Raw genomic sequence first — 72,089 nt, 5'->3', positions numbered from 1 at the left:
CCTCCAGTATACTACAAACACCAGAAACTACTTGCAACTCCAAGACAGAGGACAAGGGCGGTTAATAAGCCGAGAGGGTCAATTAAGGATCCCAATGCATGGTAGTAGCTGATCTTAAATCACACATACAGATCTCAGTTCTTTGGGACGGTTCCAATGAAACAACCCACCATTTACTCCTACATGGCCTCTCATCGATACCTTTACCAAAACATGTTCAACACTTCACTCTCATCACCGACACAACCATTTCACTCTAGCCCATCACCCAGATGAACCAGACCTGACACGACTCTAAGCATAGCAGGCATAGCATGGTAGGAAACGCAAACATGGCTCAATCAACTCCTACACATGCTAGTGGGTTTCATCTAGTTATTGTGGCAAAGACAGGTCATGCAGAGGAAATGGGTTCAACTACTACAACACACAGCAATTTGAAATGTTGTTGTCTTAAATGCAGTAAATGAGAGCAGGAGCGAGAAGATGGGATTGTATCGATATGATCAATTGGGGGGGTTGCTTGCCTGACAGAGTGGTCGAGGGGTACTGCCCTTTAACTGGATACTCGTGAATATCCTCGGGAGCAGAACCTACCACGGAGATCACACCGATAACACAATCAATACATGGCAATATGTAACATCATGATCCATGCAAATGACATGGCAAAATGAGTGTGTTGGGCTAATGCAACTAAAGCCAGGGTGGTTTGAGCTTATTTGAATCAAAGATTCAAATACGAACTCAAGTTATGAGCTCATATAAGTGCATTATCATATTTCATTTAAACAGCAAGGTTAAATTGCTTTGACATGCATGAAACCAGTACCAATGGATAGATTGGATTTTTCTGATCATTTTTCATATATAAATCTTTGCATTCTGAGCTATAGATTAATTTCTGTGAGTTTTTGAAGTTTGTAACAATTTCTGGAATTTTCTGAATAAGTTTAAAACCAGAAAATTCTTTACTACATCAGCATTGCGTCACTGTGATGTCACCAGGTCAACAGGGCCGGTCCAGGTCAAACTGACCAGTGGGTCCCGCGTGTCAGTGGTTAATTAAACTAACTAAATTTAGTTAGCCCTAACCTAGGTTAATTAGCAGGGCTGGGCCCCACCTGTCATAGACCCAGGGGAGGTCAAACCCCTGGTCAAACCGGGGCTAACTACCGGCCTTTAGCCAGCGGCGGCAGCAGACGTGACGGAGGGGCGCGGGCTTCGTGCTCCGGCGACCAAAAGGACGGCGAAGGCCATCTACGTGAAGCTGGGGACGAGCCGCATCCAGTGGTGGCGGTGGTTGGGCTCGGGGTGGCCGGAAACGTCGCCGGCGACGACCTTGGCGGCTGCTAGAGCTCGGGTGAGCTCGGGGTCGTTGCTACGATGAGCGAGGCGGCGTGGGGTTAGCACCTATGTGCTCTACGCGGTGCGGTGAGCAAGGTGGACAAGTCAGCCGGGCTGTTGCATGGCCGGAGACACGTCGGCGGCGAGCACAGGCGGCGGCAGGGGCGGGTGAGCTCGTTGCGGTTTCTACGGCGTGCTAGGAAGAGAACGGAGAGGGGGGAGATGGCCAGCAGCTCACATCGATCTCGACGAGTGGGTCAGCGAGGTCGGGGAAGAGCTGGAGCGGTTGGGGCAGCGAGGGGGATCTCCGGCGACGGGCGGTGAAGGCGAGGCCGGGGAGGCGTCTCTGAGGCGTCATCGCGCTGTCCAGGCAACGCAGGCGAGCAGGGAGCTGCATGGCGAGCTCAGCGTGCATGCACCGCCCCCTCCCCTGCCTACTGGCAGAGGTGGGTGATGACTTCCACGGGCCAAGTGGGCCGGCCCAGTGCAGGTAAGTGGCCTCTGGCCTCTCTCTCTCTCTCTCTCTCTCTCTCTCTCTCTCTTTATTTGTTTCAGTTTTCTATTTTCTGTAAATGTTTTGGCTTTATTTAAAATGCCAGAGCACTCTCAAAAATCCTGAAAATATTTTTGGGCACTGTTTGGATTATTTCCAATAGCCCTCATTTAAATTCAAGATTATTTGGGCACATAGAATAATTTATAGCATTTAAATGCCCAAATGCAAATAGCTTATGATTTAATTCAGTGACCCAAGTTGTCCTAGAAAAATGTGAACCATTTTTGGAAGAGATTCTAAACCAAGGCAAGAATGATGAACATTTTTGAAGGGCATTTCAGGTTCATTGAAAAATATTTTAGTAAACCCTAGTTGAGCTAAGTGGTGCAAGGGGTTCGTGCCATCCCCATTTCAAGTTTCAGGAAAAATTAAACATGATGCAACACTCTAATGCAAGCACTGACTAGGGTTATGACTGAGGGAGTCCTGGACTAAGGGGTCCTCGGGCGTCCGGCCTATTATCCATGGGCCGGACTGATGGGTTGTGAAGATATGAAGGCCGAATACTATACCCGTGTCCGGATTGGACTCTCCTTGGCGTGGAAGGCAAGCTATGCGACTGACTATGAAGATTCCCTCTTATGTAACCGACTCCATGTAACCCTAGATCTCTCCGGTGCCTATATAAACTGGAGAGCATAGTCCGGACAGGGAGATACTCATTACCATATTCACATAGGCTAGACTTCTAGGGTTTAGCCACTACGATCTCGTGGTAGATCAACTCTTGTGATACTCATATTCATCAAGATCAATCAAGCAGGAAGTAGGGTATTCCTCCATAGAGAGGGCCCGAACCTGGGTAAACATCGTGTCCCCCGTCTCCTGTTACCATCGATCCTACGAGACCCCCTACCCGAGATCCGCCGGTTTTGACACCGACATTGGTGCTTTCATTGAGAGTTCCACTGTGCCGTCGGCAAAGGACTCGATGGCCCCTTCGATCGTCAGTAATGGCGTCGTTCACGGCGAAACCTTGCTCCCCGGACAAATCTTTGTGTTCGGCGGCTTCGTACTGCTTGCCAACTCACTTGGCCATCTGGAGCAGGTCGATAGCTATGCCCCTGGCCATCAGGTCGGATTTGGAAGCTTGAACTACGTCGCGGATATCCGTGGAGACTTGATCTTCGATGGATTCGAGACCGCGTCGATCGCTCCCCCTCTCTCCGATGAACATGACTTAAATCTGTCATCGGATCACATCCAGGAGATGGATCATGTTGCTGCAACGGCCTCAGAACCGAAGCAGATCGTGCCCTCCGAGGCTGCAAAGTCCGCGGCGTTGGAGCCGCACACGGACTCGACATCCTGCAATGCTTGCGTCAATGGAACCCCGGACTCGTCTCCGGCTACACGTTCCGGATCAGGTGCGCCTGCGGACGCCGAGCTAGATCGGTTATCGATTCTCGAATTTACCGCCGCAGACATCTTCCAGCATTCACCTTTGGGTGACGTATTAAACTCTTTGAAGAACTTGTCCTTGGAGGAAGACTCACAGGCAAACTATATTCGGTTCGAGCTAGAGGCGGACGACGAGGAATTTTGCTTCCCACCCGCCACCCACTTCATATCCACCGTCGATGACTTAACCGACGTGCTTGACTATGGCTCAGAAGGCATCGACGATATGGACGACGATGCCAACAAGGAACAAGGCCAAGACCCGCCATTTACTGGATGCTGGACGGCCACCTCTTCGTATGACGTGTACATGGTTGATACACCTAAAGGATCTGGCGACGACAAAGAAGAGCCAGACGCGAATAAACCCTCTGAGACGCAGTCCAAGTGCCGGCGCCCCAAACGCCGCTCTAAGCCTCGACACTCAAAAGATGGCAACACCGGCACCGGAGAAAATAGCACTCCGGGCGACGCCGAAAACAATGAAGACCCTATCGGAGCTACATCCGAACAGGAGGAAAACGACAATGTGCAAGATAACCCTGATGAACAGGCCATAGAAGATGACTCGGAGGACGATAGTTACCGTCCACCCTCCGAGGAGGAGAAAAGCCTCGGCAACAACGATTTCATCGTGCCTGAGGATCCTCTAGAGCAGGAGCGCTTCAAGCTACAGCTCATAGCCACTTCAAGGAGCCTGAAAAAGAAACAGCAACAGCTTCAAGCCGAACAAGATCTGCTCGGTGACAGATGGACTGATGTCCTGACAGTTGAAGAATACGGCCTCAAGCACTCAGCCAAGAGCTACCCAAAACGCAGACTGCTACCTCAGTTCGATGAGGAGGCACCAGATCACATACCTCCCTCGCGCAATGCGGACCGACCACCACGTGGTCGGGATAGAGCGGCGGACCGGCCACCCCGCGGTCGGGATAAAACGGCAACCCAGGCCGAACAGCAGCCCGCCCCACCACCTCGCAAAAACAGGGACAGACCAGCTCGGGACCATACGTACGACCTTCAGCAGACCCTGGACAGTAGAGCAGGACATACAAGATCGATCTACGGATTGCGAGGACGTGCCTCGAGGCACGACAACGGCTACCTATTCGGACGTGACAAACCTAACCATGCCCGGGCCGAATACCGCAGACAGACTCCATCAGAGCTACGCCGTGATGCGGCCCGGTACAGAGGTGCCGCACACCCTCTCTGCTTCACGGATGAAGTACTGGATCACGAATTCCCCGAGGGGTTCAAGCCCGTTAATATCGAATCATACGACAGCACAACCGATCCCGCGGTATGGATCGAGGATTTCATTCTCCATATCCATATGGCTCGAGGACTTGGAAGAAGCTTTCCTAGACAACTTCGAAGGAACCTATGTCCGGCCACCAGACGCCGATGTCTTAAGCCACATAGTTCAACAACCTGGAGAATCAGCCAGAAAATTCTAGACTAGGATCCTAACCAAAAAGAACCAGATCGTTGACTGTCCAGATGTCGAGGCCTTAGCAGCCTTCAAACACAGCATCCGTGACGAATGGCTAGCACGCCACCTCGGCCAAGAAAAGCCGAAGTCCATGGCAGCCCTCACGGCACTCATGACCCGCTTTTGCGCGGGGGAGGACAGTTGGCTGGCTCGTAGTAACAACACAGCCAGCGAGACAGGCCCCTCTGAGGCCAAGAATAGCACTGGCAAGCTCCAGCGCAATAGACACACACGCCGAAGCAACGACAACAACACCGATGACACCACAGTCAACGCTGGATTCACTGGCTCCAAGTCCGGTCAATGGAAGAAGCCCTACAAAAGAAACAATGAAGGACCTTCCAGCCTGGACCACATACTCGACCGTCCGTGCCAGATACACGGCACCCCGGATAAGCAAGCCAATCATACCAACAGGGATTGTTGGGTTTTCAAGCAGGCTGGCAAGTTAAATGCCGAAAACAAGGAAAAGGGATCACAAAGTGAGGACGAGGACGAAGAGCCCCGGCAGCCGAACACTGGGGGGTAGAAGAAATTCCCCCCTCAAGTCAAAACAGTGAGCATGATATACGCTACACACATCCCCAAAAGGGAGCGTAAGCGAGCACTTAGGGACGTCTACGCGGTACAGCCAGTCGCCCCAAAACTCAATCCATGGTCGTCGTTCTCGATCACTTTCAATCGTCGAGACCACCCAACTAGTATCCGCCATGGCGGTTCAGCCGCACTAGTCCTTGACCCAATTATTGACGGGTTTCACCTAACACGAGTCCTGATGGACGGTGGTAGCAGCCTCAACCAGCTCTATCAAGACACAGTATGGAAGATGGGCATTGACCCCTCACGAATCAAACCAACAAATACTACCTTTAAAGGATTCATACGAGGCGTAAAGGCCTGCTGTACGAGCTCAATCACGCTGGAAGTGGTCTTCGGTTCTCCCGACAACTTCCGAAGCGAGGAGTTAATCTTTGACATCGTCCCCTTCCGCAACGGCTACCACGCACTGCTCGGACGAACAGCGTTTGCTAGATTCAACGCAGTGCCACACTATGCTTATCTCAAGCTCAAGATGCCCGGTCCACGCGGCGTCATAACAGTCAATGGCAATACAGAACGCTCCCTCCGAACAGAGGAGCACACCGCCGCCCTAGCAGCAGAGGTACAGAGCGGCCTTCTCAAGTAGCACCATAGTGCGGCTGCCGAGCCCCTGGACATTGTCAAGATGTTTCGGACTACACTATAGCAGGACAGCGCAGCTCGTCAAGAGCTCGATTAGCAATTCAGCCTCCGTCCCAGACCCGATGAAGTAGTGGCATTCGCACCACGCGTACATAATTACGTACTCAAAATCCCATGCACATCGACGGAGGTAGAAGCTAACCCGGGATCTACAGTTCGGCTAGACCAATCCCGGACACACATACTTTCATCTTTTTCTTTTTGTTCCAGGTTCCTTTTCCCATGGGCCTGCTGACCAGTCCCTTTGAAGGATCGGCATACAAAGGACGCAAGCAGCATAGGTGCGTAGAGTAACCTCTATACGTCTTCTTGACGGTATTTATATTTATTTCCCAAGACCCGCACGTTGCGCCCTCTTGATTCCGGCATGTTAAATAGCCCGGAGGCTTATCGCACTATTTGTACAAGATACGCCTTGACGTATCCACCCAGTTATAACGAAAATGGTTTGCGGCCCAGTTTCTGTGGTTTTCGCCTCTCACTTCATTTTATTTTGATCTGCTTATTAGCTGCATCGGTACTCTTTGGTACGTCTCATATTCGCCAGGGGCTACTTATCGCCCCACAATACGGCAGCAAAGACCGAACACTTCTTATATATAAGTTCGGCACCCCGAATTTAGCATTATATGCATTGGCTCTGAATCATGTCTTTGGTCAATAGTTGGGTTGCCCGGCTCCTATGCTTGCTACCCTATGTTCCGCTCTATCGGCTAGGGTAGTAAAGGGAGAACTACTGCGATTGTGCCCTGGCTTTGACCGGATGAGCACCTCAGTAGAGAAAGCCGAAAACTGACTGTCATGATACGGCGAGAGCCGGTCAGCTGTTCGAGGGTTACAAAATCGTTGGAGATTTTTTCAGCGTCATGCGAAGGAGCGGCACTTCCCGATCAGATGCGGACAGCACTCCGGCTCGGACCAGGGGCTGCGCACTTGCTTAATTATAAAACTCCTATGGCTAAGTGAGGGCGTTTAAGCTGTATAGTCTGATTGCCTTGTTCGCTGCGCTAAACAACTCCTCCAAAGGACCATATAATTGGATCAAGATTGTCTAGATCCCATCCCGAACACCTCCGTACTACCTACGCGAGGGCAGAAGCCGACGACTGGCCAACCCTCAGATTACAAATAATACGGCTGCACAGGAGGAAACAATTAAAGCATAACAAAATTACATTACAGGTTTTGTTTCCATAATACAATGCAAGGGCAACATGAATATATTTATTCAAATACAATGTCCTGCGAACATTGAGCTGCCACAAGTTGAGACCCTTCTGTGACATCCGCAAAATATCTCTCGGGTGTGCGGTGCTCCTTGCCCTCCGGCGGCCCGCTGGCAACTTCAACGGCGTTCATCTTCGCCCACCACATCTTGCAACGAGCGAAGGCCATACGGGCACCTTCAATACAGGCAGAGCGCTTGACGACGTCCAGCCGCGGACAGGCTTCCACTAGCCGCCTCACGAGTCCGAAGTAGCTGCCGGACATAGCTTCGGCTGGCCATAGCCGGATTGTCAAATCCTTCATGGCTAGTTCGGCCACCCTGTGCAGCTCCACCAGCTGCTTCAGCTGATCGGTGAAGGACACGGGATGCTCTGGCGTCACATACTGCAACCAGAATAGCTTCTCCGTAGAACGTCCTCCTTCGGCTCGGTAGAACACTGCAGCGTCTGATACGCTGCGTGGTAGATCCGCAAAAGCCCCTGGGGAACTTCGAACCTGGGTTAGTGAAAGGTATTGCTTCTCTGCATACTTTCTTTGCATCTTAAATGCCTTACCCGCCGTGATCTTCCTGGCCTCCTGGATCTCCTGGAGGGCGGCCTAGGCCTCATTCCGTGCGGTCTCCGCGCCCTGACGAGCCTTGGTGAGTTCGGCCTCTTGAGCCGACGCATTATTCTCCAAGGTCTCACATTTTTTCACTGCATCTTGGAGCTCCTGCTGGACTTCTTTGACCCAGGCCTTGAGCTTCTTACGAGCGGCCTGCTGCTGGACAGCTTTCTCCTCGGCCTCGCCCAAGGCCTTCCTCAGGGCCTCGACCTCGGTCGCGGGTCCTGCACATATTACGACATTACAGTCAATACACAGCGCCTATGCTTTCCGAACACACAGCAAGACGTTACTCACCTTGCTTCTCCAGAAGCCGCATTGTAACCTCGCCGAGCTCGTTCTCGGTCCGCTCCAGCCTCTGCTTCAATTCAAAGACTTCGGCAGCATGCGAGGTTGCGGCCAACAGCGACGCCTGCTTATGCATACATATTACGTTGGTCTCCTACAATAGAGGATTGATCCTCTGTCTGGTTCTTCTCGCCGAACACCGGACAGTGTCTCAGGGGCTACTGACTACATGGGGTTTTTCTCTTTCTATGTCACTTACCTCGAAACCTATCAACAGGTTGCTGCAGGCTTCGTTCAGTCCACTCTTGGCGGACTGAATCTTCTCGATCAGCGCACCCATAAGGACACAATGCTCGTCCATAACGGAGGCGCCTCGTACCGCCTCCATCAGGCTATCTGGCGTCCCTGGATGGACAGGGACCACCGGCGGAAGCAGCGCACTCCCTCCTTCAAAGGGGGCTGCTCGCCGACTCCGGAGCCATATGGGTCTCCGGAATCATATTCGGCTGAGGGCCAAACTGGATGCGACCCTCTTCGCCAGTCTCCATGGGGATCGTCTCCTCCATGTGTCCGGCAGTGGAGGCTTCGCCTCGTGGTGCCTCCCGGACAGCGTCCTGGGCTCCTCCCCGGTTCAGATCGGCCCTCCGAGACAACACTTCGGTGTCATCCCTAGCCCCGGGGGAATAAGCAGGCGGCGGCGACATGCTTGCCATCTCCGATGGAGCCAACGAACCTCCAAACGAGGATCGTTGGATTAGGTCGCGGGCCGGACTGCAATAGCACAGTTAACTATGTCAAGATAATGGAGAGAAAGGGCCGGATGTGCGCACAAGCGGGCCATGTCACTTACGATGCGGCCTGGGGTTTAGCACGGGGGCGTCGTTCCGGACTGCTATCAACGTCCCGGGCGGTGTTGACCGCCGGGACCCCCTTCCCCTTCTTGGGCGTTTCCGCCTCCAGATGCGCCGAAGCCGCCCTCTTCTTCTTCCTCTCTTCAGGGGGAGGGTTGTTTTCTTCCTCCTCCTCCTCTTCCTCGTCATTGTCCTCAGGGACGGAGGAATGAGTTTCGTCGTCTTCGGACGTCACGTCCGAAGTACCCTTACGGCGGAGGCCACTCTTGGCCCCCTTTGCCTTCTTCTTGGCCTTCTTCTCCGGCACCTTATATGGCGCCGGCACCAGCATCTTCGCTAGACGCGGGATGACTGGTTCCTCGGGCAGCAGAGCTGGACACTAGATCCGCTTCGCCCTCTCCATCCAGTCCTGAAAGAGCAATAATAAAAGCTCAGACATCATCCTCGAAACAATTAAGTTAGGGGCACATCAAAAATGACATACCTCGCTGGCGGGGTGTTTACAGTCGTGACCACGGTCTGAATCCGTGGCCGGTGGTTTCTCATTGCCCTTGAAGAGAAACTTCCATGCACCTTCGTGTGTAGTCTCGAAGAGCCTCGCCAGGGTCCGGTGCTTCTTCGGGTTGAACTCCCACAGCGGACGGCTTCGGCACTGGCACGGAAGGATCCGGTGAACCAACATCACCTGGATCACATCAACGAGCTTGACATTCTTGGTTACCATGCTCTGAACACGCGTTTGCAGCGCTATCAGCTCGTCAGGAGAACACCAGTCCGGACTCTTCTCGACCCAGGAGGTGAGTCGCATAGGAGCGCCGGAGCGGAATTCGGCAGTTGCGGCCCAGGTGGTGCCGCATGGTTCTATGATGTAGAACCACTGCTTTTGCCACTCCTTTACCGTATCCACAAAAGTGCCCTTGGGCCAGGAGACATTGGACAGCTTGCTCACCATGGCTCCTCCGCATTCTGCGTGCTGGCCATCCACCACCTTCGGCTTCACGTTGAAGACTTTGAGCCACAGCCCGAAGTGGGGTTGTATGTGGAGGAAGGCCTCACACACGACGATAAACACCGAGATGTTGAGGAAGGAATTCGGGGACAGATCATGGAAATCTATCCCGTAATAATACATCAGTCCGCGGACGAAAGGGTTGAGTGGAAACCCCAGCCCGCGGAAGAAATGGGGGATGAATACTACCCTCTCGGTGGGCTTCGACGTGGGGACGACTTGTCCCTCGGCCGGCAGACGGTGGTCAATCTCCTTCGCCAAATACCCGGCCGCCCAAAGCTCAGTAATGTCCTCCTCCTTGACGGAGGAGACCATCCACTTGCCCTGACCACCGGATCCGGACATGGTTGCTTGAGTGGAAAGGAGATGAGAACTTGGGCGCTAGAGCTCGAGATTGGGAAGGCGGAGACAGAGAGAAAGCGTGAGAAGAGGAAGAGGGAATCCTTATCTCCTTATAAAGGCAGCAAATATTAAACGCCTCCTCACTCGCCTTACGATTCGCCTATTCCCAAGGGCTGTGTAAACGGCATGGTTGGGTCACCCATGCCCGCATTGATGAGAATCCCGCAATAAGGGGACACGATCTCTGCTTCGACAAGACGTGCCAATAGCGACCGCGTCTTGAAACGTGGGATGGCATAAGAAAAATGGTTCGAAATTATGACCGGGCAGACATGATGTCGTGTTGTAAAAAGCTGTCGGCGGATAGAACTCGTGTAAAATATATATATTCTCTCTGCGGTTGATTATTGTGTGTGTAACAGGTCCGGATACAATCATGGCATCCGAAGACTATCTTGGAGTTCGGAAGAAGGGGAACCTGCCTTGCAATGTCGAAGACAATCTGCGCGCCGGACTCCTCGTCATTGAAGCCAGGTTCAGGGGCTACTGAGGGAGTCCTGGACTAAGGGGTCCTCGGGCGTCCAACCTGTTATCCATGGGCCGGACTGATGGGCTGTGAAGATACGAAGGCCGAAGACTATACCCGTGTCCGGATTGGACTCTCCTTGGCGTGGAAGGCAAGCTAGGTGACCGACTATGAAAATTCCCTCTTATGTAACCGACTCCATTTAACCCTAGATCTCTCCGGTGCCTATATAAACCGGAGAGCATGTCCGGATAGGGAGATACTCATTACCATATTCACATAGGTTAGACTTCTACAGTTTAGCCACTATGATCTCGTGGTAGATCAACTCTTGTAATACTCATATTCATCAAAATCAATCAAGCAGGAAGTAGGGTATTACCTCCATAGAGAGGGCCCGAACCTAGGTAAACATCGCGTCCCCCGTCTCCTATTACCATCGATCCTAGACGCATAGTTCGTGACCCCCTACTCGAGATCCGCCGGTTTTGACACCGACAGTGACAGCCTCCCCCTCCCTCATTTATATATGTGGGCAAGGGGGGCACCCTAGAACACACAAGTTGATTGTTTAGCTGCGTGCGGTGCCCCCCTCCACAGAATTCCACCTCGGTCATATTGTTGTAGTACTTAGGTGAAGCCCTGCGTCGGTAACTTCATCATCACCGTCATCACGCCGTCGTGCTGACGAAGCTCTCCCTCAACACTCAGTTGGATCTAGAGTTCATGGGACGTCACCGGGATGAATGTGTGCAGATCGCGGAGGTGCCATACTTTCGGTACTAGGATCGGTCGGATCGTGAAGACGTACGACTACATCAACCGCGTTGTCATAACGCTTCCGCTTTCGGTCTACGAGGGTACGTGGACAACACTCTCCCCTCTCGTTGCTATGCATCCCCTAGATGGATCTTGCGTGTGCGTAGGAATTTTTTTGAAATTACTGTGTTCCCCAACTGTGGCATCCGAGACAGGTCTATGCGAAGATGTTATATGCATGAGTAGAACACAAAGAGTTGTGGGAGATAATAGTCATACTTCTTACGAGCATGTCATACTTTGATTCGGCGGTATTGTTGGATGAAGTGGCCTGGACCGACATTACGCGTATGCTTACGCGAGACCAATTCTACCGACGTGCTTTTCACACAGGTGGCTGGCGGGTGTCAGTTTCTCCAACTTTAGTTGAATCGAGTGTGACTACACCCGGTCCTTGTTGAAGGTTAAAACAGCACACTTGACGAAAAATCGTTGTGGTTTTGATGCGTAGGTAAGAACGGTTCTTGCTCAGCCCGTAGCAGCCACGTAAAACTTGCAACAACAAAGTAGAGGACGTCTAACTTGTTTTTGCAGGGCATGTTGTGATGTGATATGGTCAAGACATGATTCTAAATTTTATTGTATGAGATGATCATGTTTTGTAACAGAGTTATCGGCAACTGGCAAGAGCCATATGGTTGTCGCTTTATTGTATGCAATGCAATCGCCCTGTAATTGTTTTTTACTTTATCACTAAGCGGTACTGATAGTCGTAGAAGCAATAGTTGGTGAGACGACAACGATGCTACGATGGAGATCAAGGTGTCACGCCGGTGACGATGGTGATCATGACGGTGCTTTGGAGATGGAGATCAAAGGCACAAGATGATGATGGCCATATCATATCACTTATATTGATTGCATGTGATGTTTATCCTTTATACATCTGGTTTTGCTTAGTTCGACGGTATCATTATAAGATGATGTCTCACTAAATTTCAAGGTACAAGTGTTCTTCCTGAGTATGCACCATTGCGAAAGTTCGTCGTGCCGAGACACCACGTGATGATCGGGTGTGATAAGCTCTACTTCACATACAACGCGTGCAAGCCAGTTTTGCACATACAGAATACTCGGGTTTAACTTGACGGGCCTAGCATATGCAGATATGGCCTCAGAACACTGAGACCGAAAGGTCGAGCGTGAATCATATAGTAGATATGATCAACATAGTGATGTTCACCATTGAAAACTACTCCATCTCACGTGATGATCAGACATGGTTTAGTTGATTTGGATCATGTGATCACTTAGATGATTAGAGGGATGTCTATCTAAGTGGGAGTTCTTAAGTAATATGATTAATTGAACTTTAATTTATCATGAACTTAGTACCTGATAGTATTTTGCATGTCTATGTTGTTGTAGATCAATGGCCCGTGCTACTGTTCCTTTGAATTTTAATGCGTTCCTAGAGAAAGCTAAGTTGAAAGGTGATGGTAGCAATTACACGGACTGGGTCCGTAACTTGAGGATTATCATCATTGATGCACAGAAGGATTATGTCCTGGAAGCACCTCTAGGTGCCAGGCCTGCTGCAGATGCTGCTGATGACGTTAAGAACGTCTGGCAAAGCAAAGTTGATGACTACTCGATAGTTCAGTGTGCCATGCTTTACGGCTTAGAACCGGGGCTTCATCGTCATTTTGAACGTCATGGAGCATATAAGATGTTCCAAGAGTTGAAGTTAATATTTCAAGAAAATGCCCGGATTGAGAGATATGAAGTCTCCAATAAGTTCTACAGCTGTAAAATGGAGGAGAATAGTTCTGTCAGTGAACATATACTCAGAATGTCTGGGTACCACAACCACTTGACTCAGCTGGGAGTTAATCTTCCTGATGATAGTGTCATTGACAGAGTTCTTCAATCACTGCCACCAAGCTACAAGAGCTTCGTGATGAACTATAATATGCAAGGCATGGATAAGACAATTCCCGAGCTCTTCGCAGTGCTAAAGGCTGCAGAGGTAGAAATCAAGAAGGAGCATCAAGTGTTGATGATCAATAAGACCACCAGTTTCAAGAAAAAGGGTAATGGGAAGAAGGGGAACTTCAAGAAGAACGGCAAGCAAGTTGCTGCTCAAGTGAAGAAGCCCAAGTCTGGACCTGAGCCTGAGACTGAGTACTTCTACTGCAAAGGGACTGGTCACTGGAAGCGGAACTGCACCAAGTATTTGGCGGATAAGAAGGATGGCAAGGTGAACAAAGGTATATGTCATATTCATGTTATTGATGTGTACCTTACTAATGCTCGCAGTAGTGCCTGGGTATTTGATACTGGTCCTGTTGCTAATATTTGCAACTCGAAACAGGGACTACGGATTAAGCGGAGATTGGATAAGGACGAGGTGACGATGCGTGTGGGAAATGGTTCCAAAGTCGATTTGCTCGCGGTCGGCACACTACCTCTACATCTACCTCCGGGATTAGTTTTAGACCTGAATAATTGTTATTTGGCACCAGCGTTAAGCATGAACATTATATCTGGATCTTGTTTGATGTGAGACAGTTATTCATTTAAATCCAAGAATAATGGTTGTTCTATTTATATGAGTAATATCTTTTATGGTCATGCACCCTTGAAGAGTGGTCTATTTTTGTTGAATCTCGATAGTAGTGACACACATATTCATAATATTTAAGCCAAAAGATGCAGAGTTGATGATAATAGTGCAACTTATTTGTGGCACTGTCGTTTGGGTCATATTGGTATAAAGCGCATGAAGAAACTCCATTATGATGGACTTTTGGAATCACTTGATTATAAATCACTTGGTACTTGCGAACCATGCCTTATGGGCAAGATGACTAAAACTCCGTTTTGCGAAACAATGGAGCGAGCAACAGATTTATTGGATATCATACTAACCGATGTATGTGGTCCAATGAACATTGAGGCTCGCGATGGGTATCGTTATTTTCTGACCTTCATAGATGATTTGAGCAGTATGGGTATATCTACTTGATGAAACATAAGTCTGAAACATTTGAAAAGTACAAAGAATTTCAGAGTGAAGTAGAAAATCATCGTAACAAAAAAATAAAGTTTTTGCGATCTGATCATGGAGGAGAATATTTGAGCTATGAGTTTGGTCTTCATTTGAAACAATGCGGAATAGTTTCGCAACTCACGCCACACGGAACACCACAGCATAATGGTGTGTCCGAACGTCGTAATCGTACTTTACTAGATATGGTACGATCTATGATGTCTCTTACTGATTTACCGCTATCATTTTGGGGTTATGCTTTAGAGACAGCTGCATTCACGTTAAATAGGGCACCATCTAAATCCGTTGAGACGACACCTTATGAAATGTGGTTTGGCAAGAAACCCAAGTTGTCGTTTCTTAAAGTTTGGGGCTGCGATGCTTATGTGAAAAAGCATCAACCTGATAAGCTCGAACCCAAATCGGAGAAATGTGTCTTCATAGGATACCCAAAGGAGACTGTTGGGTACACCTTCTATCACAGATCCGAAGGCAAGACATTCATTGCTAAAAATGGATCCTTTCTAGAGAAGGAGTTTCTCTCGAAAGAAGTGAGTGGGAGGAAAGTAGAACTTGATGAGGTAACTGTACCTGCTCCCTTATTGGAAAGTAGTTCATCACAGAAATCAATTCCTATTACTACTACACCAATCAGTGAGGAAGCTAATGATGATGATCATATAACTTCAGATCAAGTTACTACTGAACCTCGTAGGTCAACCAAAGTAAGATCCGCACCAGAGTGGTACGGTAATCTAGTTCTAGAGGTCATGTTACTTGACCATGACGAACCTACGAACTATGAGGAAGCGATGATGAGCCCAGATTCCGCGAAATGGCTTGAGGCCATGAAATCTGAGATGGGATCCATGTATGAGAACAAAGTGTGGACTTTGGTTGACTTTCCCGTTGATCGGCAAGCCATCGAGAATAAATGGATCTTCAAGAAGAAGACCGACGCTGACGGTAATGTTACTGTCTACAAAGCTCGACTTGTTGTGACAGGTTTTCGACAAGTTCAAGGAGTTGACTACGATGAGACATTCTCACCCGTAGCGATGCTTAAGTCCGTCCGAATCATGTTAGCAATTGCTGCATTTTATGATTATGAAATTTGGCAAATGGATGTATAGACTGCATTCCTGAATGGATTTCTGGAAGAAGAGTTGTATATGATGCAACCCGAAGGTTTTATCAATCCAAAGGATGCTAACAAAGTGTGCAAGCTCCAGCAATCCATTTATGGACTGGTGCAAGCATCTCGGAGTTGGAATAAACGTTTTGATAGTGTGATCAAAGCATATGGTTTTATACAGACTTTTGGAGAAGCCTATATTTACAAGAAAGTGAGTGGGAGCTCTTAGCATTTCTAATATTATATGTGGATGACATATTGTTGATTGGAAATGATATAGAATTTCTGGATAGCATAAAAGGATACTTGAATAAGAGTTTTTCAATGAAAGACCTCGGTGAAGCTGCTTATATATTGGGCATCAAGATCTATAGATATAGATCAAGATTCTTAATTGGACTTTCACAAAGCACATACCTTGATAAAGTTTTGAAGAAGTTCAAAATGGATCAAGCAAGAGAGGGTTCTTGCCTGTGTTACAAGGTGTGAAGTTGAGTCGGACTCAATGACCGACCAGTGCAGAAGATAGAGAGAAAATGAAAGTCATTTCCTATGCTTCAGCCGTAGGTTCTATCATGTATGCAATGCTGTGTACCAGACCTGATGTGTGCCTTGCTATTAATTTAGCAAGGAGGTACCAAAGTAATCCAGGAGTGGATCACTGCACAGCGATCAAGAACATCCTGAAATGCTTGAAAAGGACTAAGGATATGTTTCTCATTTATGGAGGTGACAAAGAGCTCCTCGTAAATGGTTACGTCGATTCAAGCTTTAACACTGATCCGGATGACTCTAAGTAACAAACCGGATACGTATTTATATTGAACGGTGGAGCTGTAAGTTGGTGCAGTTCTAAGCAAAGCGTCATGGCGGGATCTGCGTGTGAAGCGGAGTACATAGCTGCTTCGGAAGCAACAAATGAAGGAGTCTGGATGAAGGAGTTCATATCCGATCTAGGTGTCATACCTAGTGCATCGGGTCCAATGAAAATCTTTTGTGACAATACTGGTGCAATTGCCTTGGCAAAGGAACCTAGAATTCACAAGAGAACCAAGCACATCAAGAGACGCTTTAATTCCATCCGCGATCAAGTCAAGGAGGGAGACATAGAGATTTGCAAGATACATACAGACCTGAATGTTGCAGACCCGTTGACTAAGCCTCTCTCATGAGCAAAACATGATCAGCACCAAGACTCCATGGGTGTTAGAATCATTACTGTGTAATCTAGATTATTGACTCTAGTGCAAGTGGGAGACTGAAGGAAATATGCCCTAGAGGCAATAATAAAGTTGTTATTTATATTTCCTTATATCATGATAAATGTTTATTATTCATGCTAGAATTATATTAACCGGAAACTTAGTACATGTGTGAATACATAGACAAACAGAGTGTCACTAGTATGCCTCTACTTGACTAGCTCATTGAATCAAAGATGGTTAAGTTTCCTAGCCATAGACATGAGTTGTCATTTGATTAACGGGATCACATCATTAAGAGAATGATGTGATTGACTTGACCCATCCGTTAGCTTAGCATGATGATCGTTTAGTTTGTTGCTATTGCTTTCTTCATGACTTATACATGTTCCTATGAATATGAGATGATGCAACTCCCGAATACCGGAGGAACACTTAGTGTGCTATCAAACGTCACAACGTAACTGGGTGATTATAAAGATGCTCTACAGGTGTCTCCGATGGTGTTTGTTGAGTTGGCATAGATCGAGATTAGGATTTGTTACTCCGAGTATCGGAGAGGTATCTCTGGGCCCTCTCGGCATCACTATAAGCCTTGCAAGCAATGTGACTAATGAGTTAGTTGTGGGATGATGCATTACGGAACGAGTAAAGAGACTTGCCGGAAACGAGATTGAATTAGGTAATGAGATACCTATGATCGAATCTTGGGCAAGTAGCATACCGATCACAAAGGGAACAACGTATGTTGTTATGCGGTTTGACTGATAAAGATCTTCGTAGAATATGTAGGAACCAATATGAGCATCTAGGTTCCGCTATTGGTTATTGACCGGAGACCAGTAGGGTCCGCACGCTTAACGTTCGGTGATGATTGGTATTATGAGTTTATGTGTTTTGATGTACCGAAGGTAGTTCGGAGTCCCGGATGTGATCACGGACATGACGAGGAGTCTCGAAATGGTCGAGACATAAAGATTGATATATTGGAAGGCTATGTTCGGACACCGGAAGTGTTCCGGGAGTTTTCGGATAAAACCGGAGTGCCGGAGGGTTATCGGAACCCCCGGGGGAACTAATGGGCCTCAATGGGCCTTAGTGGAGAGAGAGAGGGGCGGCCAGGGCAGGCCGCGCGCCCCTCCCCCTTGTGACCGAATAGGACAAGGAAGGGGGGGCGGTGCCCCCCTTTCCTTTCCCGCTCTCCCTCTCCTTCCTTCCCCCTCTCTTCCTTTTGGTGGAAACCTACTAGGACTTGGAGTCCTAGTAGGATTCCCCTCTTGGGGGCGCGCAAAGGAGGGCCGGCCGGTCTGCCCCTTCCTCCTTTTTATACATGGGGAAGGGGGGCACCCTAGAACACACAAGTTGATTGTTTAGCCGTGTGCGGTGCCCCCACCACGGATTTCCACCTCGGTAATACCGTTGTAGTGCTTAGGCGAAGCCCTGCATCGGTAACTTCATCATCACCGTCATCACGTCGTCGTGTTGACGAAGCTCTCCCTCGACACTCAGCTGGATCTAGAGTTCATGGGACGTCACCGAGCTGAACGCGTGCAGATCGCGGAGGTGTCATACTTTCGGTAATAGGATCGGTCGGACCGTCAAAACGTACGACTACATCAACCGCGTTGTCATAACGCTTCCGCTTTCGGTCTACGAGGGTACATCGACAACACTCTCCCCTCTCGTTGCTATGCATCTCCTAGATGGATCTTGCTTGTTGATACGTCTCCAACGTATCTACAATTTTTGATTGTTCCATGCTATTATATTATCCATCTAGGATGTTTTATATGCATTTATATGCTATTTTATATGATTTTTGGGACTAACCTATTAACCTAGAGCCCAGTGCTAGTTTCTGTTTTTTCCTTGTTTTTGAGTTTTACAGAAAAGGAATACCAAACGGAGTCCAATTGACTTGCCAATTTTTGATGATTTTTATGGACCAAAAGAAGCCCTGGAGTAAAAGAGTTGGGCCAGAAGAGTCCCGAGCCGTCCACGAGGGTGGAGAGTGCGCCCTACCCCCTGGGCATGGGCCCCTATCTCATGGACGACTCGGAGACCCCCCTGATGTGAGACCTACGCCAAAAATTCCTATAAATACAAAAACCTCCAGAAAATAACCTAGATTGGGAGTTCCGCCGCCGCAAGCCTCTGTCGCCACCAAAAACCAATTGGGGCCCTGTTCCGGCACCCTGCCAGAGGGGGGATGTCGGTGTCAAAACTGGCGGATCTCAGGTAGGGGGTCCCGAACTGTGCGCCTAAGGCGGATGGTAACAGGAGGCGGGGGACACGATGTTTACCCAGGTTCGGGCCCTCTCGATGGAGGTAATACCCTACTTCCTGCTTGATTGATCTTGATGATATGAGTATTACAAGAGTTGATCTACCACGAGATCGTAGAGGCTAAACCCTAGAACCTAGCCTATGGTATGATTGTTGTTGTCCTACGGACTAAACCCTCCGGTTTATATAGACACGGAGGGGGCTAGGGTTACACAGAGTCGGTTACAAGGGAGGAGATCTACATATCCGTATTGCCAAGCTTGCCTTCCACGCCAAGGAGAGTCCCATCCAGACACGGGTCGAAGTCTTCAATCTTGTATCTTCATAGTCCAACAGTCCGGCCAAAGGATATAGTCTGGCTGTCCGAGGACCCCCTAATCCAGGACTCCCTCAGTAGCCCCGGAACCAGGCTTCAATGACGATGAGTCCGGCGCGCAGATTGTCTTCGGCATTGCAAGGCGGGTTCCTTCTCCGAATACTCCATAGAAGATTTTGAACAGAAGGATAGTGTTCGGCTCTGCAAAACAAATTCCACATACCACCGTAGAGAGAATAATATTTTCACCAATCTAATCTGGTGACAGCTTTTCACAACATGACGTATTGCCGTGGTTTGGTCATGACAAACCGTTTTTCCCGTGCCTGCCACTGCACGTGTTGCGAGGCGGTTTTATTGGCACGTCATGTCGAAGCAGAGATCATGTCCCTCCTTTCACGGGATTCTCATCAATACGGGTGTGGGTAACCCAATCATGCCTGCTGGTATGACTCCTCGATTTTAGGCAAGTTCCAAACGGCCACGCGGAGGACGCCTGATATTCACCCCCTTCATAAAGGGGCCAAGGCCTGTCCTTTTCTTCTCGCACTCAATCGAATCCTTCCCCCACCCCGAGTTCCAACACCCAAGGCTCAGGCTAGGCGCTTCGGACCTTCAGTCATGTCCGGATCCAACCTTCAAGGTCGGTGGATGCCCTCCTCTGTCACAGAGGAGGACATCAAGAAGCTAAGAGAAGCTAGGTATCTGACCGGCGAAATCTCGCACAGGCTGCCTGCTCGAGGGCAAGTCATTTCCACTCCCGAACCCGGCGAGAGCGTCGTATTCGTCTCCCACTTCCTCCGAGGGCTAGGATTTAGCCTAGATCCCTTTGTCAGAGGGCTCATGTTCTACTACGGGCTCGATTTCCATGATCTAGCTCCGGATTCCATTCTTCACATTTCGTTGTTTATCGTCGTGTGTGAGGCCTTCCTCCGCGTCACCCCACACTTCGGCTTATGGCTCAAGACCTTTAATGTGAAGCCGAAGATGATCGATGGGCGACACGCAGAGTGCGGAGGTGCCATAATAAGCAAAGGCGCGGATGCTCCATGGCCAAAGGGTTCCTTCCCGGAGACGTCCAATTTATGGCAGCGGGAGTGGTTTTACATCACAGCACCTCGAGGTACTAAGTGGGTGGTCGCCCCTGCCTTCCGTTCGGGTCCCCCGCCACAACTGGCGTCGTGGGTAAACAAGGGGCTGGACTGGGGGCCAGCAAATGACGTGCTGACATTGCAGAGTCGCATCTGAGATCTCCTCCAGAGAGATATCAACCCTGTTAAGGTAATGCAAGTCATGCTAGTTCGTCGAGCCCTGCCTTGCAAACGTCCACCTCTCCGTATGTGGGAGTTCAACCCTGAAGGATTGCGAACTATTCAACAATTCTTCGGCGTGACTCTCGAAGAGATGTATGGATTGTTCTTCGGATCACGAATAAAGTGTCCGGACACCACCGAGGATGCGGGTCTGAACTGCAATCGTCCAGACACCAACGTAAGTATTTCCACGGCCGAACATGTTGTCTCTTTATTTGTCACAACATCATTCTGAAAAAGTCGCTCTTTGACTAGGATTGGATAAAGAAGGCGAAGTTGATCAGGTGTTCGGCCCCCCTTCCCGAAGGCTCACCGGATCCTGTACTAGCCAGGATGCTTGAGCTTGCACCTTATCAAGCGCCATCCAGGGAAGATAAAGGGAGGAACAAAGAGGCCGAAAGCGAGCCTCACTCATTATTCATCCAAACCGGGGGAATTAGTGCCTCCGAGAAGGACGATAACCGGGAAGAAGAATCTAAAATTCCCTCTCCCCAGGGAAGGAAGAGGACCGCCTTTGAAGACTTGGAAGCAATGGTCTCCAAGCGAGGGAAGAAACCTTTGTCAGGGGCCCCTACCCCGGAGCGCATCCTTACCGCACAGTGCCCGCTAGGGGACCAGCCCTCCACCGAGCTGTAAGTAAACAAAAGTACTTTATAGTGAATATATCCTACTTTATTTCTGAGGACAATAACCGAGACGCATGTCTTGTAGTTCGGATAGTAGCCCCTCGACAGAGTTCGTCTTCGGGGGATCTTCTTCCGGAGATGATGGAGAGCGAAACGCCTCCCCATGCTTCCCCGCCTCATGAGGCGGACGACCCTGAGGTGTCGTCACGGAGGATTTCTCCTGATCCGCCAAGGCCAGAGGGTAACCCCTCGGCCACCCAAAGTCCGGAGTATTTGGCTCCTAAGGAGAGCAACATAAAGAGTCCAGAACTGTCCGGTGCGCGACCAGACGCACTGATGAACCTTCTGGAGCAAGCGGCTATCTCAGAAGCGCATCGTACGCTAATGGGTACGGTGGTTGAGAGGATTTCATCCGCCGAAAGCGGGTTGCATGAAGCTTTTATGAGCCTGCTGAGAGGCTTTGAGGTACGCAAAATACTATATATTTTTTGACGGTACCGCACACGCTAGGTGTGCCCTATGCAGATAGTAGCCCCTGAGACTCTGGTTGCTGTCGGAAAAGACGGCAAATAGAGGATCATAGTCCCAGGTAATAACCGTGCTGCTTTCATGTGCAGGCGGCTGAGGGTCCGGTGGCTAGCCGGACTGGTGAGTTTGCCGAACTGAAGCGGCAGCTTGATGCGGCAGATGCCGACATCGTGCTTGTAAACAAGCGGCTTGACGAGGCATAGGGTATGTATTCTCCTATGATCAATGCATATTAAGAGGAGCATGATGCTAGTATCTGTAATATGCTGTGACTGTAGATGGGGCTGTCGCCGTGGAGACCCTTTGGGCGGAACTTGCCCAAGCCAAGGAACAAGCCAGGAAGAATGATGTGGCCGCCCTAAAGGCAATTGAAGAGCTAAGAGCCGAAAAGGCTGCGCATTGCGAGAGCAAAGAAAAATGGCCAAAATGGCTGTTGAGTTGAAAGATGCCGCCGACCGTTATGAGCTTCTTGAAAAGGAAAGCAAAATGAAACGGCGGACCTGGAGAAAGCCACGGTAGCAGCCAAGGAAGCCCGCTCTAATATCAGAGCAGCGAAGGAGGAGCTACGTCAAGCCGGAGATATCGCGGCTGGGAAGCCCTTTTTGTTGCGGACGATGTTCGGAGATCCTAAGTATGCCCCTCTGGATAAATTATGGAGTTCTGCAGACGCATACTTGGATTTGGCGGCGAGTGCTGCTGATGCGACCGGGTTTTTCAAAGATCAAAAAGATCACGAAGTGGAAAAGCTGTTCTGGTCGCAGTTCAATGTTCCAGTGCATCCGCTGCTGTTGAATGAGCAAATGGCCGAGTGGGCCGAGCTCCATAGGTTATCTAGGCTTGCCATGAGGTCTGTTGTGGATCATCTTTGGCCAGAAGGACCAAGGCCGAATAGTTATTTTGGCTTGGTGCAACGATTCCTTGGTGTTGTGCCGCATATCGACGCTGTGAAGAGGTCGGCGTGCATAGAGGGTGCGCGGATGGCTCTTGCCCGTGTCAAGACATACTGGGCAGAGATGGAGGCCACCGCTATTGCAACCCAGAGTTCGGCCGTAGGCTGGGTATCAGCCGAGCACTATTTTGAAGAAGTCTTAGAAGGCGCTCGTTTAATAGAGGCTCAGTGCTCGAAGAGAATCATGTCTTAGTGACATGTATACCGATTGTAAGAACAATTTTATTTGAATGATAAAGGATGTGTTTATACTTTTGCCTGAAAGTATTATTATGCCTCCTGTGCAGTCGTTTATGTGTGTATATATATATATATATATATATATATATATATATATATATATATATATATATATCCTGAAAGTTTGCGGTCGTCGGCTTCAGCCCCCACGCATATAATGCGGGGGTCTTCGTCAAAGCGCGTCTTCACACTTGATCCAACGTCTTGGTCCATTAAGGAGATGGTAGCGCGGCGAACGAGGCAATCAGACTATATTGCTTTAACACTTTCACTTAACCATAGGAGTTTGACAGTGGGGCTACTATATAGCCCCTGGTATTTCCGCGTCTATCCAAATACGGTGCGCGTACGTACATGACCGGGAAAACCGGTCCTTCGTTAATGCGGAGGAATCCCGAAGATTCCGATGAGTCATCGAGTGGTTGACCAGTCTCACGCTTTATCATGACAGTCAGTTTTCGGCTTTCTCTACTGAGGTGCTCGTCCGGATGAACCAGGGCAAAATCGCAGTAGTTCTCCCGGTGCCGCCTTAGCCGATAGAGCGGAACGTAAGGTAGCAAAACACGGGAGCCGGGCAAACCCAACATTTGACCAAAGACATGATTCGGAGCTGATGCATGTAAGGCCAAACTCGCGATGCCGAACACTCCCTAAGGTATTCAGTCTTTACAACATATACTGGGCTGAGTAACGCCCTTGAACCCTGAATTTCCAGGTACGTGCATTGGTCTGACATGGCGAAATGCCAATAACGCCAGCGTCCCTCTCGGTTGTGTTGAGTATCCGGAGGGTGTGAAGCAACAAGAGACAGTAAGAAAGGTTTACGCAGGGTCTTAATCTAAAAGGAAACCTTTGAGCGGGGCCCTGCTGCACGTCTGCGCATGTGTCTCCGTTGTGCCGTATCCTGGAAGGGTGTAGCACGATTATCATTTGTTAAAAGAGAAAAACTTAGATGAAATTTGTCGTGCGAAAAATTAGTTGTTCTTAATAAACCATTAAAATTCAAAATAAAGTCGAGCCGAACTGTAGACTTTGTATTTTTACATGCGGAAGCCCCTAGCACCATCTACGGGGGTATATTTATCAACCCCATCTCAGGTTTATCTAAGCTGTTACAGCTAGTAGTGCGCCGGACTCGTCTAGCCGTGTCTGCGGCCTTGACGACCGATCGTTTATGCTAGTTGAAGAGGCCATTTAGTGTTCGGCTGCTAAAGCTGCCGCCCATTCTTCCACGCGTAAGGAACGCTCAATATTTCCGCTAACTGTGATGATGCCACGTGGACCAGGCATCTTAAGCTTAAGAGAAGCGTAATGTGGTACTGCATTAAAACGAGCGAAAGCTGTTCTTGGGAGTAGTGCTTGATAGCCGCTTCGGAATGGAGCGATGTCCAAGGTTAACTTTTCACTTCGGAAGTTGTCGGGAGAACCGAATACAACCTCTTGTATTAGAGAGCCCGTACAGCGGGCCTCCGGGCCTAGTATTACTCCTTTAAAGGTAGTATTGCTTTGGCTGATTCTTGTCGGGTCTATCCCCATTTTGCGGACTGTGTCCTGATATATCAGATTAAGACTACTGTCGCCGTCCATGAGGACTTGGGTGAGATGGTATCCGTTGATAATTGGGTCTAGCACCAAGGCAGCCAATCCTCCGTGCCAGATACTTGTCAGGTGATCCCTGCGATCAAAAGTGATCGGGCAAGCCGACCAAGGGTTGAACTTAGGGGTGACGGGCTCTACGGCGCGTATGTCTCGGAGTGCATGTTTGCTCTTCCTCTTCGTCACGTGAATCGTGTTCACTGTTTTGACCTCTGGTGGGAACTTTTTCTGTCCCCCCGTGTTTTGCTGACGAGGCTCATCCTCGTCTTCACTTGGTGTCTCCCTCCCCTTGTGTTCGGCGTTTAGCTTACCGGCTTGCTTGAAGACCCAGCATTCTCTGTGGGTGTGATTTGCAGGTTTATCGGAGGTGCCATGAATCTGACATAATTTGTCTAGAATCTTGTTTAGGCTGGACGGTCCATCTCTGTTGCCTTTGAAAGGCTTTTTCCGCTGACCGGGTAGAGAGCCCGTGAATCCGGCGTTTACCGCCGTGTTGTCTGGGCTGTCTTCATTATTTTGACGCTTGCTTTTACTGCGTCGTGGTTTTCCATTACCATCCCTGACTTCAGATGTGCCTGGGTCACTGGTGCTACTACGGGCCAGCCAGCTATCTTCGCCCGCGCAGAAGCGGGTCATAAGGCTTGTTAGGGCTGCCATTGTCCTTGGTTTTTCTTGGCCGAGGTGTCTGGTGAGCCATTCGTCTCGGACGCTGTGTTTGAAAGCTGCTAAGGCTTCGGCGTCCGGGCAGTCAACGATTTGGTTCATCTTAGTGAGAAATTTGTTCCAAAGCTTTCGGGCTGACTCTCCGGGCTGTTGAATTATATGACTTAAATCGTCTGCATCCGGAGGTCGGACATAGGTCCCTTGAAAATTAGCCCTAAAGGCCTCCTCAAGCTCCTCCCAACTTCCAATTGAATTTTCGGGGAGGCTCTTCAGCCAGTGCCGAGCTGGTCCTTTCAGCTTGAGGGGAAAGTACTTGATGGCATGGAGATCGTCTCCGCGAGCCATATGGATGTGGAGGAAGAAGTCCTCAATCCAGACCCCAAGGTCGATCGTTCCGTCGTACACCTCTATGTTCACGGGTTTGAATCCCTCTGGAAATTCGTGATCCAGCACCTCATCGGTGAAACATAGGGGGTGCGCGGCACCCCTGTATTTGAATGTGTCATGGCGTTCTGACGGTTGTAGTGTTCGGTTTTGATTATGCACTGGAGCGCGCTTCCTAGATCCGTAGATGGATCTGGTTATGCCGGCCTTTTGATGCAAGCCCTCGCGTGGATCGTGTGCTGACTTATGTGCGGCCTCGTTAGCCGCTCTATCGCGGCCACGAGGTGGTCGATCCGACCGGTCGGCCGTTTTACTTTTCGGCTGTGCGGGCTCTAAGGCCTCATCATCGAATTCAGGCAACAGCTTGCGCTTTGGATAGCTCTTTGTGTGGCGACTACCACCATACTTTTCTTCAGTGTCGAGCACTTTGTTCCATCTACTGTTGAGCGTATCCTGCGCGGCCTTAAGCCTTTGCTTCTGCTTCTTCAGACTCCTCGCGGTGGCAATAAGCCTTCTACGGAGGTTCTCTTTTTCCAAGTGCCTTTCCGGGATGATGTGTGCATCGTCGTCCGGACTGTGTTCCTCTTCGGAGAGAGTTTGATGAGCTATATCCTCGGTGTCGCCGTGATCGGACAGCGGCTCCGTACTATGTCCGCCGTCTGCTGGTTCATCCTGTTCTGTCGCTGGGTCCGTGTGGTCGTCGTTTCCTCTAGAGTCAACCGGGGTATTATTTTTTCTTGCGCTGTTATCGCTGTTTTTGCCGAGGCGGGATTTGGAGCGGCGCCTACGCCGTTGCTTTGGTTGCTTCTCGAGGGTGTGTCCACCATGTATATATCATATGATGAGGTGGCAGTCCAGTGCCCTGTGGGCAATGGTTCCTGTTCGTCTCCTGCATCGTCGTCCATACCGTCGATGTCTTCGGAGCCGAAATCGAGCATGTCGGTTAAATCGTCGGCAGTGGCTACTAAGTGGGTGGTGGGTGGGCAGCGAATTTCTTCGTCGTACGCATCCCGTTCTAGCCGGACATAGTTCAGCCAAGGGTCTCCTGACAAGGAAAGAGACCTCAATGAGTTTAGCACATCGCCCGGGGGCGAGTGCTGAAAGATATCCGCGGAAGAAACTCCATGATCAGTGCCCAATCGGATTCGATAGGCACGGACGCAGGCGGTTCGGAGCCCGTGGCCAGGGACGAATCCAAGTGTCCGGCAACATGGGTCTCATAAGAGGTGAAATCAGTATTCGGCTCTATCGCCGCTGAGTGTGCGGCCTCCATGGCGGGGTCCATCCACCCGTCCTCGGACGGCGTAATCTACCCCGGATCGAGGGCCGGAGTAGCTGCAGGTGGGATCTCCCGAACACTGTCCATCGACAGAGCTAAGTCATGCCTGTCGTGGCTGTGCGGCGCACCTGACACGGGCTCGAATCCGTCGAAGATCAAGTCTCCGCGGATGTCGGCAGTATAGTTTAAACTTCCAAACCTGACCTGATGGCCAGGGGCGTAGCTTTCGATCTACTCCAGATAGCTAAGCGAGTTGGCCCGAAGTGCGAAGCCGCCGAATACGAAGATCTGTCCGGGGAGGAAAACCTCACCCTGGATCGCAGCGTTGGCGATGATCGGAGGAGCCATCAAGCCTTTATCGTGACGACACAGTGGAACTCTCAATGAAAGCACCCAATGTCGGTGTCAAAACCAACGGACCTCGGGTAGGGGGTCCCGAACTGTGCGTCTAAGGCGGATGGTAACAGGAGGCGGGGGACACGATGTTTACCCAGGTTCGGGCCCTCTCGATGGTGGTAATACCCTACTTCCTGCTTGATTGATCTTGATGATATGAGTATTACAAGAGTTGATCTACCACGAGATCGTAGAGGCTAAACCCTAGAAGCTAGCATATGGTATGATTGTTGTTGTCCTACGGACTAAACACTCCGGTTTATATAGACACCGGAGGGGGCTAGGGTTACACATAGTCGGTTACAAGGGAGGAGATCTACATATCCGTATTGCGATGGCTTGCCTTCCACGCCAAGGATAGTCCCATCCGGACACGGGTCGAAGTCTTCAATCTTGTATCTTCATAGTGCAACAGTCCGGCCAAAGGATATAGTCCAGCTGTCCGAGGACCCCCTAATCCAGGACTCCCTCAGGGGATCCCTCACCGGTGGCCATCTTCATCATCCCGGCACTCTCCATGACGAGGAGGGAGTAGTTCACCCTCGGGGCTGAGGGGATATACCAGTAGCTATATGTTTGATCTCTCTCTCTCTCTCGTGTTCTTGATTCGGCACGATCTTGATGTATCGCGAGCTTTGTTATTATAGTTGGATCTTATGATGTTTCTCCCCCTCTACTCTCTTGTAATGTATTGAGTTTTCCCTTTGAAGTTATCTTTTCGGATTGAGTCTTTAAGGATTTGAGAACACTTGATGTATGTCTTGCATGTGCTTATCTGTGGTGACAATGGGATATTCACGTGATCTACTTGATGTATGTTTTGGTGATCAACATGCGGGTTCAGTGACCTTGTGAACTTATGCATAGGGGTTGGCACACGTTTTCGTCTTGACTCTCCGATAGAAACTTTGGGGCACTCTTTGAAGTTCTTTGTGTTGGTTGAATAGATGAATCTGAGATTGTGTTATGCATATCGTATAATCATACCCACGGATACTTGAGGTGACATTGGAGTATCTAGGTGACATTAGGGTTTTGGTTGATTTGTGTCTTAAGGTGTTATTCTAGTACGAACTCTAGGATAGATCGAACGGAAAGAATAGCTTCATGTTATTTTACTACGGACTCTTGAATAGATCAATCAGAAAGAATAACTTTGAGGTGGTTTCGTACCCTACAATAATCTCTTCGTTTGTTCTCCGCTATTAGTGACTTTGGAGTGACTCTTTGTTGCATGTTAAGGGATAGTTATATGATCCAATTATGTTATTATTGTTGAGATAACTTGCACTAGTGAAAGTATGAACCCTAGGCCTTGTTTCCTAGCATTGCAATACCGTTTTCGCTCACTCTTACCACTTGTTACCTTTCTGTTTTTATATTTTCATATTACAAAAACCTATATCTACCATCCATATTGCACTTGTATCACCATCTCTTCGCCGAACTAGTGCACCTATACAATTTACCATTGTATTGGGTGTGTTGGGGACACAAGAGACTCTTTGTTATTTGGTTGCAGGGTTGTTTGAGAGAGACCATCTTCATCCTACGCCTCCCACGGATTGATAGACCTTAGGTCATCCACTTGAGGGAAATTTGCTACTGTCTACAAACCTCTGCACTTGGAGGACCAACAACGTCTACAAGAAGAAGGTTGGGTAGTAGACATCACGTGTGCGTAGGATTTTTTTTGAAATTACTGCGTTCCCCAACAGTCTTTGCCATCAGTATCAGTGCTAGTCCAACTACCTCATCCATGTTTTTATGAGTGATGCACCGAAAGTCCAAATATATAAAGGTATTTGAGAGTTGCAAGGTTGTCCTACGACTACGGGAATGCATATCTAAACATTGAAAATATGTCAATTGAGTCACCAGAGAATACTAATGAAAGGGAAGAGATTTCCCAATATCCTCATATTCTTTCTTATGATGAATCAGGTAACGAGGAGGAGCTTTCTATTCAACCAATCTCATTAATAAGGATTTCCAAAAAGAGGATTAAGCCCACACATGATGTGAAGAAGAAAAAGAAAAGACGGAGAAGCAAAGGTAAAAAGGTATCCCTCTCAAATGATGTTGCTCCTATTACTCATTGTGATGATGATAATTGCTATACTATTGGTGATATCCATACTATTAATGATGAGAGTGATTATGCTTATGATATGAAAAGGCCCAAGCTTGGGGATGCCATGTTTGATGAGAATGACAAGTTTGAGAATTTATTTGCTGCAATTAATGATTGTCCCAAGCTTGGGGATGCTATGTTTTATGAAGATGATATGTTTAACCTCCCAACTTTTGATATGCAAATTTATTATGATGATAGCATACCTCCTATCTATGATGGTTATATTGATGAAAGTGGGTTTGGAAGAGTGTCAACTTTAGGAAGTAATGATACCACTATTTTGGAGGGTGTTGAATCTTATTGTGAAAATTATGAAAGTGGATTTGGAGAGATCATGACTTTATTCAGTAATGATTCCACTATCTTGGAAGAGGTTTCAACTGATTATGATGAGAACAAAGTTGCTACTTATGATGATTATTGTGATGAAACTTATGCTATAAAAAGTAGTGATGATTATATTAAAACTTGTCATGATTATGATTACCCTTTTCTGAACATTACTCTTTTAATATGGAAACAATTTATAGTATTCGAGTTTCTTATGATACTCCCACTATTCCAAATGAGAAGAATTTTGCTTATATGGAGAGTAGTAAATTTTCTATGCTTGTAGATCATGAAAAGAATGCTTTATGTGATGGTTATATTATTGAATTCATTCATGATGCTACTGAAAATTATTATGATGGAGGAATATATGCTTGTAGGAATTCCAATAATATCATTACAATAATACCAAGTTTCCTCTCTATGTGCTTAAAGTTTTGAAGTTATGCTTGTTGTGCCTTCCTATGCTAGTTGATTATTGTTCCCATAAGTTGTTTGCTCACAAAATCCCTATGCATAGGAAGTGGGTTAGACTTAAATGTGCTAGTCATATTCTTCATGATTCTCTCTTTATGTTTCAATTCTTATCTTTTATGTGAGCATCATTAAAATCATCATGCCTAGCTAGGGGCATTAAACGTTAGCGCTTGTTGGGAGGCAACCCAATTTTATTTTTGTTCTTTGATTTTGCTCCTGTTTAGTAATAAATAATTCATCTAGCCTCTATTTAGATGTGGTTTTATTTTTTAATTAGTGTTTGTGCCAAGTAGAACCTTTGGGAAGACTTGGGTGAAGTCTTTGTGATCTTGCTGTAAAAAACAGAAACTTTAGCGCTCACGAGATTAGTTGCCATTTTTTACTGGAGAGTGATTTTAGGTTGATTCTTTTTTGCATATGATTAATAGACAAATTACTAAGGTCCACCAATTTATTTCAGAATTTTTGGATTTCCATAAGTATTCATTAGTTACAGATCACTACAGACTGTTCTTTTTTTGACAGATTCTGTTTTCATTGTGTTGTTTGCTTATTTTGATGAATCTATGAGTAGTATCGGAGGGTATGAACCATAGAGAAGTTGGAATACAGTAGTTTTAACACCAATATAAATAAATAATGAGTTCATTACAGTACCTTAAAGTGGTGGTTTGTTTTCTTACACTAACAGAGCTCATGAGATTTTATGTTTAAGTTTTGTGTTGTGAAGTTTTCAAGTTTTTGGGTAAAGAATCGATGGACTATGGAATAAGGAGTGGAAAGAGCCTAAGCTTGGGGATGCCCAAGGCACCCCAAGGTAATATTCAAGGACAAACAAGAGCCTAAGCTTGGGGATGCCCCGGATGGCATCCCCTCTTTCGTCTTCGTTCATGGGTAACTTTACTTGGAGCTATATTTTTATTCACCACATGATATGTGTTTTGCTTGGAGCGTCATTTTATTTTATTTTGTTTTGCTTGATGTTTTAATAAAATACCAAGATCTGAAATTCTTAAATGTTAGAGAGTCTTCACATAGTTACATAATTATTCAGCTACTCATTGATCTTCACTTATCTCTTTCGGAGTAGTTTGTCGTTTGCTCTAGTGCTTCACTTATATCTGTTTAGAGCACGGCGGTGGTTTTATTTTGAAGAAATAGATGAACTCTCATGCTTCACTTATATTATTTTGAGAGTCTTTTAGAACAGCATGGTAATTTACTATGGTTATGAATTTAGTCCTAATATGATGGGCATCCAAGATGGGTATAATAAAAACTTCCATATAGAGTGCATTGAATACTATGAGAAGTTTGATACTTGATGATTGTTTTGAGATATGAAGATGGTAATATTAGAGTCGTGCTAGTTGAGTAATTGTGAAATTGAGAAATACTTGTGCTGAGGTTTGCAAGTCCCGCAGCATGCAAGTATGGTAACCGTTGTGTGACAAATTTGAAGCATGAGGCGTTTCTTTGCTTGCCTTCCTTATGAGTGGCGGTCAGGGACGAGCGATGGTTTTTTCCTACCAATCTATCCCCCTAGGAGCATGCGCGTAGTGCTTGGTTTTGATGACTTATAGATTTTTGCAATAAGTATGTGAGTTCTTTATGACTAATATTGAGTCCATGGATTATACGCACTCTCACCCTTCCATCATTGCTAGCCTCTTCGGTACCATGCATTGCCCTTTCTCACCTCGAGAGTTGGTGCAAACTTCGCCGGTGCATCCAAACCCCGTGATATGATACGCTCTATCACACATAAGCCTCCTTATATCTTCCTCAAAACAGCCACCATACCTACCTATTATGGCATTTCCATAGCCATTCCGAGATATACTGCCATGCAACTTTCCACTGTTCCGTTTATTATGACACGCTTCATCATTGTCATATTGCCTTGCATGATCATGTAGTTGACATCGTATTTGTGGCAAAGCCACCATGCATAATTTCATACATGTCACTCTTGATTCATTGCCCATCCCGGTACACCGCCGGAGGCACTCATATAGAGTCATATTTTGTTCTAGTATCGAGTTGTAATCATTGAGTTGTAAATAAATAGAAGTGTGATGATCATCATTATTAGAGCATTGTCCCGAAAAAAAAGAAAAAAAAGAGAAAGGCCAAAAAAAGAGAAAGGCCAAAAAAAGGAAGGCCCCCCAAAAAAAGGGGGGACAATGCTACTATCCTTTTTCCACACTTGTGCTTCGAAGTAGCACCGTGATCTTCATGATAGAGAGTTACTTATATTGTCACTTTCATATACTAGTGGGAATTTTTCATTATAGAAGTTGGCTTGTATATTCCAACAATGGGCTTCCTCAAATGCCCTAGGTCTTCGTGAGCAAGCAAGTTGGATGCACACCCACTCAGTTTCTTTTGTTGAGCTTTCATACATTTATAGCTCTAGTGCATTCGTTGCATGGCAATCCCTACTCCTCGCATTGACATCAATTGATGGGCATCTCCATAGCCCATTGATTAGCCGCGTCAATGTGAGACTTTCTCCCTTTTTGTCTTCTCCACACAACCTCCATCATCATATTCTATTCCACCCATAGTGCTATGTCCATGGCTCGCGCTCATGTATTGCGTGAAAGTTGAAAAAGTTTGAGAATACTAAAGTATGAAACAATTTCTTGGCTTGTCATCGGGGTTGTGCATGATGAGAGCATTTTGTGTGACGAAAATGAAGCATGGCCAAACTATATGATTTTGTAGGGATGAGCTTTCTTTGGCTATGTTATTTTGAGAAGACATAATTGCTTGGTTAGTATGCTTGAAGTATTATGATTTTTTATGTCAATATTAAACTTTTGTCTTGAATCTTTCGGATCTGAACATTCATGCGACAATAAAGAAAATTACATTGAAAATTATGTTAGGTAGCATTCCACATCAAAAATTCTGTTTTTATCATTTACCTACTCGAGGACGAGCAGGAATTAAGCTTGGGGATGCTGATACGTCTCCAACGTATCTATAATTTTTTATTGTTCCATGCTATTATATTATCCATCTAGAATGTTTTATATGCATTTATATGCTATTTTATATGATTTTTGGGACTAACCTATTAACCTAGAGCCCAGTGCTAGTTTCTGTTTTTTCCTTGTTTTTGAGTTTTACAGAAAAGGAACACCAAACGGAGTCCAATTGATGTGCAAATTTTTGATGATTTTTTATGGACCAAAAGAAGCCCCCGGAGTAAAAGAGTTGGGCCAGAAGAGTCCCGAGCCGTCCACGAGGGTGGAGGGCGCACCCTACCCCCTGGGCGTGGGCCCCTATCTCATGGACGACTCGGAGACCCCCCTGACGTGAGACCTACGCCAAAAATTCCTATAAATACAGAAACGTCCAGAAAATAACCTAGATTGGGAGTTTCGCCGCCGCAAGCCTCTGTAGCCACCAAAAACCAATCGGGACCCTGTTCCGGCACCCTGCCGGATGGGGGATCCCTCACCGGTGGCCATCTTCATCATCCCGACACTCTCCATGACGAGGAGGGAGTAGTTCACCCTCGGGGCTGAGGGTATGTACCAGTAGCTATATGTTTGATCTCTCTCTCTCTCGTGTTCTTGATTCGGCACGATCTTGATGTATCACGAGCTTTGCTATTATAGTTGGATCTTATGATGTTTCTCCCCCTCTACTCTCTTCTAATGGATTGAGTTTTTCCTTTGAAGTTATCTTATCGGATTGAGTCTTTAAGGATTTGAGAACACTTGATGTATGTCTTGCATGTGCTTATCTGTGGTGACAATGGGATATTCACGTGATCTACTTGATGTATGTTTTGGTGATCAACTTGCGGGTTCAGTGACCTTGTGAACTTATGCATAGGGGCTGGCACATGTTTTCGTCTTGATTCGCCGGTAGAAACTTTGGGGCACTCATTAAAGTTCTTTGTGTTGGTTGAATAGATGAATATGAGATTGTGTGATGCATATCGTATAATCATACCCACGGATACTTGAGGTGACATTGGAGTATCTAGGTGACATTAGGGTTTTGGTTGATTTGTGTCTTAAGGTGTTATTCTAGTACGAACTCTAGGATAGATCGAACGGAAAGAATAGCTTCGTGTTATTTTACTACGGACTCTTGAATAGATCAATCAGAAAGAATAACTTTGAGGTGGTTTCGTACCCTACAATAATCTCTTCGTTTATTCTCCGCTATTAGTGACTTTGGAGTGACTCTTTGTTGCAGGTTGAGGGATAGTTATATGATCCAATTATGTTATTATTGTTGAGAGAACTTGCACTAGTGAAAGTATGAACCCTAGGCCTTGTTTCCTGGCATTGCAATACCGTTTTCGCTCACTCTTACCACTTGTTACCTTTCTGTTTTTATATTTTCATATTACAAAAACCTATATCTACCATCCATATTGCACTTGTATCACCATCTCTTTGCCGAACTAGTGCACCTATACAATTTACCATTGTATTGGGTGTGTTGGGGACACAAGAGACTCTCTGTTATTTGGTTGCAGGGTTGTTTGAGAGAGACCATCTTCATCCTACGCCTCCCACGAATTGATAAACCTTAGGTCATTCACTTGAGGGAAATTTGCTACTGTCTACAAACCTCTGCACTTGGAGGCCCAACAACGTCTACAAGAAGAAGGTTCTGTAGTAGACATCACGTGTGCGTAGGAATTTTTTTGAAATTACTGCGTTCACCAACAGTCTTTGCCATCAGTATCAGTGCTAGTCCAACTACCTCATCCGTGTTTTTATGAGTGATGCACCGAAAGTCCAAATATATAAAGGTATTTGAGAGTTTCAAGGTTGTCCTACGACTACAGGAATGCATATCTAAACATTGAAAATATGTCAATCGAGTCACCAGAGGCTTTATCCGTACAACTAGTCCTGGCCATCTCCGTGAAGGAAATATGCCCTAGAGGCAATAATAAAGTTATTATTTTTGTTTCCTTATATCATGATAAATGTTTATTATTCATGCTAGAATTTTATTAACCGGAAACTTAGTACATGTGTGAATACATAGACAAACAGAGTGTCACTAGTATGCCTCTACTTGACTAGCTCGTTGAATCAAAGATGGTTAAGTTTCCTAGCCATAGACATAAGTTGTCATTTGGTTAACGGGATCACATCATTAGAGAATGATGTGATTGACTTGACCCATTCCGTTAGCTTAGCACTTGATCGTTTAGTATATTGCTATTGCTTTCTTCATGACTTATCCATGTTCCTATGACTATGTGATTATGCAACTCCCGAATACCGGAGGAACACTTTGTGTGCTACCAAACGTCACAACGTAACTGGGTGATTATAAAGGTGCTCTACAGGTGTCTCCAAAGGTACTTGTTGGGTTGGCGTATTTCGAGATTAGGATTTGTCACTCCAATTGTCGGAGAGGTATCTCTGGGCCCTCTCGGTAATGCACATCACTATAAGCCTTGCAAGCAATGTGACTAATGAGTTAGTTGCGGGATGATGCATTACGGAACAAGTAAAGAGACTTACGGTAACGAGATTGAACTAGGTATTGAGATACCGACGATCGAATCTCAGGCAAGTAACATACCGATGACAAAGGGAACAACGTATGTTGTTATGCGGTTTGACCGATAAAGATCTTCGTAGAATATGTGGGAACCGATATGAACATCCAGATTCCGCTATTGGTTATTGACCGGAGACGTGTCTCGGTCATGTCTACATAGTTCTCGAACCCATAGGATCCGCACACTTAACGTTCGGTGACGATCGGTATTATGAGTTTATGTGTTTTGATGTACCGAAGATAGCTCGGAGTCCTGGATGTGATCACGGACATGACGAGGAGTCTCGAAATGGTCGAGACATAAAGATTGATATATTGGATGACTATATTCGGACACCAGATGAGTTCCGGGCGTCACCGGATAATTATCGGAGTGCCGGCGGGTTATCGGAACCCCCAAGGGGACTATTGGGCCTACATGGGCCATAGGGAAGAGGGGAGACAGCCCACAAGGGGCAGCCACGCCCCCTCCCTATAGGGAGTCCAAATTGGACTAGGGAAGGGGGTGCCCCCCCCTTTCCTTCTCCTCTCCCTCTCCTTCCTTCCCCCTTCCTCCTCCTAGTTGGACTAGGAAAGGGGGAGTCCTACTCCTACTAGGAGGAGGACTCCTCCCCCTCCTTGGCGTGCCCCAAGGGCTGGCCGGCTTCCCCCCTTGATCCTTTATATACGGGGGCAGGGGGCACCCTAGAATACACAAGTTGATCATTGATCTCTTAGCCGTGTGTGGTGCCCCCCTGCACCATAATCCACCTTGGTCATATCGTTGCAATGCTTAGGCGAAGCCCTGCGCCGGTAGCTTCATCATCACCGTCATCACGCCATTGTGCTGACGAAGCTCTCCCTCGACACTCTACTGGATCGTGAGTTCGTGGGACGTCACTGAGCCGAATGTGTGCAGATCGCGGAGGTGCCGTACTTTCGGTACTAGGATCGGTCGATCGTGAAGACGTACGACTACATCAACCGGGTTGTCATAACGCTTCCGCTTACGGTCTATGAGGGTAGGTAGACAACACTCTCCCCTCTCGTTGCTATGCATCACCATGATCTTGCGTGTGCGTAGGAATTTTTTTGAAATTACTACGTTACCCAATACTCCGGCCCGGCCTTGTCGGCCCACCCAGGCCCGTCCCCAAAATCCAGGGCCTAGGCCTGATGGGCTTGCCCGTGGGCTGGGCTTGGGCCTAAGTTTTGAGCCCACCAGCAGGGCCTGGACGGGCTTGGGCTTGGCATATTGGCATTTTAAGGAAGAGCCCCGGCCCACGGCCCTAAGCCCTAAGGGCTTTTCTGGGCTTTTTACCAGATGGGCCGGGCTTGGGCTTGAAAAGTAGGTCTGATGGCAGGGCCTCAGTTTTTTGCCATGGGCTTTTTAAGGCCCGCCCAAGCCCGGCCCGGCCCGGCCCATGGCCAGCTATACGTAACACACAAGCTTTGATCCACACGTGTGCCTTGTTGGTTTACCACCGCAACTTTGGTAATATGTTTGCAAAATACCTCCTCAAAAAACTTGTCTTCTAATTTCATGGCTATTCCATTGTCGCTACATTGGTTGATATTATGCTTCGATTTACTAAAAATATATGTCTCCCTTAGCCCACACAAAAAATTAATGGCGATGAGTATAACATGAATACGCAGAGCATGCAAGAGTGGGTGAATAGCAAGAGAGCATGAGTCGTCGTATAGGTAAGACTGGAACCCTATAAAAGACCGGGTACGATGCGAGGCGAGGGGTAGGAATGGGAGAGGGTGCGGCTCCCTGATGATGCATATGGATCGAGGGAGTGCGTAGTTTTCTCTCGAGCGAGAATGAGGGACACATCCGCATGTTTCAGACAGGTTTTTCGGTTGGCTTTTTTGTGCGCTGTCTGAGGGGTCGTGAGAGGTTGAGACGAGGAAAGCCTTGAAAAACCGAAAGCGGGAGGTTGGTTAGGTTCAAGGAATATCAATGGAGGGGGGAGGCCAATCGACCCAGAGGTAGGATGACAGGACGAAACAACATACGTATACACCTTTAATAATAGAGATTTTTTGCATGATTTTAATAATAGAGATAGATAGATAAATACGGTATATCTCTAAAACACCTTAAAGTGGAGTATTTTGTACTTATACTTACGGGTAGAAAGAAGATCTTATGCTCGATTGTGTTATTAAATAATAAATCCCTAATAATAAAGCAGCTACTGTAATTGTGCATGCATAAGGCACATTCCATTAACATGACAGAAATATATTTACATTTCATTAACATAACAAAAAATATTAAAAATTTACAAGGTTTGTTTTGTCGGTGTTCTATTTGTTTTGTCGGTGTTCTACGCAGTAGCCCAACAAAGGCATTTTTTGCTAATATAGTTTACATTGATGGAATAATATCTTTTTGCAATGTACCAATGGTAAGTATCCCATAGAATCAAAATAATACCACATACACTCTTCCTTTTCTTTTGTTATTTTTCTCTTCCTCGGGTAACCGTTGTTTCACAAACTGTGGTCCACGATTGACTTTTCGTCCCAACATATTGTGCCAAGTTAGACCAAGCTCCAAGCAATGCCATGAGAAAGACTTGGAGCATCCATATCCACATCAGCCATCTGGACCTGTTGGTTTCTGCTCTCCACTCTTTTATAAGCATATTTTGCCATTGCCCCCAACATCGCCTATATGTATGTGTGTGCTAAGGGCTTTTTTTATTCAATTAGTGATATAAAATTGGAAGCAAACTATTTCAATTACACTAGCAATAGATTTAAAGGGCCTACTGCATTCAAAGGATTTTCATATAAATCTTGAAGAACTGGAATCATTAGAAATTTTCCTATTTGTTTTTAGCAAAAATGAGTTCTTTGATTTGTGTGACCGCATCCCATAATTTTTTCCCTATGAATTCTTTGGCACTACATTTTGTATGAGTGTTTTCATTCGCTCAAACCACCTGGAAACAATCCTCCCATTCCGCTTGTGATGCAGTTAAATAAACCAAAATCTCCAAATATTCAAAATGATTTCCTCTTTTAGAAGGATTTCACATTATTTCTAACTCTAGTTTTTAGAATCTTACAAATCAAAGTGACGCAGTGTCTTTGCCATCAGTATCAGTGCTAGTCCAACTACCTCATCCGTGTTTATGAGTGATGCACCGAAAGGCCAAATATATAAAGGTATTTGAGAGTTGCAAGGTTGTCCTACGACTACAGGAATGCATATCTAAATTTTGAAAATATGTCAATCGAGTCACCAGAGGCTTTATCCGTACAACACAAGCTTTGATCCACACGTGTGCCCTGTTGGTTTACCACCGCAACTTTGGTAATATGTTTGCAAAATACCTCCTCAAAAAACTTGTCTTCTAATTTCATGTCTCTTCCATTGTTGCTACATTGGTTGATATTATGCTTCGATTTACTAAAAAAAATATGTCTCCCTTAGCACACACACAAAATTAATGGCGACGAGTATAACATGAATACACAAAGCATGCAAGAGTGGGTGAATAGCGAGAGAGCATGAGTCGTCGTATAGGTAAGACTGGAACCCTATAAAAGACCGGGTACGATGCGAGGCGAGGGGTAGGAATGGGAGAGGGTGCGGCTGCCTGACGATGCATATGGATCGAGGGAGTGCGTAGTTTTCGCTTGAGCGAGAATGAGGGACACATCCGCATGTTTCAGACGGGTTTTTCGGTTGGCTTTTTTGTGCGCTGTTTGAGGGGTCGTGAGAGGTTGAGGCGAGGAAAGCCTTGAAAAACCGAAAGCAGGAGGTGGGTTAGGTTCAAGGAATATCGATGGAGGGGGGAGGCCAATCGACCCAGAGGTGGGATGACAGGACGAAACGACATATGTATACACCTTTAATAATAGAGATTCTTTTGCATGATTTTAATAATAGAGATGGATAGATATATTGTTAAGGCATATCTCTCTAGATGTAGTTTTGGTGATTGATGACAACATGTTTGCAGACTAATTGTGTGCTTTGAGCATTTCAGAGATTCATCCTTTGGCACGAGACGATTTCTTTCCCCTTGGAGTGATTTTCAAGACGGTGTAGCTCTTTCATTTCTATTTTGGTGAACTAGTTCCGTAGGAGTCACCGTACTATCAAGAGGGGGTCCGCTTTGGTAAGGCTAGGGTGGAATCAACACGTACACATCCTTTTCACACCCTCTGAGCCTTCCCGCTTCGATGGAGGTTCCATTCCCATTCCTCTTGAGTTCGTTTTGGTCCCAGCGGTAGTACCGCAGTGCCCAGCGGTAGTACTGCTTAGGAGTCACAGGCGGCAGTACCGCTCGGCAGCGGTAGTACCGCTGGTGGGTCCTCAGCCGTAGTACCGCTGCGGTACCTTGCTCCTACCGCGTCGACTCGAGGGGGTCGCTTCTCGTGTCGGATTGTGCGGCACTAAGCAGCGGCAGTAGAGCGGTAGTGCCGCTCATGAGCGGTAGTACCGCCCTACCACCGCGGCAGTACCGCACCGGATCTAACTCCTGCTCTCTCGCCAGCCCTCCCAGTCGGCACGGCAGTACCGCGAGGGGGAGCGGTAGTACCGCTGGCCGCAGCGGTAGTACCGCCCACACCTGCGATAGTACCGCCCTCTGCGTGGCTGTTTGGGGGGGGTAACGGTTGGATTGTTCCCCCCTCTATAAAAGGGGTCTTCTTCTCCAAAGTTGACCTACCTCTTCCCCCCAAAAAGCTCCATTGTTGCTCCAAGCTCCATTTTCGCCCGATCTCTCTCCCTAGCCAATCAAACTTGTTGATTTGCTCGGGATTGGTTGAGAAGGCCCCGATCTACACTTCCACCAAAATAAATTTGATTACCCCCACCAATCCCTAGTGGATCTTGTTACTCTTGGGTGTTTGAGCACCCTAGACGGTTGAGGTCACCGCGGAGCCATAGTCCATTGTGGTGAAGCTTCGTGGTGTCATTGGGAGCCTCCAATTAAGTTGTGGAGATTGCCCCAACCTTGTTTGTAAAGGTCCGGTCGCCGCCTTCAAGGGCACCAATAGTGGAATCACGGCATCTCGCATTGTGTGAGGGCGTGAGGAGAACACGGTGGCCCTAGTGGCTTCTTGGGGAGCATTGTGCCTCCACACCGCTCCAACGGAGACATACTTCCCCTCAAAAGGAAGGAACTTCGGTAACACATCCTCGTCTTCACCAGCTCCACTCTTGGTTATCTCGTCCCTTTACTTGTGCAAGCTTACTTGTGTTATATCCCTTGCTTGCTTGTGTGCTTGTTGTTGTTGCATCATATAGGTTGCTCACCTAGTTGCATATCTAGACAACCTACTTTGATGCAAAGTTTAAATTGATATAGAAAAGGCTAAAAATTGTTAGTTGCCTATTCACCTCCCCTCTAGTCAACTATATCGATCCTTTCAATTGGTATCAGAGCCTCGTTTCTTTATTAAGGACTTTGTCGTCCAAAGAGTATGGTTGACACCATAGATGGTGAGGAGGAGCACTCCGGTGTGAATCCATTCTCGTCTACGGCCGATGGGGAAACCGCGGTCTCTCGTGAGGAATTCAATGTGGCTTTGGATAGATTGAAGACCTCCATGACGACCGAGGTTGAAAGCATGTTTAATAAATTCATAGAAGGGCTTAAACTATCCACCGCACCGTTGAAAGTGGGTGATCCCGCTAACAAGGTGACGAATGCTAACTTCGACAAGGGGGAAGCTACTAGTGAGAAAGCTCCTTCTTCTAGTGGTAAAAATGGCACCGGCATCTTTGCCCATGTGGAACCTCCACTTGTCTATGGTGGACCGCTTCCCTCCACTCATTTGAATCATGCTGGCCCTGCGCCTAAGATTGAGAAGAATGTGGACTTTGATTCTTGGGTCTATCGCTTTAAACGTCATTTAAATCATGTGAATACTAACCTTTGGAGAATCATTGAAGAAGGTTTCTATCTGCATGACTGAAGCAACTTCACTCCTAGAGAAGCCGTGGATAATCAATTCAATGAGAATGCTCTCTTCATCATCCAAGAAGCAATTCCACCCGAAGATCTTCCTCATCTCCGGCCCTACTCCATGGCAAAAGATGCTTAGCACCAAGTTGTTTCTCTCTACCGGGGAAGTGCAAGCATTCAACACTCAAACTATGAAGTGGTGCAAGATGAAGCGGATGAGTTTGCAATGAAAGAAGATGAAGAACCTCGTGAACTTTATCGGAGAGTAACCAAACTCGCGGTTTCACTCCGATATCATGGAAGCAAGGACATGGATGACAATTGGATCAAGCACAAATTCCTCAAGGCAATGATGCCTTACCTCAAAGCCATGTCCTCCGTCATTCGTCAAAGGCCGGACTTCCACACCTTGTCCTCAAGTGAAGTGTTGGATGAGTTCGTTGCTATGAGCATCTTGGACAAGACCGCCGACAATGTGGTACTACGCTCTCGACGAGTAAAGAATCCCAACCTTGCACTAAAGGCCAAGGTTAATGTGGAGGAAGAGGATGAAGAGGAAGAAGAGGAGAGCAACCCCGAAGATACAAAGTATGCCTATCATGAACACATGGCTCTTGCTTCAAGGCAATTTTGGAGCAAGAAGAACTCAAGGCCCAACTTCAACAAGAACAATTCAAGTGGCACAAAGGTCAAGCAACGTATGAGGACTTGCTATAATTGTGGCAATGTGAGCCACTTTGTTGAGGAGTGCCCCTATGAGAAGAGGGAAGACGATGGTGGCAAGATCATCCGAAAGGACAAGGCCAAGTCTTTCCCCAACAAGAGCAACTTCACTAAGAAGACTCCTCCCAAGGCATTGGTGGTACAAGAAGAGTACAATGAGGATGATGATGATGATGATGATGAAGATGGTGAATCGGTTGCCATGGCCTCCGTTGCCATTGCGACGACACCACGGGTGTCTCTCTTCGACTCACCCAATGAGAGCATCACCGCCAAGTGCCTCATGGCTAAAGCCACCAACAAGGTAACCCCCAACATCAAAACTACCATCATTAATCATCCTTCTTTGACGGATTGCATTGATGAACATGAGGGATCTATTGTGGAGGAGAATGAGTTTGAGTCCTTTATGAGTAAACTCAAGGGTAAATCCAAGAAGCACTTCGTTGCTCTCTTGGAACAACTTGGTGAAGCCAATGACATGATCGAGGCTCACGAAGATACCATCTCTAAGATGGAGGGGCATAGTCGTGACTATGCCGATGAGATTTCGGATCTTTCCAATGCTCTTGAGGAAGAGCGTGGTCTTCGTTTGGCTCTTGAGGAGTCACACAACGACGATCATGCTAAGTTAAAGAAAGATCTTGATCATGCACTTGTTGTATCTCGTGTGCTACATTCCGAGAAGGCCAAACTTGGGGTTGATCTTGCTAGACTCAAGGAGGAGTTTGATATACTTGACAAGGCTCACAAGGCCTTGAAAGGTGTTCATGCTAGCCTCAAGGAGTCTCATGATCAACTCCAAGTGAAGCTAACCAAGGAGAAAGCCACCTTTCCTCATATGGTGCTAATTGATAATGCAAATGCTACTAACCCTTGTTGTGAGCATGTGCATCTTGTTGAGGAGAATGCTAAGTTGAAGGAGCAACTTGAGAAAGGCCTTGTGTCATGCATTCAAGGTGAGAAGAACCTCAACGACCTTTTGAGCAATCAAAAGGAAGTTGTGGCCAAGGAAGGGATTGTGTTCGCACCCATGCCCAAGAACAAGAAGAAGAATGACAAGACCAAACGACCTCCCCCTCTCAAGCAAACCTTTGTGAAGGAGGGTGAGGGTGTTTCCAAGGAGAAGAAGAACAATGAGAAGGGTGGTAGTGTCAAGAAAGGCAATGCCACCCCTTCCAACAAAGCCGGCGACTTTAACCATTCTTATGTGTTGTGCCGTGCTAGTGATGGGCATGTTTATGCCAAATTTGTTGGTTCTCCTTATGAGTACATTGAATGGTCTATTTGGGTTCCTAAGACCCTTGTTACTAACATCAAAGGACCCATTACAAAATGGGTACCTAAAACCAAGCATTGATTTCTTGTAGGTGTTTGCTTCCGGTGGGGGATCATGGTTGCTCGATAGTGGAGCAACTAATCATATGACCGGGAGCAAGGACTTGGTGGTGGATGTTCACAAGATTCCATCTATGCCCACCAATGTCGAGTGGGGTGAGGCCTCGTCCTCTAAGGTATTGGGACTTGACAAGGTTGTCATTTCTCATGATCTCACGATCAAGACGGTCATGCTTGTTGAGTCCCTTGCATACAATTTACTTTCCGTTCGTCAACTTGCACTCATGGGTTTTGCCACTTTCTTTGATATTGATACCGTGTCCCTCTTGTGGAGCAAGACTCTCAAAGTAGCCTTTGTTGGGCATGTCGAGAATGGTCTCTATGTGATTAACTTTTCGGAGCGACCCACTAAGACCGCAACATGCCTAATGGCTAAAGTTGATGCGGGATGGCTTTGGCATCGCCGTTTAGCACATGTCAATATGAGATCTTTGCAAAGTCTTCTCAAGGGGGACCATGTCCGCGGACTAACGAATGTTAGTTTTGCTAAAGATCGTGCTTGCAGTGCTTGTATTGAAGGAAAGCTACATGAGAAAGCTCACCCTCCCACGACTATCATTTACTCGAAGCGGCCTTTGGAGCTCCTTCATTTGGATCTCTTTGGGCCTCCATCCTTTGATAGTCTTGGGGGTAGGAAGTATTGCTTGGTGATTGTGGATGACTATTCAAGATACACGTGGGTATATTTCTTCAAGAGGAAGAGCGAGACCCAACAAACCGTCATTGACTTTGCAAATGAAGCCCAACGTCAACACAATGCAAAGATCTTGACAATAAGAAGTGAGAATGGCACCGAGTTCAAGAACTACACCTTGGATGAGTTTCTTAGTGATGAGGGGATCAAGCATCAATATTCCGCACGTACACCCCTCAACAAAATGGTGTTGCGGAGAGGAAGAACCGGACGTTGATGGATGCGGCAAGGACCATGATGGCGGAGTTCAAGTCTCCATACAACTTTTGGGCCGAAGCCATCAACACCGCGTGTCATGCATCTAATCGGCTCTACCTCCGCAAAGGCTTGAACAAGACTCCATATGAGACACTCACCGGCAACAAGCCCAACCTCAAGTACTTCCGGGTGTTCGGGAGTAAGTGTTTTATTCTCAAGAAAGGTGTCCGTTTGTCTAAATTTGAGGCTAGAGCTTATGAGGGCATATTTGTTGGTTATGCTACAAACTCTCATGCTTACCGTGTTCTCAATAAGTCCACGGGACTTATTGAGGAAACGTGTAACGTGGAGTTTGATGAGAATAACGGCTCCCAAGTGGAGCAAAGTGGTACTTGTGATGTAGGTGATGAAATTCCTCCCCAAGCCATAAGATGAATGGGTGTTGGTCATATCCTACCCATTGAGGAACCCCTTGTGGCCGAAGGAGAAGGATAATGTTCCACTCAAGTGGAACCATCACCAACCCAAGACCCACATGCTTCCGAAGAACATAGTGAAGGCCCTCAACCAAATGAACAAGATCAAGGGCAAGATCACCCTCAAGATGGTGGTGAACCACCACATGATGCCCAAGGTCAGGTTCTCACCACCGAGCAAGTTCAAGATCAAGAACAAGCTCAAGACGGCGCTCAAGATGATCAAGTTTCCTCTCCTCATCTCACTTCCAAGGAGGAATTGGAGCGTCGTGCCACCAAGATTGCTTGCAAGCTCACCACCAAAGGGCACATCATGGAGAATGTGCTTGGAAGCTTAACTAAGGGGGTAAGCACTCGTAGACAATTAGCAAACTATTGTGAACATCATGCGTTTGTCTCTTGTGTGGAACCCCAAAAGGTTTATGAAGCGCTCGAGGATCCGGATTGGCTAAATGCAATGCATGAAGAACTCAACAACTTCAAGCACAACAAGGTGTGGAGATTGGTGCCAAGGCCAACCGGGAACCATAATGTCATTGGGACCAAGTGGATACTCAAGAACAAGCAAGATGCTCATGGAACTATCATTCGCAACAAGGCTCGTTTGGTGGCACAAGGCTACTCCCAAGTCGAGGGTATCGACTACGGTGAAACCTTTGCTCCCGTTGCTCGGCTTGAGTCCATTCACATGTTAATTGCATATGCTTCTCATCATAAATTTAAGTTGCAACAAATGGATGTGAAGAGTGCTTTTCTTAATGGTCACATTAATGAGTTGGTCTATGTCAAACACCCCCCAGGTTCGAGGATCCCTACTTTCCCGATCATATGTATCAACTCGATAAGGCACTCTATGGCCTTAAAAAAGTCCCACGTGCGTGGTATGACCACCTTACCGAGTTGTTACAAGATCGTAGATTTGAAGTTGCGCTAATCGACCCCACTCGTTTTACTAAGAAGGTAAAAGGGGAGTTGTTTGTGTGCCAACTATATGTTGATGATATTATTTTGGTTCCCCTAACAAAGCTTTCAATGAGGAATTTGCCGCCCTCATGACCTCAAAATTCAAGATGTCTTCCATGGGAGAGTTGAAGTTCTTCCTCGGGTTCGAAGTGAAGCAAAGAAGAGAAGGAACCTTCATCAACCAAGCCAAATACACCCAAGACATGCTTAAGAGATTCAAGCTAAGTGATGTCAAGCCGGCTTCCACTCCAATGCCCACCAAGTGCCAACTTGACATTGATCCCAATGGTAAAGCGGTGGATGAAAAGGTATATCGCTCCATGATTGGCTCCTTGCTTTACTTTTGTGCATCTAGACCGGATATCATGTTGAGTGTGGGGATTTGTGCACGGTTTCAAGCCGCACCTAAGGAAAGCCACTTTGTGGCGGTCAAGCGAATCTTTCGATATTTGGCTCATACCCCAAACTTTGGCTTATGGTACCCAAGAGGAGCAAACTTCAAGCTTGTAGGATATTCGGACTCCGATTGGGCGGGAGACAAAGTGGATAGGAAGTCCACTTCCGGAGGGTGCCAATTTCTTGGTTGCTCTTTGGTGAGTTGGTCTTCCAAGAAGCAAAGTTGTGTGTGTCTCTCGTCCACCGAAGCAGAGTATGTGGCGGCCGGTAATTGTTGTGCACAACTCTTATGGATGAGGAAAACTTTAAAGGATTACGGTGTCATTTGTGACAAAGTGCCTCTTTGGTGTGACAATGAAAGTGCCATCAAGATTTCTCTCAACTCGGTGCAACACTTCAAGATGAAGCATATTGAGATTCGGTATCTCTTCATCCGGGATCACATTAGGCGAGGGGAGATCGAGCTCAACTACGTCAACACTCATGATAACCTTGTAGATATTTTCACGAAGCCCTTGGATGAAGCAAGATTTCGCGAGTTAAGGCATGAGCTAAATATCATTGATTCGAGCAATGTTGCTTGAACCCTTGCACACCCCACCATACTCAACTTGTTGACTTGTTTAGGTGTAGGCATGGACATAGGGGGAGTGTTGTTCTCTCAATGAACTTTCCCTCCCCCCATTATGCATAAACTAATCAACCTCTTTCACATTAGCCATTTTTTATGGTACTTGTACTTCAAAGATGAGTTTTGGTCATGGGCCCAAGGTTAAAATCTTCGCGGCGCCATACCTCCGGACTCAAACATAGGTGGCCTCGGCCACCGCCCTCTCTTGGAGAGGCGTGTGCTTCTTGTCCCCTTGTGCTGGTTTTGCGTGTGTGTTTGCCCTCGTTTTATTTTTTTGTCGGTTTCTTTTCTTGAGCTTAGCCGTGTTGGCCAGTCTTTTTGCGGCTGAGCGGTACTACCGCTGGGTGTGCGGTACTACCGCTTATGATCGTCAAGCGGTACTACCGCTGCGGGGCGGGCGATGGGGGGTTATGTCGGGGCAGGGGGAGTTGTTTTTCTCCCCCATACCCATTCGCTCCACTCGCCTGTCCTCTTCGTCGCTCCAGCGACGTCTCGCCGCAGGAGGGCTTCGGCCGGCCGCCGTCCTCGTACCGTCCCTCTCCATTTCTTCCGGGGGAGTCGATCCCCACCGCGTCCTCTTGCCATGGATGCCGGTATTGCCCCCTTTCCCGTTCTCTCTTTGCCTAGATCTCACATCTAGTTGTTAGGGGCAATAGGCATTGTTCTTCTCGTTTTTTGGCTTAGTCGAGGCTTGAGTAGGATGGAGAGGGCTTCTAGGCCGGTTGGATTAAGGTTTGGTAGGTTTATTTTTGAATTTGGCATCCCCGGTAGTGCCGGATCTGTTCACGGCAGTAGGGAACCGCCGTTCCTCGTCTAGAGCGGTACTACCGCTCACCTCGGGCGGTACTACCGCTCGCGCGGTACTGCCGCGGTTAGGTCGCGGTACTACCGCTGCATGCCCAATTCCATCTTTTTCCTACCACTTTTTGATCGATGTTGTTCTGTTTGAAGGCTTATGCTCTTTCTTATGTGTTGTTTCTTCTGCTCGTGTGTTTGGCTCCAGGTGATGAACATCCTGAGCAGCAAGTCCGCCGTGTCAACCCCGGACGTGCAACGTCAAAGCGCTACCACACCTCTGAGTCAGCGGGTGCTTCCTCAAGTGCGCCACCTCCGCCTCAACTCCATAAGAAACCTGCCAACATGCCGAAGCCAAGGGGCAAGACTATGACTGAATTGACTGCCAAGGAGTTCTGGGAAAGGCGTCGCCGCAACCCCTATGCGGAAGACCAAGAACCCAATTTGGTCAACCGCCCGTTCTGGAACCGATTTCAGTTTGCCGTCTACTTTGATGTGATCAAGGCCAAGAAGAATCTCTATGTTGATGTACGCTCCATCGACACGGATGCCATGGAAAAGGACCCTGAGTACTTTGGCGAAGCCCTTCATATGTGTTCTCAGCTGACCATACTCAGAATCATGCAGTTCAACAAGGACTTTGATGCAGATTTGGTGACTCAATTCTATGCTACTGTCCATCTTGGAACTGATGAAGAAAGGAATCTGACTTGGATGACAAATGGCAAGTTGCTTTCTGTCAAGTGGAAGGCCTTCATGGAGTTACTTGAGGTGGAAGATCACGGGCTTGAGACTCCTATCGGCTTCCGCCCTCACCGCAATGCAAACTCCACTCACAAGCAAGCCCTCTGGCCCTACTGTACTGTGAAGGTTCACCCTGTGACTAAGAAGGAAACCTATGAGCTGTCTGCCTTTCTGGATATCCTTCATCGCGTCTTCCGTGAGACTCTCTTCCCTCGTATCGGGAATCTGGATATGGTCCACTCCTATCTCGTGGACATGCTTCTCTTCTGCCAGCATGAGAAGGAAGCAAACACTGGCGAGTCCCTGGACATTTCTCATGTTATGTGGTCTGAACTTCTTTCTGCCGTTTTTGAGCGCAAGTGCCCAATCTATGGTTCGTTCATCATGTTGCTCATTGAGAAGGCCTGGGCACGTGTCTATCCCAAGGTTTTGCTGGAAACTGGAGAATTGGTTTCTCATGAGATCAAGCGTCTGAGGAAGAAGGACAACTGGGGCACCCCGGCTCCTAAATCTGGGGGTCCATCTACTGCTGCTGACATGGAGACCGAGGGTGAGGCTGAGGCCGATGATGACGATGAGGACTATGAGCCTTCTGGAGCAGAGCCCTCTTGGGCAAAGAAGCTCAAGTGCAAGATGAAGAAGCTCTTCTGCATGGAGTCTCATGGTTAGTACATGACTCATGTGGCTGAGAAGCAGGCCAGGGGGCGTCACAAGGAGCTCATGCGTCAGTTGGGTGCGACAGTTGCCAGCGGTTCTGAGGGCCAGATCACTGAGGAGGAGGAGTGGATTCAGCAGCACTGTCCGTGGACCGATTCAGACACCGAGCAGTTTCCGACTGAGGATGGCAGTGCGGATGACCCCGCCAGGATGTGATGAGGGAGCTCCTCAGTTTGCTATCACCTGGACCCGTAGCAACGCTCTTTGACCTTTTGGTGTCTCGATGCCAAAGGGGGAGAGAGTTTAGGGATTTGTGCTTTGTGGTGTCGTCGTTTCTTTGTGGTGTCGTTGTGTTTTCTCGCCATTTGCTTTGTTTGGTTTTGTGCCAGTGAGACCTAAGTTCCAGACATATGGTGTGAGACATATGCTACCTTATCTTGATCTTTGTCTATCTAGTACTTTGGTATCTTATGAGTTGCTTGCTTATCCTATTATATACCCTGCTCTCATGTATCCTTTGTAGTTCTAAGTATTTTTACTTACATGTTGTATCCTTGTGTAAATCCCTGGTTGTCATCAATCCACCAAAAAGGGGGAGATTATTAAGGCATATCTCTCTAGATGTAGTTTTGGTGATTGATGACAACATGTTTGTGGACTAATCGTGTGCTTTGAGCATTTCAGAGATTCATCCTTTGGCACGAGACGATTTCTTTCCCCTCGGAGTGATTCTCAAGACGGTGTAGCTCTTTCGTTTCTATTTTGGTGAACTAGTTCCGTAGGAGTCACCGTACTATCAAGAGGGGATCCGCTTTGGTAAGGCTAGGGTGGAATCAACACGTACACATCCTTTTCACACCCTCTGAGCCTTCCCGCTTCGATGGAGGTTCCATTCCCATTCCTCTTGAGTTCATTTTGGTCCCAGCGGTAGTACCGCTTAGGAGTCACAGGCGGCAGTACCGCTCGGCAGCGGTAGTACCGCTGGTGGGTCCTCAGTCGTAGTACCGCTGCGGTACCTTGCTCCTACCGTGTCGACTCGAGGGGGTCGCTTCTCGTGTCGGATTGTGCGGCACTAAGCAGCGGCAGTAGAGTGGTAGTGCCGCTTATGAGCGATAGTACCGCCCTACCACCGCGGCAGTACCGCACCGGGTCCAACTCCTGCTCTCTCGCCAGCCCTCCCAGTCGGCACGGCAGTACCGCGAGGGGGAGCGGTAGTACCGCTGGCCGCAGCGGTAGTACCGCCCTCTGCGGGGCTGTTTGGGGGGTAACGGTTGGATTGTTCCCCCCTCTATAAAAGGGGTCTTCTTCTCCAAAGTTGACCTACCTCTTCCCCCAAAAAGCTCCATTGTTGCTCCAAGCTCCATTTTCGCCCGATCTCTCTCCCTAGCCAATCAAACTTGTTGATTTGCTCGGGATTGGTTGAGAAGGCCCCGATCTACACTTCCACCAAGAGAAATTTGATTCCCCCCACTAATCCCTAGTGGATCTTGTTACTCTTGGGTGTTTGAGCACCCTAGACGGTTGAGGTCACCGCGGAGCCATAGTCCATTGTGGCGAAGCTTCGTGGTGTCGTTGGGAGCCTCCAATTAAGTTGTGGAGATTGCCCCAACCTTGTTTGTAAAGGTCCGGTCGCCGCCTTCAAGGGCACCAATAGTGGAATCACGGCATCTCACATTGTGTGAGGGCGTGAGGAGAACACGGTGGCCCTAGTGGCTTCTTGGGGAGCATTGTGCCTCCACACCGCTCCAACGGAGACGTACTTCCCCTCAAAAGGAAGGAACTTCGGTAACACATCCTCGTCTTCACCGGCTCCACTCTTGGTTATCTCGTCCCTTTACTTGTGCAAGCTTACTTGTGTTATATCCCTTGCTTGCTTGTGTGCTTGTTGTTGTTGCATCATATAGGTTGCTCACCTAGTTGCATATCTAGACAACCTACTTTGATGCAAAGTTTAAATTGATATAGAAAAGGCTAAAAATTGTTAGTTGCCTATTCACCCCCCCCCCCCCCTCTAGTCAACTATATCGATCCTTTCATATATACTGTATATCTTTAACACACCTTAAAAGTGGAGTATTTTGTACTTATACTTACGGGTAGAAAGAAGATATTATGCTCGATTGTGTTATTAAATAATAAATCCCTAATAATAAAACAACTACTGTAATTGTGCATGCATAAGGCACATTCCATTAACATGACAGAAATATATTTACATTTCATTAACATAACAAAAAATATAAAAAAATTACAAGGTGTGTTTTGTCGGTGTTCTACGCAGTAGCCCAACAAAGGCATTTTTTGCTAATATAGTTTACATTGATGGAATAATATCTTTTGGCAATGTACCAATGCTAAGTATCCCATAAAATCAAAATAGTACCACATACACTCTTCCTTTTCTTTTGTGATTTTTCTCTTCCTCGGGTTTATCCGTACAACACAAGCTTTGATCCACACATGTGCCCTGTTGGTTTACCACCGCAACTTTGGTAATATTTTTGCAAAATACCTCCTCAAAAAGCATGTCTTCTAATTTCGTGGCTCTTCCATTGTCGCTACATTGCTTGATATTATGTTTCGATTTACTAAAAAATATGTCTCCCTTAGCACACACACACTAAATTAATGGTGACGAGTATAACATGAATATGCAGAGCATGCAAGAGTGGGTGAATAGCGATAGAGCATGAGTCGTCGTATAGGTAAGACTGGAACCCTATAAAAGGCCGGGTACGATGCGAGGCGAGGGGTAGGAATGGGAGAGGGTGCGGCTGCCTGACGATGCATATGGATCGAGGGAGTGCGTAGTTTTCGCTCAAGCGAGAATGAGGGACACATCCGCATGTTTCAGACGGGTTTTTCGGTTGCCTTTTTTATGCGCTGTCTGCGGGGTCGTGAGAGGTTGAGGCGAGGGAAGCCTTGAAAAACCGAAAGCGGGAGGTGGTTCGGTTCAAGGAATATCGATGGAGGGGGGGGGGAGGCCAATCGACCCAGAGGTGGGATGACAGGACGAAACGACGTACGTATACACCTTTAATAATAGAGTTTTTCCTTTTTGCATGGCTTTAATACTAGAGATAGATAGATATATACTGCATATCCCTAACACACATTAAAGTGGAGTATTTTGTACTTATACTTACGGGTAGAAAGAAGATATTATGCTCGATTTTGTTATTAAATATTACTAAATATTTATCAAGCCCCAAGCGGCAAACCCTCGGGCGCATTTCACTTGTGTGTGTCACGCTTTCCATTTCCTATCCACCTCCCTCGCTCGCATCTCCACTTCTCCACCTGCTTTCCTCTACACCGCCTAGCCGCGCCGCCGCGGCAGCTCCAGCCGCCGGCGCCGCCCCTGTCACGGGGCGGCACCGCTCCCGCTGCGCCGGATCTAGGTACACACCGTGAGCCCCCCACCCCACCCACCAACCCACAAACACGACACACACTGGTTCTGCCACCGACCTTTCCGGCTAGTGCCGCCCGTCTCCGACGAGAGCGGGAGCCGTCGAGGCAGCGGGCTTGCGCCTACGCTGTTCTTGTCACGACGGGGGCCGTCTCGTTTCCCCCCTGCCACCGCAAGAGGAGGAAAGACAGCAAGATCTAGGGTTTAATTACCTCTGTTTTCTCGTGCGATTTGTTGCTCTTTTTGGTACACAGCTGCGATTAATTTCACCGAAATCTGGCAATCGGTTGTTGAGATCTCGATTTTTTGGTGGATCCAGTGTCTGACATTAGCAGGAAGTTGCAAGTGCATTAGTGGAAAGTTGAAAGTGTTCAGTTGAATTTTGGTGCATACTGTTTTATTGAGAAATTGGGGCTCGGATCTCTGGAAATTGCTAAAACGTTGCGGGAAGTTAGCATGATAAGTCTGCTAAAATGTTTTTTCCTTCTGAAAGTTCATCCTAAATTTCTGAAACTTCACGTATTTTGAAGTACAGTTTCATTTATTTTGTCTGAAATCTCGTGGGGTACAGTTCAGACTTTGTTGAAAGGTGGTATGAATTCTTATAAAAATTGATTTAAACCTCTGCTTGTGGTAAGTTCTTTTTGTCCTCGTTTCAGTTTTGAGAGTCAGCACAGAGCTCGGCATAATGTCTGAAATGGAAATCCGACAGCCCAATGTGTCTGTTGGAAAGGAACGGCTGGCTTTCTCCTGAGCAGTGACCTGTAGCTAGAAAACTTGCTAATGAGTAACTAGATGTTTGGTGATCTCAGCCCATGAGTTACCAGATTCCAAACAATGCATGTTTTGGGCAAAATTCCTATGAATCTTCGTTATGGCAGGAATATAATAAATACTTACTATAGTCTGGTTTCCTGAACTCCTTTATTTATTGAAACAGAGGGCGCAACACAAGATGGTGCATCTAAGATTTACTGGTGCGTCCGATAGTCGCTCGAGCAAATCACGAGAGACTATAGGCGATGTGATACATGGCAAGGTATGCTCTGTGTGTTATTCAGCCCTAGGTTATAAGTTTACGATTGCTTTAGAATATGTATACATGTTCAATTGGTGTTTATGTAAACAGTTTTTTGCATGTGAAACATTTCCTGTATTTGTACAATGATGGGTACTTTATGTGGATTTTTTTCTTTCGAGAAAACGCATGAGAACGTGCGTTTCATTTCATTGTAAAGAGAGAGTTGTAGTTACATTCCTCCTAGGAGGCGGTTACAGAATCCGAATTAATGGACGTCCCAAGTCTGGGGGGTAATGGCTCGGAGCCCTAGCGTGCCCGCGTTTGCCCAAAGGGCGGCCTCTTCCTTGATCTTCGCTAGCAGGGTGTTCATGGATGGGCACGCTTCGTTGAAGACGCAGTCGTTGCAGTGTGGAATTTTACATGACACATGAATAAACTGAATTCATCATGGGTGGGGGAGTCGGACTGAGTAACAACAAGTGGTTTTAGTTCGATTGGGAAGCGTATTACTAGTGAGCAGAGAAACCACACAAATGATTGTGTGCTGCTTTTTCTTAATTGTTGACTTTTAAAATGGGTAGAGCCTTCTTTCTAAAAAAAAGTTCTTGGTGAAATCGGGATGCTAATTGTGAAATTTCAGGAACCAGTTTTGTAGTACTCCTTTTTTCTTCGCTTTTCTGATTATTTTGCAGTCTCAGAAAATTGTTTCGAGATGTTCCCAAAATTTGGAGATATACTTAAAGAAAGCGGCGATGGACTTTTTTTGGGGGAAGAGCTTTAAAAAAATATGAGACGTAGTTTTGGATATTTGCTAATCATCTTCCAGCGAAAATTCACACATCTTGCCGCACACCAGTTTCTGAAAGTTTAGATCTACTATTTCGTGCTCAACACCAAAGAAATAGAAAAGATGCAACAGTCGACTACTTTTGGATATGCTTTTCAGAAATTATGTAGCGAGCTTTCAACATTTTCAGATTAACTTAAAAAAAGGATGTACTTTCACAAAGTTGATGCATTTCAAGTATTTTTATGAGCTTTTAAAATCTTATGAAATGAGCTTCCAAAAGTTTGCTAACCAAGTTTTATTTAAAAAAGAGGCGATTGCCCAGCCTTAAAATGAGGCTCTTACAAGTGAACAACAAGTTCGAGTACAAGAGAAGCTAAAAAAGTTTCGATACAAGGCCGCACGCCAGACATAGTGACACAGTGCATGCGAATAACTAGAAGAAGAACAAAGCAGTCACACTCGGACCTTCAACACCACCTCCAGCACGCGCGAGGCTTACTCCCTAGCCATTGTGGTTTCGTCACAAAGTGGCTCGAAGGACTTGGCACCTTGAGCGAATCCTACTGATAAAAAGATCAAGACGCTGCCGATCCCGCGAACGCCCCAAGAGTCTCCATAGCTACAACAACATAACATTTGTGTACACAAGATCACCCGAGTGTCTAAAACGTGTCCCGCCATCAATGCTTTGTTGCGAGCCATCCATAAGACCCAAACCATAGCTCCGAGCCCCACCCACGCTAGCCGATTATGCTTTGCCACAGCCTGTTGAATAAGAAGATGAAAGTCCGCAAATCCGGCAGGGTTCCACGAGCATCCCGTGGCATCCCGAATAACACTCCACATATATCGAGCCAGGATGCAGCAAAAAAGAATAAGGTTGCACGACTCGTCGTTGCCGCACCACATACACTTTCTATTACCCGGACCATGTCGCTTAAGAACTTGGTCACGGCCGGGGATTTGATTCCAGCCACTTGCCGGAGGAAAATCTTGACCTTAGCCGGAATCCTAGCCTTCCACAGCCCACACACGTCCCACCTACGTACTACCTTAAATATCTCTCTGTATAGAGAGTCCGTGAAAAAAAAACTGGACCGCTCAAGCCGCGAAGATACCTCGTCCCTGTCCTGATTAATATGGACACTCTCCAAGTCGCGCCTAAGGCTTTGCCAATCCGTCGCTTCCATGTGGCCTAGAGATCGCCTAAACCCTGGTTTCCAACAACTACCATCCCACATATCTGCCACCCTGGCGTCTGGGGCATCGCTGATGGCAAAGAGCCTAGGGTATGATTCTCGGAGAGGCATGTCCCTAATCCAAACATCCCACCGAAATTGGGCCAGTTGCCCATTGCCAACCTGAAATCTCGACCCCAACCCGAGAAGGTGTTGGACTTTCCCAACTGCTTTCGCAAATTGTGTCTGCTTCACATTTGCATTAATCTCAATCCCCTTGTTCGGAAGGTATTTATTCCTAAATATCTGAAGCCAGAGGCCCCCTTGACCGGTTAATTTTCCATGCCCACTTTTCAATAAGACACCAATTCATTATCTTGGTGTTGATCACTCCCAAACCAAGTCTCAAGAAAATTAGTTTGCATCTTTCAACACACCATATTTTGAAAGGCTTCTTGTTTTTGTCAGATGACACGAATGAAAAACTGCAGCTATCAACCATTTACAAGCTAATGGGAAATATCTATTGTGCTTTCAAAAAATCATGATGTCTTTTTACATTTTTCACTAGGACTTAGTTTGCGTCCTCTCATTAGTTTCTTTGGAACAGAACAAAGCAAGCCTTCACAAGTTTTCATGCAGCTGGACTCCGTCTCTTATAGTATTCTGCTATTTGCATGGAAGTCATGTATGTCAAAATTGGAAACTGGTTGGTATATGTCATGCACAAACGAAGTCTTCTCCACTCTAGCATGTTCGTTGCACCACACAGCATGCATAGCCATCATAGCAGTCAGGAGTCAGGACCTTGGCCTCCTCACCTCCATCACTAAACTAATTTTTTTGGCACATAAATATCTCTAATTTTCAGTAAGTCCACTAGGGGACGCTATATCAGGTTGGGTATCGAAAAGAAATACATGGCATTTTTGTGCAAGGAACCTTATTTTATTCATTTGGTCTACTCTTTGCAGTCCCCTTGCAGCTGGCATTCTATACACAGTCAAAGTCAAACATTTTCAATAAAACTTTGGCTGCAACATCTAAAAAAACTAGGATTAGGTAATTGAAAACCATATGAACATTTTTGTCAACGGTGATCTAAAGTTAGTGATGATTATACAGGATTTGCTTTTTTGTGCAGTGGAAAGCCCTTGGCTAGGTGCTTATGCGTTTTTTGTGCAGTGGAAAGCCCTAGGCCAGGTGGTCAGCCCAACGCAAATGAAAACATTACAGCTACCAAACTATTTTCTGCGCAAGTGTTTTTGAAATATGCACTAGGCTTTCAAAAAAGGCAATGTATCGGGTGAAAACGGTTGTTCAGTGAAAACCCTTCACAGAAAACCCCCTCACATGTCTTAATCTGGTTGTACAACTTCATCTCCTGCCTCCGATCCAATCTAATCCCTGTCAAAAGTCAAAACACATCACCGCCAGAGCTCAACAGGGACCCTGCGCTCGCGATGCTGAGCAATGAGCTCGAGCCCACCACTTTCCAGTCCTTCTTTTGGGGCTACGTCTCGATGCCCGACCAACTCGTGAAAGCAGCGGTGGCCGGCAAGCAAGTGCTACATGGCGGGGGATTTCAAAACAATATGTGATCTTCCTTGCTGCACACGCCCTTGCTGGCTCGCTCTCTCGACTGCTTCTGAGAGACACCACAGCAGGCCCTGCCCCCACATGCCGCAGACCACGAGACGGCTTAGGAACCCCTCTGCGGAAAACTAGCTTAGTTGCTTTCTTTAGTTAGTTGAGATCTGCACCTAGAGTTCATATCTCTGCTCAATTTTGCCCTTGTTTGCTACTTGTTGTAGAGTCAGTTCGGCAATGTGAGCTAATTGTATCGTGAATCTGATTTTTTTTGCTTTGTATCATGACATCAGAGTTCAGACTTCGGCTGTTTTATCAGAACCTAAGAAACCTCATTGGAATTAGAGTCTATTTGCCTTTCGACTGACCTGCAAGTTCTTTTACTTAGGAGCTTGCAGCCGCAGCCCCTAATTTCCTTGAAACTGAAATTGATTGCAAGAAGTTCTTCGAGGGTTCAGATTGATTGGAAGAAGCTGGCTGCCTGGGACGGATTTCAAACAAAGTATTACCTGCAACTCCGAGAGGCAATAGTGATCCAATCTCACTTCCAACCGATCACCATTGTTGCAAAGTCCAAATCAGCTCCGCGCCTTGGCAGAGTCTCATGCCGGAGCTGCTGTGCGCAGCCACGGGAGGTCGTGCATAGTTTCTCCTCGTCCGTACAGAAAATCACGGTGATCTTCCGCGTCCAATCCGAAAGTCATTGACGCCCGCGACCGCTGCACCCGCCCGGCGATGTCAGCGATTCACTTTGACATGGATTAGATCGGACCAGAGGTAGGGGATGAAGTTGTACAACCAGATTAATACATGTTAGAGTTTTCCTGTGAAACGTGTTTAAGTGGCTGAGGGGAATCCCACCTCTCATGTAATCCATCCATTTTAGATCTGATGGTTAGGAGGGAAACTTTCCAGATTTTCACTGAACAACCGTTTTTGCCCTTGCCTACAAAAAATCGTGATGAGTTTTCTAATTTTTCGCTAGGACTTGGTTTGGTTCCCTCTCATTAGTATTTCTCTTCTTTAAATTACTCAAAAAGCCTTTCTTTTAATCAAAGCCCTATAGCATCCACATTGTTGAGGTTAAACAAAGGCTAAAAGGGACAATTCACCTAGCATCGTAGGATCAATTGGGAGGTTCTAAGTAATGCTAAGCTTGCTGTTTCTTATTTTGTTAAATAAATAAAAATGGAAACAAAAGGCACCATCTTAACACATGTGTACGTTGTGCTTAAAAGATGTGATTGAAAAAGACACAAAGATACATAATGTTTCCACCATAGCTGGTTATGATGCGGATCAGACCTCGAGGTGAGGCTCGATCCATTGTTAGCCCAATCTTTCAGGAACTCTCCTGATCTCCTCCATACCCACTAGTGGTTGCTAGATTTTAAATGGTCTTTGCAAATCCCCGAGGAAACAACACCCGACCCCTCGAATCGAAGGAATAACATGGACAGACCATATAGTGTCACCTTGTAATCTCACACCGTGGGAGAGGCTTATGCATGGATTCTGAAACTTGGGGATTTTTACATAGCTTTCCCGGAACTGTATAAGAGGACTTTAACCCACAAACACATGGTGTCTATTAATCAAACATAACATGTCTTACATGGCACACACCTTGGCTGTTTGTAGTGTACAGCCGACTTTCTAATCTTGACCCACACGTTTTGACCGATATGGAACTCTCACATACCAACACGGAAAGAAGCAATCTTATGTCTAATTTAAAGATTTTGCTACTACTACTAACTGAACCTAACAAGCTTGGACTCCATGCGCCATCTTAATCCTCGTGCCAGTCTTGCAGTTCTTCTCTTTACCTAGAAGAAAAAGAAACATTAACTCTAAACTTATTTTTATCGCTTGCTATTTGAACAAGCCATGGACAGGGGTGCGTGAAGTTAGCTATCCATGTGCCAGAACCATGAGTTGGTTTCGAGATCTTATGGGTTTCAGCTCTAGCCTACCCTTATGAGTTGTTGTTGTTCCACATTTTCTGATGTCCACGTGAAGGTGGTATTGTTGTTGTTGTCGTTCCACATTTTCTGATGTCCACGTGAAGGTGTTGTTGTTCTACATTTTCTGATGGCCACGTGAAGGTTTAGGAATAGGAATTCTTTGCATCTCTTCCTTGATTCTTTCTTCGGAACCGAACAAAACAAGCCTTCACAATTTTCCATGCAACCGGACTCCACCTCTTATAGTCTTCTGCTATTATTTGCAAGCCTTTTCCATTCAGCCGGACTCCACCTCTTATAGCCTTCTGCTATTATTTGCATGGAAGTCATGTATGTTCAAAATTGGACAATGGTTGTCCTGTGCACATACGTCATGCACAAATGAAATTTCTCCACTCTAGCATGTTCAATGCCCAACACAGCATTCATCGCCATTGTAGCAATCAGGACTTTGGTCTCCTCACCTCCATCACTATTTTTTTGGTCACATAAATATCTCTAATTTTGAGTTTATTGGGAACACGCGCAGCTTCAGTAAGTCCACTAGGGCTGGCATTTTTTTGCAACGAACGTTATTGTATTCATTTGATCTTCTCTTTACAGCTCCCTTGCAGCTGGCATTCTAGACACAGTCAAAGTCAAAACATTTTCAATAAGACTTTGGCTGCAACATCTAAAAAAAACTAGGATTAGGTAACTGTAAACCATATGAACATTTTTTTGTCAACGGTGATCTAAAGTTAGTGACGATTATACAAGATTTGATTTTTTGTGCAGTGGAAAGCCCTGGGCCAGGTGGTTATGCCTTTTCTTTTTCTTTACTATAAGCTCTCTCCCTTTTTTAAAGAAAAATTCCCCCCTCCGTGCAGGCCATCACCACGAAGTTATCTCTTCCAAAAATCCGAACTATCATTAAGAAGTTGACTCCTAGACAGAGGGACTTGGTCAGGGCTCGCGGATTTGGAACAATGCTGGATATTAATTGCTCTCAGTTGCCAAGGGATTTGGGAGTTCGCCTAGCGATCTGGTTTGATTGTGACAGTCGAACTGTAAATGTTGCAAATGTTGGCAGCTTCAAGATAAACCCTTTCACAGTCCACCAGATTCTTGGTATACCGTTGGGTGGTCGGTTAATTGACAAGATAGCAACAAGTGAGGCCAGGAGGGTCATTGCTGAAGACACCGGAATACATTCTACTGGGCCTAGCATTTCACACCTGATGAAGTTATTGTCCAATGACCTCACTGATGAAAAGTTCCTTAGAATCTTCATGCTCATTTTATTGTCAACCTTCCTGTGTCCAACCAGTCACTCCTGTGCGAGCCCAGACTACTTCAATGGCATTGTTGACACTGATGATATCGCCAACTATGACTGGTGCAGCTTTGCATTAGACTGGTTAGTGGAAAAGATCAGACAGTTTCAGATCTCCTTGTCCAAGCCAGCCGTGAAAGGTAAAGAGCAGTCTATCTCTCTTGGAGGATGCTTGATGATTCCTTTGGTGAGTTATTGTCGCTTACATAAATCTTCTATGTGCATTCTTTAATTTATTATCATTTCTTGAAGGTGGATGTTTTTCCTTGATATATGCTTTTTGTAATGGACATGGTGTAGGTAATGTTCTTTGATTATCTCGATCTAAAAGGAACAAAGATTCGCAACTGCATCCCACGGTTACCAGCTTGGGATGATAAAGCCATCAGCGCGTTTGACAATATAAATTTTGCACAACTAAAGGTTAGTTAAAACTCTCTGTCTGTCTTTTTCCATCTCTTTTTTTTCTTTTCTGTTTCCATGTTTCTCTATGCTTCTCAGATTTTTTTGTCCTTTTTTACTCACCTTGCTCATTTTGGGTTTCCCTTTTTCAGTTCAAAGACATAACTAAAACATGTTTCATGGAAAAGCCATCATGTATTCCATCGTCTCATTCTTTGCCAAATGGAGTTGCTCAGTTCATCGACGGACTTATCCCATCTGATGATGATGTGAGTATATGGAGTATCTACTGTTTTCTAACAATGTGCTGTCTCTACTCTTTTCTAACAATGTGTCATCATTTTCATGTCTCAGTTCAGGGCAAAGATGAAGGAGATGTGCTCCGAATTTTACAAGACGTCAATGGATGCATGCTTTAATGCACTACAGCCAGTCCTTGCAAAGCAGATGTGCACAATGGTTGAAACTATTCAGAACCAGGTCAATAACAGAGCTTCATCATCTTCAACACCACCAGTCAATGAACTGACCTGCAAGGAATGTAACTCACAGAAATGCACAATGCGGGATGGTGTATCCGCCACACCGCTCCAAACAGTTATAGATGCAGAGTTTCACAATCCTTCAGTGGGTCCAGCACTGGGTACGGTAGAGAGCACTGGTGGTGGTGATATATTTCATTACGACCCAACTGATGAAGATGTGGTTAATGTCCTGCTGCAATTACGCCGCCATGGAGGGTCTGTTATGGGGGATACACCTTTTGGTGCCCTCGTTGCTGACCAACCTGTTGTTGCCATGTCAAGTGAGCAAGATTTTGGTACGGAGGATTCGCCGTCAGCTGCTACTGAAGTTGGGCACCCAGAAAACAATCAAATTTTTGCCGCTGAATGCTCCAGGGCCTCCAAGAGGCACAAGGCACATTGACCTCGCTGTTTACATTGACTATGAATCTGAATCCTCCAGGCCCCTGAGAATTCAGAAAACCAGAAATTCAGCTTGTGGAGACAAACAGAAACGTCAGGTTGGTCATGATTTTGCAGAACAGGTCCTAAACCCCCAGCATCCCCAGGTTTCTGCATCGATACTAGAACGCATGAGAGCTAATCCCGAACCCTGAACGATTCGATTGGGTGCTTTTGCAAAACCTGTACTGGAATTATCCTGCTCTGTTGCTAGCTGAAGCCTGACAATCAGAATGGCCGAAGTTATCTTGTCGTTCTAAAAGAGTGAAGTACTTGGTTTGGTGGACTATAGAGAACATAACAGGTCACCGTTTTAGCGATTTCCTAGCCTCTCATGTTGTAAAAATTCGTTGGATGTTGTATTCTCTCGAACTGCAATGCTATTCTGCCTGATGAATGCCGATTTGAACCCTGAAATGGCATGCTCTACTCATTCTGCTCTTGTGCTTCTTGCTACAGTTTTTTTTTACATATCAGAGGTTAGAGGACTCTGGTAATAACGTCACTTTTAGGAAGTTGTTAATCTCTCGACTTGATAGTACCATTTTTATCACTATTGTCCCGTCCTCAGACATTACCAAGGAACTTTTTCCTTGTCTGCACCTTTCCCTGAAAATAAGAGAACTTCCTTGGAGTGGGAATTCAGAAATCACATGCATAGATTCTTCCTAAAAAAGCCAGAATCATAATTTTTTTTCTTGGTTTATATACATTGAGCATAATAGAAAGCTTCTTCGTCCGACTCGACCGTCACGGCAATTCGTGACCATTTCTCTCAACTGCCAAGTACCAAGTACCACTAACCTCTCCTCATGTGCTACCAGTAGTACAAGTAATAGACAGGTCGACCAGGTGGTTAGACATACGAATATACAGTAGATTAAAGTGACGCATGTGCCTTGCCCTTCTTCTCCCCTCCCTTCCCTTGGTCTCGATTCTCAAAAGCAGATCGATGAGAAACAAAAAACAAAAGAGAGAGAGAGGCAAGGCTCATCCCCACGCCGACAAAAATGCCAGTGAGTAGTACGTAGTAGTACTCACTGCTGTAGTAACGACGCTAACGATCTGCATTGCCTTCTGGGGATCCGGTCAAATGCCATGTTGTTTGTTAGTCAGTGAATATACTCTACTAACGCACGCGATGGACAGGATGATACTTTGAGAAAGGATCCAGTGAGGGATGGGATCGATGCATGGTCCTGACAGGTGGGGACTACCGGCAGAAAGAACTTAACACTGGCCATGACACGTCGAGCTCATGATCACTGTCATGGGCTCACGGTTCACGAGCAGGATAAGCGCTCTCCTTCCCAGTTCTTGTTTACTCTGACTTTGCAGGGGCGCTGAATTGTATGGCTCCCTCTATCCTCTCTTCTTCCCCAAGATCACTATGATGCAGAGGTCGGAAATTTGAACCCTCTTTTTGGATTTTTTTTTTTTGTGCGTGTAAGTTGGTAGCTGGAGCATAGAGATTAAACCCATGCACTTGATTTGCAATGCGTAATTAGTATTAGCAAGACGTGTATGTGAGTGTCTGCGTCCACGTAGTGGAGGATTACCTCCGTCTTCTTCTTTTTCAATATCTGAACTGCAAGTTGAGATGACTGTGTGAGTGTTCAGATCACTACTTTAGTGATCTAAACGCTCCTATATTTCCTTACGGAGGGAGTACTTCTTAATTTACAATATGTGAGTGTTTGCGTCCATGTAGTGGAGTAGAACAGTAGAAGCCGGGATTTAACCTCATTAATTTTAGAAGAAAAATTGCAGGTTGATAGCTAGAGCATAGAAATTAAACCCGTGCACTTGGTTTGCGACGTGTAATAATCGCTATCAAGGCGCTGAAAATCTGGTGGCCTTGTAAACAAAATCATGGCGATTCTTGACTATTTTCTCTCAACTACTCATCTCTTTTACGTGTCCACACTTATTTTTTTAGTCTGACGTGTCCACTCTTTTAAGCTACTGCCGTGTGACTTGACAACTAACGTATTTGACTTTTGGCCCAGGAGTCCAGGTCCCTTTTCCTCTTTTGACCTCTACCCCTAATCCCATGGTCCATGGATTCCTCCAGGCCTACCACTCCTGAAGCACATATGCTTGCTTGTTCCTAACCTCCTTGCCATCCACTCTAGATCATGATGCTGATTGCCGCTCCCAGCATCCTAGGTCCTAACATAACATGCACGGTCAATTCTTCGCCTGCTTTTGTGCCCCGGTTTGTGGGCCAAATGATGCATGTAGCATGAAACGTCCGCATGCTCGGCTTGAGAGCAACACAAAAATAACTACTAATCGGTGCACTTTACTCTAGCTGAAGCTGCGTGTGGTCCACTGATCTACCAAAACATTGACTTAATTTATACCTGCTTGCTTGATGGTAACAGCACAATGCGTTGGCTGCAGCGTTGTAGCCTTGCGCAGGGTCGATGGCAACAACACAAGCCAGATTCTGCACCATGTGTCCCAACTCCTAAGCCAAGCTGCTGCGTTGCCTTGCGCAGAGTTGTTTTTCTCTGGTTATTTTTGCTCATGCTTTGTTGTACATCACATAGACATACATAAGCACAGTCAGATATAATTGGTAAATTTATTCCGAAATCAATGATTTTGGCAAATCCATCCATAGAATCCGATGATTAACAAAAGAGATTCTTAAATGGACCTTAAAGCGAACCTGAGTACGTTTTACCGTGGCTGTTCTCGAGGATTTGTAGCATTCCAATAAAATGTTGAAAGAACATGCAAATGTATACGGATCGATGATGTCAACATGAAAAGATGCACACATGGAGTGAAAAATAAATAGGAAAATAGGTCAGTAAGGGATTAATTATACAATTATTGTAAATGTTGTGTGTTGTACCCTCCCCTGTACAACTGTACTCATTCTAACTTCTTTTATCAGTGAAATGATACGCAAGCTTTATGTATTGATAATTTTTTATTGTTGTAAATGATTGGGAGATGGCCTAAGTCTGGATGAGAATACAAATTTGGAATAAAATATTTCTGGATGGCTAAAGACAGAAAATACATTCAAACTAAGTAGCCATTGCACGTACAAGGTACAATGTTGTGGATCAAAAATGCAAGAAACGAACTCTCCAAACTAGTAAGAATTATATGTCTCGAGATCCCTTCTCCATGGTATCAATGCTGCCAGAGGCTTCAGTGAACATATTCTAATTACCGATGCAAAAAGAAAAGTTATTCTAATTAGATCGCAATTAGATCGGGTTAGCGAGCACCACTCTTACACCTACACGAACTTTACTACTGAGCTCATACGCTGCTCCTAATTTTCTTAAGATAGAAAGGTAACAAAGCATCTTCAGCAGTCCCCGTATTCAAAAAAATTACATGTATAAGGCAAAAAAAAATCTGCTCAAGCAGTTTTCCTAAACACCAACTTTTTTCGGTCTCTTCCAAAAAACACCCCATCTCTCCTCGAATAGAGACCGAGTTGCAAGTCTCCCAATAATTTTTCAACCCATGCCATGTCAGCGTGCCGCCACCAATGACCATCACACCGCCACAACTGGTGCCCGCCCGACCACCGTCCACCGTGCCGCCGCTACCGCTGCCTCGCCATCCGTCACCTTCCTCCCCGCCGATGTCTTGCGTGTACTCGAGAAAAGAGAAATTAGTCATTGACAGATGGGCCTCACATTTTAGGGTAAAGTATAGGGAGAGTTTTATATGGAAACTACTACAACCTTACACCTTTCGCTCCCAATAAATTTATCGAAAGCATCCCTAAATGCACGTATACGAAGAGGTTTTGAGAGAACCGTTGGAGATGTTCTTATAGCATCTACAATCGGGCTCCCCAAAACCCCTCTATACGCCCGGGCGGACGCCCCAGTCGCTGATGGGTAAACAAAAAACTGACCCAAACGGGCTCCTCACACTGACCCTAAACGCCCGGGCTGACCAGCACCCCCTAATATCCAGCCTTAATATGGGGCGGATATGGGGAGGTGAGGGAGTCCTGAATTAAGGGGTCCTCGGGCGTCCGGCCTGGTGTCCGTGGGCCGGACTGATGGGCTATGAAGACATGAAGACCGAAGATTAAACCCGTGTCCGGATTGGGCTCTACTTGGCGTGGAAGACAAGCTTGGCGACCGACTATGAAGATTCCCTCTTATGTAACCGACTCCATGTAACCCTAGATCTCTCCGGTGTCTATATAAACCGGAGAGCATGGTCCGGATAGGACAGATTCATTACCATATTCACATAGGCTGGACTTCTAGGGTTTAGCCATTACGATCTCGTGGTAGATCAACTCTTGTAACACTCATATTCATCAAGATCAATCAAGCAGGAAGTAGGGTATTACCTCCATAGAGAGGGCCCGAACCTGGGTAAACATCGTGTCCCCCATCTCCTGTTACCATCGATCCTAGACGCGCAGTTCGGGGCCCCCTACCCGAGATCCGCCGGTTTTGACACCGACATTGGTGCTTTCATTGAGAGTTCCACTGTGTCGTCGCCAAGAGGGTTGATGGCTCGCCTTGTTGTCAAGGATAATATCATCTCCGGAGGAGCCCTGGCTCCAGGCCAGACCCTCCGGCTCGGCGGCTTCGTCATGACCGCGGCTCGGTCCTTAAGCTGAAGATGACCTCTCAAGTCATCGAAAATCGCCTCCGCGTTGATCCCGAATACTCCGCCTGCATGGATCCAATGGAGTTATCGTCGTTGAACGAACTCCTGGATCGCATGGCCGCCTTGGGGGTCGCTACAGACTACGATTGGGTCGGGCTTAAACCCGACCAGAGAGAAATTAAAACTCCACCGATCACCCATCAGATAGCGGTAGTCGAGGAGCGGAGCAACTCTTCCACTATGTTGAAGACGAACTATGTTCGGATCGCCGATCTCGAAGAGCCGGATATTTTCCGGCAGAAAAGCATGTCTCTTCCTCCGAACATAGAGTCGGATGACGAGCCTAAAAATCAGTCGATATCCCGGAGCCCGAACTGTCCGGCCCGGTAGACATCCAAACTCCGGATCCAAAATCGGGTCAGGGTTCGGATTCAATTCCACCCACCCACCCGGACATAGATGCTATCAGGAGCATCAAACAACAGTCTCAGGAAACGGTCCACCACTTCTGGGCCAGATTCCTCCTTGTTAAAAACAAGGTAAAAGACTGCCGCGACGAAGACGCGATAGCAGCATTCTCCAACAACTGCGCGGACGAAGGTATCCTTAACGCCATCAATCGCCGCCGCATACCAAAGTTCGCTGACCTAGCAACTATCGTACAAAAGTACAGCGCGATGGAAAGCGCCTGGAAAACTCAGGCAGCTTGCTGGGAACCATCCCGGCTCCCCCTATAGGCAAAAAGTGTTGGGGAACGTAGTAATTTCAAAAAAATTCCTACGCACACGCAAGATCATGGTGATACATAGCAACGAGAGGGGAGAGTGTTGTCTACGTACCCTCGTAGACCGAAAGCGGAAGCGTTAACACAACGTGGTTGATGTAGTCGTACGTCTTCACGATCCAACCGATCAAGTACCGAACGCACGGCACCTCCGAGTTCAGCACACGTTCAGCTCGATGACGTCCCTCGAACTCCGATCCAGCCGAGTGTTGAGGGAGAGTTTCGTCAGCACGACGGCGTGGTGACAATGTTGATGTTCTACCGACGCAGGGCTTCGCCTAAGCACCGCTACGATATTATCGAGGTGTAATATGGTGGAGGGGGGCACCGCACACGGCTAAGAGATCAATGATCAATTGTGTGTCTAGAGGTGCCCCCCTGCCCCCGTATATAAAGGTGCAAGGGGGGGTTCGGCCGGCCTAAGGGAGAGGCGCGCCAGGAGGAGTCCTACTCCTACCGGGAGTAGGACTCCCCCCCTTTTCCATGTTGGACTAGGAGAGAAAGGGGGAAAAGGTGGAGGGGAGGAAGGAAGGGGGGGCGCCGCCCCCCTCTCCTTGTCCTATTCGGACTGGGGGGAGGGGCGCGCAGCCCTGCCCTGGCCTCCTCTCCTCTCTTTCACCTAGGCCCACTAAGGCCCATTAAGTTACCGGGGGGTTCCGGTAACCTCCCGGTACTCCGGAAAAATTCCGATTTCACCCGGAACACTTCCGATGTCCAAACATAGGCTTCCAATATATCAATCTTTATGTCTCGACCATTTCGAGACTCCTCGTCATGTCCGTGATCACATCCAGGACTCCGAACAACCTTCGGTACATCAAAACATATAAACTCATAATATAACTGTCATCGTAACGTTAAGCGTGCGGACCCTACGGGTTCGGGAACTATGTAGACATGACCGAGACACCTCTCGGTCAATAACCAATAGCGGAACCTGGATGCTCATATTGGTTCCCACATATTCTACGAAGATCTTTATCGGTCAGACCGCATAACAACATACGTTGTTCCCTTTGTCATCGGTATGTTACTTTCCCGAGATTCGATCGTCGGTATCTCGATACCTAGTTCAATCTCGTTACCGGCAAGTCTCTTTACTTGTTCCGTAATACATCATCCCGCAACTAACTCATTAGTCACAATGCTTGCAAGGCCTATAGTGATGTGCATTACTGAGTGGACTCAGAGATACCTCTCTGACAATCGGAGTGACAAATCCTAATCTCGAAATACGCCAACCCAACAAGTACCTTTGGAGACACCTGTAGAGCACCTTTATAATCACCCAGTTACGTTGTGACGTTTGGTAGCACACAAAGTGTTCCTCCGGTAAACGGGAGTTGCATAATCTCATAGTCATAGGAACATGTATAAGTCATGAAGAAAGCAATAGCAACATACTAAACGATCGAGTGCTAAGCTAACGGAATGGGTCAAGTCAATCACATCATTCTCCTAATGATGTGATCCCGTTAATCAAATGACAACTCATGTCTATGGCTAGGAAACACAACCATCTTTGATCAACGAGCTAGTCAAGTAGAGGCATACTAGTGACACTCTGTTTGTCTATGTATTCACACATGTATTATGTTTCCGGTTAATACAATTCTAGCATGAATAATAAACATTTATCATGATATAAGGAAATAAATAATAACTTTATTATTGCCTCTACGGCATATTTCCTTCAGTCTCCCAGTTGCACTAGAGTCAATAATCTAGATTACACAGTAATGATTCTTACACCCATGGAGTCTTGGTGCTAATCATGTTTTGCTCGTGGAAGAGGCTTAGTCAACGGGTCTGCAACATTCAGATCTGTATGTATCTTGCAAATTTCTATGTCTCCCACCTGGACTAAATCCCGGATGGAATTGAAGCGTCTTTTGATGTGCTTGGTTCTCTTGTGAAATCTGGATTCCTTTGCTAAGGCAATTGCACCAGTATTGTCACAAAAGATTTTCATTGGTCCCGATGCACTAGGTATGACACCTAGATCGGATATGAACTCCTTCATCCAGACTCCTTCATTTGCTGCTTCCGAAGCAGCTATGTACTCCGCTTCACACGTAGATCCCGCCATGACACTTTGCTTAGAACTGCACCAACTGACAGCTCCACCATTCAATGTAAACACGTATCCGGTTTGCGATTTAGAATCGTCCGGATCAGTGCCAAAGCTTGCATCAACGTAACCGTTTACGATGAGCTCTTTGTCACCTCCATAAAGGAGAAACATATCCTTAGTCCTTTTCAGGTATTTCAGGATGTTCTTGACCGCTTTCCAGTGATCCACTCCTGGATTACTTTGGTACCTCCCTGCTAAACTTATAGCAAGGCACACATCAGGTCTGGTACACATCATTGCATACATGATAGAGCCTATGGCTGAAGCAAAGGGAACATCTTTCATCTTTTATCTATCTTCTGAAGTGGTCGGGCATTGAGTCTTACTCAATCTCACACCTTGTAATACAGGCAAGAACCCTTTCTTTGCTTGATCCATTTTGAACTTCTTCAAAACTTTGTCAAGGTATGTGCTTTGTGAAAGTCCAATTAAGCGTCTTGATCTATCTCTATAGATCTTGATGCGCAATATATATGCAGCTTCACCGAGGTCTTTCATTGAAAAACTCTTATTCAAGTATCCCTTTATGCTATCCAGAAATTCTATATCATTTCCAATCAGCAATATGTCATCCACATATAATATCAGAAATGCTACTGAGCTCCCACTCACTTTCTTGTAAATACAGGCTTCTCCAAAAGTCTGTATAAAACCAAATGCTTTGATCACACTATCAAAGCGTTTATTCCAACTCCGAGAGGCTTGCACCAGTCCATAAATGGATCGCTGGAGCTTGCACACTTTGTTAGCTCCCTTTGGATCGACAAAACCTTCCGGTTGCATCATATACAACTCTTCTTCCAGAAATCCATTCAGGAATGCAGTTTTGACATCCATTTGCCAAATTTCATAATCATAAAATGCGGCAATTGCTAACATGATTCGGACAGACTTAAGCATCGCTACAGGTGAGAAGGTCTCATCGTAGTCAATCCCTTGAACTTGTCGAAAACCTTTCGCAACAAGTCGAGCTTTATAGACAGTAACATTACCGTCAGCGTCAGTCTTCTTCTTGAAGATCCATTTATTTTCAATGGCTTGCCGATCATCGGGCAAGTCAACCAAAGTCCATACTTTGTTCTCATACATGGATCCCATCTCGGATTTCATGGCCTCAAGCCATTTTGCGGAATCTGGGCTCACCATCGCTTCTTCATAGTTCGTAGGTTCGTCATGGTCTAGCAACATAACCTCCAGAACAGGATTACCGTACCACTCTGGTGCGGATCTTAATCTGGTTGACCTACGAGGTTCAGTAATAACTTGATCTGAAGTTTCATGATCATTATCATTAACTTCCTCACTAATTGGTGTAGGTGTCGCAGAAACTGGTTTCTGTGATGATCTACTTTCCAATAAGGGAGCAGGTATAGTTACCTCATCAAGTTCTACTTTCCTCCCACTCACTTCTTTCGAGAGAAACTCCTTCTCTAGAAAGGATCCATTCTTAGCAACGAATGTCTTGCCTTCGGATCTGTGATAGAAGGTGTACCCAACAGTTTCCTTTGGGTATCCTATGAAGACATTTCTCCGATTTAGGTTCGAGCTTATCAGGTTGAAGTTTCTTCACATAAGCATCGCAACCCCAAACTTTAAGATACGACAACTTTGGTTTCTTGCCAAACCATAGTTCATAAGGTGTCGTTTCAACGGATTTTGATGGTGCCCTATTTAGAGTGAATGCAGCCATCTCTAAAGCATAACCCCAAAACGATAGCGGTAAATCAGTAAGAGACATCATAGATCGCACCATATCTAGTAAAGTAAGATTACGACGTTCGGACACACCATTACGTTGTGGTGTTCCGGGTGGCGTGAGTTGCGAAACTATTCCGCATTGTTTCAAATGTAGGCCAAACTCGTAACTCAAATATTCTCCTCCACGATCTGATCGTAGAAACTTTATTTTCTTGTTACGATGATTTTCAACTTCGCTCTGAAATTCTTTGAACTTTTCAAATGTTTCAGACTTATGTTTCATTAAGTAGATATACCCATATCTGCTCAAATCATCTGTGAAGGTGAGAAAATAACGATATCCGCCACGAGCCTCAATATTCATCGGACCACATACATCTGTATGTATGATTTCCAACAAATTAGTTGCTCTCTCCATAGTACCGGAGAACGGTGTTTTAGTCATCTTGCCCATGAGACACGGTTCGCAAGTACCAAGTGATTCATAATCAAGTGATTCCAAAAGTCCATCATTATGGAGT

General features: G+C 46.5%; 1 protein-coding gene across 1 annotated transcript; it reads left to right on the top strand.

Moving 5' to 3' along the window:
• The first annotated feature begins 52,923 nt into the window (after positions 1-52,923).
• LOC109753353 (uncharacterized) lies at positions 52,924-62,758 on the top strand. The gene is made up of 6 exons (XM_020312255.4): positions 52,924-53,102; positions 54,054-54,152; positions 60,529-61,161; positions 61,275-61,397; positions 61,529-61,645; positions 61,731-62,758. The coding sequence occupies exons 2-6, from the start codon at positions 54,069-54,071 to the stop codon at positions 62,301-62,303; spliced, it is 1,530 nt and encodes a 509-aa protein (XP_020167844.1). The 5' UTR covers positions 52,924-53,102; positions 54,054-54,068; the 3' UTR covers positions 62,304-62,758.
• Positions 62,759-72,089: the final 9,331 nt, after the last annotated feature.

Source organism: Aegilops tauschii, chromosome 7 (assembly GCF_002575655.3).
Source record: "Aegilops tauschii subsp. strangulata cultivar AL8/78 chromosome 7, Aet v6.0, whole genome shotgun sequence".
In the NCBI taxonomy this organism is placed as follows: domain Eukaryota; kingdom Viridiplantae; phylum Streptophyta; class Magnoliopsida; order Poales; family Poaceae; genus Aegilops; species Aegilops tauschii.
Note: the sequence above shows the minus strand (reverse complement) of the source record. Positions and strands in the feature narration are given on the sequence as shown.

Coding starts and splice junctions, on each gene's coding strand:
- LOC109753353 (XM_020312255.4), top strand. CDS start 54,069: ATGGTGCATCTAAGATTTACTGGTGCGTCCGATAGTCGCTCGAGCAAA. Junction 54,153..60,528: donor GCGATGTGATACATGGCAAG/GTATGCTCTGTG, acceptor CCCTCCGTGCAG/GCCATCACCACGAAGTTATC. Junction 61,646..61,730: donor TTATCCCATCTGATGATGAT/GTGAGTATATGG, acceptor TTCATGTCTCAG/TTCAGGGCAAAGATGAAGGA.